General features: G+C 42.4%; 1 long non-coding RNA gene across 1 annotated transcript; it reads right to left on the reverse strand.

The window, feature by feature from the left end:
- Window positions 1-19,223: 19,223 nt before the first annotated feature.
- LOC310707627 lies at window positions 19,224-22,842 on the reverse strand. Its single transcript, XR_014526625.1, has 3 exons — window positions 22,774-22,842; window positions 20,591-20,742; window positions 19,224-19,722 (listed from the first exon to the last, which is right to left on the reverse strand). It is a non-coding gene; the product is annotated as an uncharacterized lncRNA (long non-coding RNA).
- Between the last annotated feature and the right edge of the window lie 49,247 nt (window positions 22,843-72,089).

Here is a 72,089-nt window from a genome sequence, read left to right on the forward strand (position 1 = left end):
TATATGTTAAATGCAATTATGCTTTTCATGTACCATCTCCTTCGGCCCCCACTTTCAACTTTATCCTCCCTTACGGCCCTGTCACACTCCCATGCTGTGAGCTTCATCATTCCAGCTACTTCCTTCCATCTGCAAAGTCCATCTTCCTGAAAACACAATAATAATTTAGGGGATTTCCACCAATACGAAAACCAATTCCTCATTTCAATGACTCTTCAGCGGAAGTGCTTAGTAAATTACATGTTAGATTAATAAGGAGACAGAATCACATTTTGTTTATTATCCTGCCTGTTATAACTGTGTTCTGAAATAATTATTAAGCTTAGCATTCATTAACTGGATTGTTCCCAAAGAATGATTAATCAGTTAGTTTAATTTACTTAACTGAGAGCAAAAGGCTTTCTGAATACTCAATGCAGAACCTTTCCTCCCACCCCCTTTCCTGTAGCTTCATAGTGTGGATGTAGCAGGGCCTTACAAATTGTGAAATTCTCTTTGGTGCTATTGCTATTGCTGCTGCTGCTACTTATTTTGTGTATTTATTTTAAGTATTTATATACCACTTTTCATCAGAAAAGATCACTAAGTGGTTTACGAAGAAAAGGCAAACAATAATACGCAAATCAATAACAATTGAATACATCATTGAAAACATCAAAACCAATAAAGAATAGAATACAGAAAACATCAAACTCTATTTCATAGAACACTCACTCAATGCACTTATAATCAGTAGCCATGTCCATTAACACATCTGAGCTTGTGTGGTGTAGTGGTCAGAGTGTTGGACTAAGAGCCTGGGAGCCCAGCGTTCAAGTCCCACTTGACCATGAAGCTCACTGGGTCAGTTTCGGCCAGTCGCAGTCTCTCAGCCTAACCTATTTAACAGGGTTGTTGCAAAGATAAAATGGAGGCGGCACCACTTTGAGCTCCTTGGAGGAAAGTTGGGATATAAATGTAATGATATTAATCTCTCAGTATATCTATGTTTATACAGTGGTACCTCGGGTTACATACGCTTTAGGTTACATACTCCGCTAACCCAGAAATAGTACCTTGGGTTAAGAACGTTTGCTTCAGGATGAGAACAGAAATCGTGCTCCAGCGGCATGGCAGCACCGGGAGGCCACATTAGCTAAAGTGGTGCTTCAGGTTAAGAACAGTTTCAGGTTAAGAACGGACCTCTGGAACAAATTAAGTACTTAACCCGAGGTACCACTGTATACGTATATATATTTAAGGAGAAACATACATTTTCAGAGAAAACATGGATTTAAATGCATAATAAACTACATGTTTATATTTAAATGCAAATGTTGTTATTTTTAATTGCAGGTTAATGTCAACTCAAAAGAATGCAATTATGGGTTGAAAAAAGACACAAAATGGAAAGAGATTTGTCTGTCCATAAACCTGCAGCCTTTGGCTGAATGCCAAAGGAGCCTTAGCTGGCCTGTGTCTAGGGGAGCCCAAGTTCCTTTGGGGTAGAACGAATGTTTTCTGACACGATAAAGAATGCTGGATTTAGGCACACACTAAACACTGCATCCTATATTGCTGCTTAGACCTCCAGACAGTGGTGGACCTATATTTTTATTCTTGAACTGTTATATGGGGGCCCTTTCTCAGCCAGCAACTAGGTCTGAGTAACCACTGTTATTTTCTTCAGTGGGGTTGTTCCACAACAGATATCTATCTATCTATCTATCTATCTATCTATCTATCTATCTATCATCTATCTATCTATCATCTATCATCTATCTATCATCTATCTATCATCTATCTATCTATCATCTATCTATCATCTATCTATCTATCTATCTATCTATCTATCTATCTATCTATCTATCTATCTATCTGTCTGTCTGTCTGTCTGTCTGTCTGTCTATCTATCTATCTATCTATCTATCTATCTATCTATCTATCTATCTATCTATCATCTTAAATAACTACTGCATCTCATATTTTGATTAAAATTACTGCATTGGACTATCTCATAGTTACCACGACAGTCCACCTTTATAACATCTGTGTTACCGTCTCTCAAGCTTTGGGATTGTTGAGCTATGCACAACAAAAAATTAAACAGATGGGGTGTTCTAGACTCAAAATTCTTATGCCATTCTAGGTTAGCTTAAATCACTTCTGAGCCCCGCTCTGGGATTAGAGGCCCTGAAGTTTATGCTTCATTCGCTTCATAGTAGACTGCTACCCTGCCTCCAGCATAGTCAGCCTCACAGCCAGGGTGTATGGAAGTATCCATAAATCAGTTTCCGCCAGCACCAACTGAGGCTGATGGGAGTTGTAGTCCAAACTTTATGGAGGGCAAAGGGCTGGTAAATGCTGCCATAAAGGCACTAACTTGCTTTTAAACCAATTGCATCATTATAAGCAGTAATAAAGAAGGGGGGGAGAAAAGCAATGTAGCAATGCTGGCAACATATATTTGCTTGTTTTTAAAGCGCTATCTTGCTTTCCCTTTGAAGATTTAGCTCAGCGAGAAGATTTAAATGAAGGCAGAGGTTTTCATAGGAGGCTCCAATCAATCTTTAATTCTCGGCCCTTTCTTCTAGTTCAGGCTATTTATAAATAACTAAACAGCCACGACCATTTCAAAACAAAAGCTTGTTTTCTCTCTTACAGTCTTGAGCTATCTGTCTTGTTAAGATTCCCCCCCCCCTCCCTTCTCCCTTAAGCGTGTTATTACAGCTCTGGATCATAGTTCAATGCTTGTAACATAAATCTGTTATCGTAGCTTGCATATAATTAGTTCTAAATGTCTGTGGTTTTATTTTTCAACATCAGGGTGTACATTAGGCATCAGAAACACTTAAGAGCTTGGCTATCGCTGCACTTTATGATTCTGCTGCTCATTGAGCCAAAGAAACAAATATTTAATGAGACAGTGACATTAAAATATGGCTCAGCAGAATTTTTTTTTAAACGTGTTTAGCAATTTGCATTGCATGATGCAATAATGAGGCTTACATGTTAACTGTCACGTAACTCATCTCATTTGCAAGGAGTTTATAGCAGGATGCCATGCTACTAAGACTGTGGTATACAAAAAAAGAAGCAGCTTACTTAGGGTCAAAATATACATTAAAATGTGTAACGGTGTTAAAAGGAACTCTGTGTAGTGAGTACTTTTAAAAAAACAAAACCAGAAGCAAAGGTTTCATAATACCTTTTTATTGAGTATGAATAAAACATTTTAAAAATAGTGAGAAAGCTTCCAAAACTATTCTTCTTGTATGCCACAACAGCAGGAAGACTACTCCTCACACAGAGATGGAAACAACAGGATATTCCGACAACTGAAGAATGGCAACAGAAAGTATTGGAGTATGCAGAAATAGCAAGGCTAACCGGAAGAATCCAACAGCAGGACGATGAGAAATTCCAAAAAGAATGGTCTAAATTTATGGTATACCGTGGTACCTTCAGGTTACATGCGCTTCAGGTTACAGACTCTGCTAACCCAGAAATAGTACCTCAGGTTAAGAACTTTGCTTCAGGATGAGAACAGAAATCGCGCAGCAGCAGCAGGAGGCCCCATTAGTTAAAGTGATGCTTCAGGTTAAGAACAGTTTCAGGTTAAGAACGGACCTCCGGAACGAATTAAGTTCTTAACCTGAGGTACCACAGTACTTAGAGAAAACTGTACATAAATAAAGACACTCACAGGACTGAAATAAAACTCATAATGTTTATTGTAAACATTTGGTTAGACCATAAGATGTAATGCTATAATATAATAAGGACTGTATGTTTAAAGTATAATAAAAAAATTATTAAGGAATTATAGACATTTATAGAATGTATATATAGTAAACACGCTTAAGTAAGAGCAATGTAGAGAAGCCAGAAGAGGGGTGGAAGGAAGTTGATTCGGATAAGATATAGATTTAAAGGAGAATAATATTGTTAAGCTGTATTGTGCTTAAGATATTTGGAAAAAAATAATAAAAATTATTGGGGGGTGGGGAGAAAGCTTCCAAAACTATCGTTGCTTTTCGACACTCCAGTTGACTTTTTTTGTTGTTAAGAAGGTAACAAATTGGGCAAAACAAAAGGAGGGGCTTAACCCTTTCCATGCTGACACAAGAACAATGCCAATGGGGTTCAGGAGGCAGAGTTAACTCACAGAAACACACACAGAGGGTCTTCATCGGAGGGGAGATGCAAATTCAAGTGGGGATTAGGAGCAGGAAAACAGGCAGTAAAGGTGTGTGTGTGTGTGTGTGTGTGTGTGTGTGTGTGTGTGTCAACTAGGGCTTGTTGGGTGAGAACGCTGAGGCCAGTGCCTCCCCCCCCCCCCCAATGCAGTGTTGCCCAGGATTCATCACTCCGGTCTCCTGTCACGCTGAAGAGGAAGAAGAAGAAGAAGAAGAAGAAGAAGAAGAAGAAGAAGAAGAAGAAGAGGAGGAGGAGGAGGAGGAGTTTGGATTTGATATCCCGCTTTGTCACTTCCCGAAGGAGTCTCAAAGCAGCTAACAATCTCCTTTCCCTTCCTCGCCCACAACAAACACTCTGTGAGGTGAGTGGGGCTGAGAGACTTTAGAGAAGTGTGACCAGCCCATGGTCACCCAGCAGCTGCAGGTGGAGGAGCGGGGAAGCGAACCCGGTTCACCAGATTACGAGTCTACCGTTCTTAACCACTACACCACACTGGCTCCAAGGACATGAGCACATGACTAGCAGAGTCCAAACAGAAGCTGAGCTTTGAGGTGTAACATCTAAGCCTCATTTATTGCGCACAAAACCAAACATAACATAACAAAGAAAACATGGCTTCTTCTGTGTCTTTCTTCCTTGCAGAGAGAAATGCAAAAGCAATAGCTATACAGAACGGAAAAGCGTATCTCAATTTACGCTCACAAGACTCCAACAAAGCGTGTTCTCCTTCATGGAGTGCACGTGTTGCGGTGGGGTCTGCTGAGCCACCCCTCTGTTACCAGGCAGGGTCTCTAAAGATGGCCTGGGGCAGTGATTGGTTCACTGGGTTGCTGGGGTAAAAGTTATGTTGCAATTTTGGTGGGAGGGGTAAAATGTTTAAATACTCTACACGCAGCCTGGAGCTTTCTCTTTGCTGCGTACAACGGATCACCCGCCCACCCACCCTTGAGTAAGGGGTTGTTGCATTGACCTTGCTATGCCTGTCATGGGGTCGTCTGCCGATGGGCAGGGGCCTGGTAGGAATTTTGTCCATCTGGGTGATTGGCTGGGCCATTTGGTTTTTGCCTACTGAGTAGCAAATCGTCACAACTTGTAAGGTTGCAGTTAGGCATTGGTTATAAATTGGTGGAGGAGGGGTTAGGATAGGCTGGGCCTGCCCCTCCATGGTTGCTGCGGAAAGGGAATTCCGTTAAAGGAATCCTAGAATCACAGAATCATAGAATCATAGAGTTGGAAGAGACCACAAGGGCCATCGAGTCCAACCCCCTGCCAAGCAGGAAACACCATCACAGCACTCCTGACATATGGTTGTCAAGCCTCTGCTTAAAGACCTCCAAAGTAGGAGACTCCACCACACTCCTTGGCAGCAAATTCCACTGTTGAACAGCTCTTACTGTCAGGAAGTTCTTCCTGATGTTTAGGTGGAATCTTCTTTCTTGTAGTTTGGATCCATTGCTCCGTGTCCGCTTCTCTGGAGCTGCAGAAAACAACCTTTCTCCCTCCTCTATGTGACATCCTTTTATATATTTGAACATGACTATCATATCACCCCTTAACCTCCTCTTCTCCAGGCTAAACATGCCCAGCTCCCTTAGCCGTTCCTCATAAGGCATCATTTCCAGGCCTTTGACCATTTTGGTTGCCCTCCTCTGGACACGTTCCAGTTTGTCAGTGTCCTTCTTGAACTGTGGTGCCCAGAACTGGACACAGTACTCCAGGTGAGTACTCCAGGTGAGGTCTGACCAGAGCAGAATACAGTGGCACTATTACTTCCCTTGATCTAGATGCTATACTCCTGTTGATCCTGGGGCTTGCCATCTTTTCGTCCAATCCCTGGAATGGGACTAGGGCCGGCAAGCCTTCGGGGAGCATGCGGATGAGAATTGAGGGTCTGTGACTCAGCTCCATTTCTCCCCGACTTGCTTTCCCCCGCACTGTCTTTCGGTGGTGCCCGGAAGTCAGTTCTGTCCCCAGGCGGGGGGACAGATAGTCTTAACCTATGCCTAAACAACCACTCACGGTTTTGTATTTAAATAAAGTTGTGGCCAAAATTATGCCAAAAACCTTAAACAAACATTAAGTGTGCGTTGTGAGTTATTTGGGGGGTGGCTTGGGGACCTCGACACGCAATTAGTGCTGGAATGTAAACACAGACATGTGACGTGTAACAATCCCACACATCTGCAGCACAGGAGGAATGGAATTCCCAACAGGGCTACCATATGTCTGGGTGTTCCTGGACATGTCCGGGAATTGCTCAGAAAAATGGCGTCTGGGCAGATTTTTGCTGAATCGGCAAAAAATGTCTGGGGAAACCAGAATGAATGACAAGTTGGGCTATTTTTATTTTTAAGAAATCTTTTAAAATCAAAGAAAAGCCTCAAAACTATTTGTTTGTTTGTTTGTTTGTTTGTTTGGGGGGGGATGCCTGGATTTTCACTTTGGGGAATGTGACAACCCTAGTGTGAGCACAGATGTTGTTAATACAGTTCTTTCCACTACTTCAATGTTGTCCTTTCAGCTGTGTCCACAAAGCTATCCAACAGAGATGGACCACAGGGTCACTTAATGACAGCAATATTTTCTATCGCAAAGGTAAAAGGATCCTCCAGATATTTTGGATTACAACTCCAATCAACTCCAGCCCATTCCAGCTCTGCTGATGGGGGCTGACTGGAGTTGTACCATTTGTGGGGAACCAGGTTGGGAAAGTCTTCACTAAACAGCTACCCTAAAAATGACCTCTGATATGATTCTTAAAAGCCCTCCCATCTCCTGCTGAACTGACGTTTGTACTAATGAAGGTAAGAGCCTTTTAAACTACTTTTAGCTATTTTTATTGACAATTTCAATAGATCTTGTAAACAGCTTAGAGGTCTCAGTACAAACAAGTGGTAGATAAATTTTTGCCCAGATCTGTCTCCAGTGAAACATAATGTTCTCTTAAAGATGTTTCAACCAGTTCCCTGGACCGAAAGTAAATTCTGTAAATATACATGCACATAGCTCTCTGACCATTGTTTTGAATGTGAGATTAATCAGGTGATAGCCAACTGCTGGGAATTTCAGGAATTAAATTAACGCAGGTTTTAGAAGAATCTAGGGTGGGGATCCTTGTTCCTGTGGAGTTCTAACATTTTAGAACATGCAAGAAAAGAGCTCGTAAAGTCCCTGTGGCCTTCGCCTGCCAATGAAATAGTGCAAAAACGTATTTGCTTCTTAAATCCTTCATTGTTCCTTGCCATTATTATTACAGATTAAAAGATGAAAGAGCGCTGAAGAGCAAACTCTATTAAGTACCCGGGGTTTTATTGAAAAGTGCTTCAGGTAATAGCATTGTGAACATTCCTCAAGGAGGTTTATGCCACCATCATTCTTTGGAATTAGTTCCATGCTCTTGTGGAAATTTTAAGCTCGGGCCTGAACGACCGTGCTCATTTTTGTTTATTGACACTGTTGTGCTTCCATCTGGCGAGGCTGCTTTAGCAAGAGCTTCATAAGCTGCGTTTTGTGGTTTCAGGTTGTCAGTGAGGTCACTCACCGATGACTCAGATACACTGGCCTGGAGGTATTTATGTGATCACCACCGTCAGCAGGAAAAAGCTGCCCTTCAGAACAAGGCGAATAATATATCCCCACCCTGGATGGCTTCAGGCTCAGAAATGGGGGCAGACCTGAAACCGCCTGTCCTGAGGGAGAAATAAAGAGAACGAAACACATGCTACGTCGATGGATTCCTACTCATCTGCTGTTAAGAAATTCACTTGAGACGCTGGCGATAAAAAGGTTCTGCGGCTGGTGTGTCCGGGCAGAAAAGAAAGGAACTGTAACATGTACAAATACTTAGCTTCAGCACTGCAAACACAAAGGCACATCAGAAGGGCATGTCATGTAGAAGAGTGCCGTTAACTGAAGGAACTGCATCTACTATTCCAAACTATCAATGGATGTTTGTCTGAATGCATATTTACAACATCTGGTCTCCATGTGGTTTACATTTGGATAGCAATCCAACAACCATTTTGCCTGAAGTTTGGGGGTGGGTTCCCCCCCCCCCACAAGCTGTCCATAGCAATTGCCCTTAATCAAATATCATCTTTTCAGATGTTTACAGATGCACTGAGAGAGAAGATTATTTTAGAAATCACTCAAAAGAATGCCATCCAAGAAAGAAATATGAACCAAATGCTATTGCAAGTATTCCTTTTGGTTGTTGTATTTTTGGGGAGGCGGGGGGGGGGGAGTCATGTTAAAATGAAAAGATCCTTCTGACTGCAGATTTAACAGAAACAAACAAAAAAAAACCCCCTTCCACAATTTTACAGTGTCCATACAGGAAACCGAAGTTTTGCTGTGCCTTTTTTTAATTTAAACAATATACACAAATCAAGTGTATTTATTAAATCAATGTTTAGCCGTTTTTACGAGGAAGCGCAATTTAAAGAACCGACATAAAAGATTTTCATCATGATGATACACATCTCTTTGGGGAAAAGTTATTTCAGGGATCCACGATAATTGCTTCTCAAATAAAACTGAAGCTAAATGAAGAAGAAAAGAGAGAGACTTGTGCTGAAGAGCAAGACCATTTGACTACGGTGCAGACCGCCACTTATTGATACTGAAAGCTGATGCAGTTCTCAACAACACCACAGTTTCTCAGTTTTATGTACTTTTTAATTTCCTCTGTGGAAAATCTGTTCTTCATAAAAGGGCTGCAAAAGAAAACGTGGAAAAAGTTGATTCATACCATATTTACATTCTTGCTAGTACCTGGAAATGTACCAATCGCCACACTGAGCCAAAAAGGAAGTTTCACAAGTGAAGGATGGCTCAGCTAAGGAGTGGGTCATGTGAAGTGTTGGATTGTGGGAAGTGGAAGAGTTATAGCTTACTGTACCTTGTTTCCTAAACTGTGGGGGGCTGCCATTTTTTTAAAAAAACACACACCTGTAAGTGCTCCTCATCACTACATAGGGAGCAACTCTACGCACAAGAAGCTGTCACAAAGCAAGCTAGCATAAGCTAAGCCAGCACAACAACAACAACAACAACAACAACAACAACAACAACAACAACAACAACAACAACAACAACATTACAATTATGCCAGAGCCAAACCCCCTTCAGGAGCAAGGCTACTGCTGGCTGTGTCTTTCCAAGCCTGCCAAAGAGGGAACAAGCCTTTATAATAGAGTTTGACTTACACGACCCTCTTTGCCAGATCATGGGACAGAGCTGAACAGAATTAGGATCCAGCATGAGTACACCTTACTGAGCCTACCTCCGCCAAGCCCCCGGAACACCCCTTTGAGAGGATGTTTGCAGGCCTTGGCTCAACCAACTGAGCCTGGCTGAGCCAGGGTGAAATAATAACACTGGCATATCTTCATATGAGCCAGGGTTGGAAACTTAACACTGGCTGAAACGAGAACCGCCTGGCTCCACCAGAGAGCACCTGCACCCCATAATAATAATAATATTATAATAATTTATTATTTGTACCTCACCCATCTGGCTGGGTTTCCCCAGCCACTCTGGGCGGCTTCCAACAAAGATTAAAAAGACATTAAAATTGTTATTGTTTAGTCGTTTAGTCGTGTCTGACTCTTCGTGACCCCATGGACCAGAGCACGCCAGGCACTTCTGTCTTCCACTGCCTCCCGCAGTTTGGTCAAACTCATGCTGGTAGTTTCAAGAACACTGTCCAACCATCTCGTCCTCTGTCGTCCCCTTCTCCTTGTGCCCTCCATCTTTCCCAACATCAGGGTCTTTTCCAGGGAGTCTTCTCTTCTCATGAGGTGGCCAAAGCATTGGACCCTGAGCTTCAGGACCTGTCCTTCCAGTGAGTACTCAGGGCTGATTTCCTTCAGAATGGAGAGGTTTGATCTACTTGCAGTCCATGGGACTCTCAAGAGTCTCCTCCAGCACCATAATTCAAAAACATCAATTCTTTGGCGATCAGCCTTCTTTATGGTCCAGCTTTCACTTCCATACATCACTACTGGGACATTAAAATATCACACATTAAAAACTTCCCTGAACAGGGCTGCCTTCAGATGTCTTCTAAATGTCAGGTAGTTGTTTATCTCTTTGACACCTGATAGGAGGGACATCCTTAGCTGCTCATCCCACCAGATCTTGCCATAGCATTTCGGCCACTGGGTTGTTCTGTTCCCATTGATGAATGCTGCCAGGCTGATGCTTATTGCAGAGCTACTGAAGCTTGATAGTGTTTATTTACTTCATATACCACCTTTCATGCAAAGATCTCAGGGTAATTCACAACATATAAAACAGTGTGTGTCCTGACCTCCTTGGCTGGCTTACTGCCTTCAGTAAAGACTGGGCTCCCACTGCTTGTTATTGAAGCCGCATTCACACAACTTGAGCCACGATCCATAACAGTTCTGTAGTTTATGGACAAATGCCGTTGTCTGAAGTGCTTTTCCCCTCAGACAAATGCAAATAGAAGTGAGGATGTAGAGTAAGCATTTATATGAGCCTGATAGCAAGATGGCTTTTGTTTACTAGTAGGGAGACTGCCGGACTCTTTGCTGCCTCTTCTAACACACTTAGTCTCACAACCTGACCAGGGAAGTGAAGAGGAGGAAAACCCAGTCATACATACAGTGGTACCTCGGGTTAAGTGCTTAATTCGTTCCAGAGGTCCGTTCTTAACCTGAAACTGTTCTTAACCTGAAGCACCACTTTAGCTAATGGGGCCACCTGCTGCTGCCGCGCCCCTGGAGCACGATTTCTGTTCTCATCCTGAAGCAAAGTTCTTAACCTGAAGCACTATTTCTGGGTTAGCAGAGTCTGTAACCTGAAGCGTATGTAACCTGAAGCATATGTAACCCGAGGTACCACTGTACTTGAATAAGCCCCAAAGCTAGTTCCTCCTCAACACCTACAAGTGACAAAAATGGCTAGGCTGAACAGTTCAGCCTGTAGAAAGAGACAGAGAGAAGGGAACAAGGGATGAGGAGTGATGGGCCCTAGATGTCTTTGGACCACAACTCCCATCATTCCTGACCATTGGCCATGCTGACTGGGGATGATGGGAGTTGCAGTACAACAACATCTGAAGGACCACAGGTTCCCCACCCCTGTGATAGGCTCTCTACAGAATACAGCTGTGGGATAATCTCACCCCACACTTCTTTCTTCCGCAAGAAAATAGAGAGAGACTGAAGAGGGTGAGATAGCTGTAGAGGAGCAGGAAATATGATGCTTGGAAGGAAATGCAGGTATTGGTGAGTATAGATAAAATATAGATAATGGAAGGTGGATTCTGCTCTGTTTTTCATGTATTGCTTACAAACGAAAACACATCCCCATAAAAGGTATCTTACGCAATGTAATTATATTATCCACATATTGTACTACATCAACTGAATTTCTATTATAACAATAAGGGGAAATGCATTAAGGACAAAAGAATGCAATTCAGCAGCATGTATTTAGGTGCATAAATTATGCACTCTGTGTTTGTTTAATTATGCAACTTTGTGTATCTTCTGTTAAGTTAATCCATTCCTAAATTATTCCTTCTGTATGGGAGGCTGACGTTGCACATTAGGAAAGCAGGACTGCTGAGGGCTTTTCTACTTTCCGTAATGCTGGTCTGAACACAGGAGTGGGGGGAAAGCCTCTTCTCAGGCCTTGCGTCAGAAACTGTACAAAGCTGGATGATGTTTCAGAGGTGAAAGTGAGAGCAATGGACAAACGTGGAGTTCTGGATTGAATGCCTCATTTCAGCTAAGGTGGCTTCCAACAGAAAACGTAAGAGTCCGATTAGATCAAACCAAAGGCCCATCTAGTCTAGCATTTTACATGTGCGTTTTTTATTGTTTTCCTCTCCCCTCTTCATTGCTTTTTCCTTTTCTGTCATCTCTTGGATTATATATACGCCAGCAGGTGACTAGTTTTTTAATGCTCTTATCCAAGCCACTTTGAAAGCCCCTCTGGGGTGGAAATGATTTAAATAAATAAACGAAATCACGTTGGAATCCTGTGTGAAGTTCTTTTGCATACTGGGGAGGTGGATAAACAGAAAAGCGCAACCAAAATGACCAAGGGGTTAGAGCAACTCTTGTACAGGGAGATGTTAGAACAGGGGTCAGCAACCTTTTTCAGCCATGGGCTGGTCCAGCGTCCCTCAGACCATGTGGTGGGACCAGACTATTTGGGGGGGGGGTGAACGAATTCCTATGCCCCACAAATAACCCAGAGATGCATTTTAAATAAAAGGACACATTCTACTCATGTAAAAACAAGCTGATTCCCGGACTGTCTGCGGGCCGGATCATAGCTGTCAACGTTTCCCCTTTTTTAAGGGAAATTCCCTTATTCTGAATAGGATTCTTCACAAGAAAAGGGAAAAGTTGACAGCTATGGGCCGACTTGAGAAGGCGATTGGGCCGCATCCAGCCCCTGGGCCTTAGGTTGCCTACCCCTGGGTTAGAACATGTGGTGCAATAGTCTATTAAACATTAAAAGCTTCCCTAAACAGGGCTGCCTTCAGATGTCTTCTAAATAATAATACTACATGCAATGATGTATCAACACACTGGATATTAAGAGAGTTTCTCTTACATTGCTAACTGTGCAGTCTATACACTTCTGCTCAGATAAATGCCCCAGTGCATTTAGTGGAACTTATCTCGGGTAAGTGTATATGTAGGGTTGCAGCCTAGATTCCTTTCAACAAATGACATTAGAATATTATGAATATAGGAGTCCTTAATTTGATAATGGTGGTGATGATTTGCATTTGTGAATCAGGTTCCCTCCACTGAAATGAACAGGGGAACTATTTCCTCCTGTCTTCTTTTTAATTGAAAGGATGTATAGCGCCATGTACACTTAACAGGTTCCACTATCAGTGTCATCATCATCATAATCTCCAGTGACACATCAGAGCTCCCAAATCCATAAACAATTACTGGATTGGGGGAACAGCCGACAATGTTTGTTTGTTGCATCCCATTGTTCCTTTAGACAGCTGGTAAGATGGGGATCCCTGTGGTTTTCCACCCAGAGATCACTGCTCAGAGTGATCTCTCACATACAAGCACTCATTAAACCTACACCTGTTCAGATTCAACAATACTATACCATCAGCTGCCCTCAAACCAGTGCCTGGACAACATAACAATACCAACCTAGCAGGTGGGTGAATGAAGAAAATAGTTTGATTTTCCACTGAGGCATGTAACTTTCAGTTAAAAACCCACTTGACCTAAGGAAACTATAACAAATTATATTGTCATCTTAGCTTCTATATTAGATAGCATCCACAGCTGTGTAAGACTATTTTTAGATAAAGGTGTGAGGTTATATGTAGAAGAGAAAAAGCAATGGGCTGTTTGTTCTTTTCAGCTGTACTAGAAGCCGGACATTGCAATGTCAATATCAATATCGTCTGCAGACACGTTCCTTGAACAAGATCAGTTCTCTATGCTGACATCTTGCTGTTATTATTTTGATGGAAATTAGCAGAACAATTCTGATATTTCAAGCATCACTCACTTGGCTGGCAGCGTGGTGGCTCTAATCACTGCCCGTGAAACCTGCGCTTGGTCACTAATGCATTAGAGCATTGCTAATGACATGGAGGTATGACAAGATAAGCGCGGCTTCATAATGAATGACTACACCAAAGGAAAGTGGCAAAAGTAATTATAGAATCACATGGGCTGCTGGCCTGGAATTGTCAGAGACATCAAATTTCATGTACCACTAAAACAACACTGAGATAACCTTATGTTCTGGAGAAGCAGCAGTCATAGCTCATATGTAATTCAGCTGACATTTGCTTCTGCTAACGCTAAACAATGGAACAGCCAAGAAATAACGTTAATTTCCCTTTTGTTAATTAGACAAATTAATTAAATCAGCCTTCATTGCTGTGAATATATTTTTATATTCAACAATAGGGTGCTGTGAAGATACTGTTAAACGGTTCAAAGAAGGCTTATTAACCCCAGACTGTATTCTGTTTTTATAAAAGCACCAACTTCAAGTGCATTTAGGCAGAAAGAAGCTTTTCAAATCAGATAGCAGAGCTACAAAAATGCAGGGCATTATCATAATCTGGCAAGTGTTTAGTTTAACACTGTTGTGTCAAGAAACCGGTAAAAAAAAGAACGAGCAAAGAGTCTGATAAAAATGTACTTAAGGGATGACAGTCTTTATTACCATTTAATTTTATCTCTTCATACATTTTTTGCAGGGCGGGGAAGGCCCTCCTGTCTGAAAATAAATAAGATTACTTTAATTCTATCTACTGTGAAAATATCAAACATTGTCTTCCTTTACCTACGGGGAGAACAGAATATTCTATTATATTTGCATTAAAAGAGCATTATCACTTTCATTCAGCTCAGTATTGCATAAGTGTTGGGAAGATCCCTACATTGCTAGATATATATTTAATTTCAGCTTATTAGTAGGCCATGATAAAGTAACACTAATCCACACTTCAGTAAGCCATGTTTCTATTTTTAAGCCCCAACTCACAACAATGTGTGTTCTTGTAAGAAGTGCTGGTTCACACACACATATAAATTTCTCGGTAACTGATGTCTGGTAGCTGAATGAGAACTGGCTTAGTTGAAAACTGTTGTCATTTGGGGCAACGTAAGGTAATAAAAAGTTCCATCTGTGCTTTTAGATCTACAATGGTTTGGTGACATGTGCAAGTAAGTCATCATAAGACTGTAAGAATAAGAAATACCTTGTAATATGGAACGCGGGTGGCGCTGTGGGTTAAACCACAGAGCCTAGGACTTGCCAATCTGAAGATCGGCAGTTCGAATTCATGTGACGGGGTGAGCTCCCATTGCTTCGCCTCTGCTCCTGCCAACCTAGCAGTTCGAAAGCACGTCAAAGTGCAAGTAGATAAATAGGTATGGCTCCAGCGGGAAGGTAAACGGCATTTCCATGCGCTGCTCTGGTTTGCCAGAAGTGGCTTAGTCATGCTGGCCACGCCGGCTCCCTCTGCCAATAAAGTGAGATGAGCACCACAACCTCAGAGTTGTCCACAACTGGACCTAATGGTCAGGGGTCCCTTTACCTTTACTATCCAGCTAACATGTCCCATCAATGCAAGGATTTAAACTTGTGCGATGAAACTTCCTTCTCTCTCCTCCCCCATGTGCACCCTATGCCCTCCCCAGTTCTGTTCCAGAGATCTGGGGAAATCACTGGAACATATTTAGGGGACATACAGAAGGGAGGAAGTTTTGAAGTGCAAAAACTACATTGGATGAAATGCCTTGGGCCAGATTCAGCAAATCCCACTAGTGGAAGCTTACACTAGTGGGGTTGGAAGAACCCTCAAAACAGCACACAGCAGGAGGAGGGGGAATTGTTCTGTCTGGTAAGCTGAAATGCTTGCACTAATGGAATGATTGCCATAGCGCTATACTGAATTCCTGAACGCTGAGGAAAGTGAAGAATGTGTAAAGTATTTGTCAGATGTTTTAGATCCACTAAACTTTATTTGACTGCAGCTAGGTACACACCAGCCCACTTGTAGCACAAAATGTAGGGGTTTTCCCCGAATCCAGAATCATTCTTGTTTATTCTTTACATACTGCTTTCATTCTAGATTTGTGATACAGTGGTACCTCTGGTTACGTACTTAATTCATTCCGGAGGTCCGTTCTTAACCTGAAACTGTTCTTAACCTGAAGCACCACTTTAGCTAATGGGGCCTCCTGCTGCTGCCACACCACCGGAGCACGATTTCTGTTCTCATCCTGAAGCAATGTTCTTAACCCAAGGTACTATTTCTGGGTGAGCAGAGTCTGTAACCTGAAGCATATGTAACCCGAGGTACCACTGTAGATCCTGCTGTCCGCAAGGGTGGGCGTGCTTACCTGATACGTATTGAATACCCTCGCAATGATTCTGTTATCCATGTCTTTTCCTCTCTGCCTATGCCTCAGGTGAATGAAGAAGGAACTAGCGATTCTGACATAATTAGGCAAGTGTGGATATACTCGCCATCGTGGATATACTTGCCACTTACATCTGTTTTCAAATGTATACCCACTGAGTGGTAATGCAGAAGCAATCTACAATAAGTCTTTATTTTTGGAATTAAACCAGTTTATCAAGAAATGCTTTTCAGGAGCAAAATATATGTGGTAGATCTACATTGTGTGTGGCTACATGGGGGGGGGGGGACGGGACGAAGACAATAACTTGTCTCCATTGATTCCAGAATATGTTGTCTACACACAGGTTCGATAGGCCCTGAAATCCCTCCAGTTTTATTTCCAGAACAATAACCACAACCATGCCTGAAATATAATGGCAATATGCAAACAAGGTTGCATATTGGACTCGATGCCCTTGTGGTCTATTCCAACTCTATGATTCTAGGTGAGGAAAATCTACCAAAGACTGTATTGTTGCACTCTTCCCTTTAACTTTTTTGCCACCCAACGGTAATCTGTATAAGTATTCTTGGTCAATTTGAACAGGAGTTCTTGGGCCTTGTACCCTTGAATGCAATCTAAACCCTCAAGAGTAAATTATCAATTCAGGGGTAACTGGGCTGCAACCATTAAGAGAGGTCTCTGCAGTAATGTACCTCCAGGCAAAGGTGATTTGGGATGCAGAAGCCAACTTATTTGCAGCTTTGCTGCAATAGGACTGCATCCCATTGCCCCATATCCTCCTTTCATACATTCCCTATATTTATGAGGTGCTAATGGATGTCAGAGACAGGAAAGAATGAGGAAGTACTGGCAGCAGCATCCCTAACCAGCGGGTTTCTCTTGACCTCATTAAATGTTCTGGGCTTGATTCAAAGGATGAGCAATAGTTTCAAAAAGTACTCAGTCTACATAATCTGTTTCATCTAGCTCCATTGGCACTTCATCATCCGCAAGACTCTTTCCTGGTCAGTTTAGTGGGATTTATTATGAACAAAATGTGCTGTAAAGTATATAATATGAAAATAAATCCCACCCACCTCCTACTTAACTGTCACTTCTTCCTTCTATAATCACAGAGTTTATAGGAATTAGATATAAAATGTCATAAAGCGATGTATATCATTTGCTTGTCCTTAGAAAACTAGACTTCAGAATGCTCGACATGAATTTCCCAGGATGCTCTGTTGTCCACGAAGCAGATTCTGTATGTTATGTCTGCTCACTTATTTCAGGTAGTGAACGTTTAACATCTATTGCAGAGGGCCCATATATTGGTAAAATGTGTTCTTTCATGCTCACTATCAAAGGTTCAATGTCCAACATGTCAAGGGAAACGATATTCAACCACATGCACAAATTGTTTGGCCCAATGTCATGCAGCTTCATATGAAACATAGGCTTACATTCAACAAACAGTGAAAGATGAAATTAAAAATTTGGGCCCGTGAGATTTCTCAATGTCCGTATAGGACACCGTCATCATTAAAAAGGAATACACACACACACACACATATATAGTCCAGTAGCATCTTAGAGATGACGAAAAAGGAGTTAAACAAAGGAGTTTAAAAAAGGAGTTAAACAAAGTAGACGGCAGTGATAAGACAACATAATCTAACTCCTGAAGCCACTGGAAAATTTAATGTCCTTTCCAAACCATAACAAATCTATATGAGGTAGGAATGCAGTAGGACATACAATAAGAAAGGGGAAGAGGTTTTTTCCCCCCTTTCCAGCATTTACTTCTTCAAAACATAAGAAAATCACAAAGAGGCCTATCTAGTCCACACAGTGGCCAACCACAGGTCTATGGGAATCCCACAGTAAGGACATGAATCCTGCCTCTGTGCCAGCTATGACATTTGTGACTCTTTTTGCCTCAGTGTATCCATATCTGCCCAAGGGCAAGAAAGGATTTGCATAAGGTAATTTCATGAAGTACATAAGAAAAGCCCTGGTGGATCAGACCAAAGGCCCGTCTAGTCCGGCATCCTGTTCTCACAGCGGCCAAACCATGCCTGTGGGAAGCCAGGAAGCAGGCCGTGAATGCGTGATGTATAGCCAGAAACAACGTATGCCCTACATCTCAAACACCTTCTCCCCCTGTCACTGCAACAGGGGAGAGAGAAAATATATGATATATGGAGCACAATAGCTCCATTAAAGTGAATGGGAATGGTGCAAGGCTACACTGCAGCCCGTTTCTTTTTAAATAACACTTGTGCAGGATGCGTTCCAAAAGCATCATACCAATCCTTATTATTTCAGTTTTAATACATTGCTCCTCTTTGCACATCTGGATTTTAATTCTCTCTTTTTTAAAAACCACTTGTCCAGACAGAGAAGCAGGTGTAGGGAAATTGAATTAATTTACTACAACATTTGGTATTTAGAAACTCCTTTCCTCCAATGTTTTGAAGTGGGATTTTTGACCTCACTTAAATTTAATCCACACAACACTCTTGCAGGGAAGATAAATATTATCACAATCATTTCATAGCTTGGCTAAGGGAGATGCAGTCATACAAGTAGAGGCACTGAGCTTCTGCAGACCAACATCCATCTTTACTGTGAAATTTGAGTTTTCTGAATGACACCAAATGTATTATTTCCTATTGGCTTATATAAATAGTGAAGTGTTTCAAATGTGTTGAATATTTTCATTACATGATGTGTTATATATATTCCTGTACCCGTGAAAATCTACGAAAGCATATATATATATATATATATATATATATATATATATATATATATATATATATATATATATATTCTTCCTCTCTCCACCCAAGAGCAGGAGAAACTTAGGAAATAAATCTTTACTTTTTTTAAAAAAAGTTCTTTCAGTTGTAATTGTTGGCATTACTGAAAATATCTTCCGATAAAAGCTTTCCTTCTCTAGGCTGATCTTTAGGGAATACAAGCTTGCAAATAAGCAATCCATAAGCTCAACAAAGATAAAACCAACTCAAAGCCATAATTGTTATAGCAATTAGTATTATGCACAAATGGGACAGTTTTGCTTCAGTATATAGCATTTAAACTTTAATGCAGCACAGACGTTTGTCAGTGGAGCCAAATTAATATGGATGCATGCATGGAGGGAACTGACACAAATTAACACAATGGTCTGGTTTCAATGTTTACAGTATAATGGAAAAGCCACAGTAGAACTAGCAAAAAGATGCTGCCCTGTATAGGACCAAGTATTAGTACGCCGATGTAACCTTTTGCAAAATTTTACTCTGCCTTTATGTATTTTCAGTCAAGTTTCTTTACTCGAGGTCTCTTGAGGAACCTACAGCAAAGGACTGGTGCAATGGCAAACAAAACGTAACGCTCATATATCAAGCAATATCCTGCCTTGATCATACGTGTATATATGGATTCTACAGAAATGTCATCATGAATAAATAAAATATTAGATTATAGTCTTCATAAAGTTTTCTGTCTCAGACTGTTGCCACAGAATCTCTTTTGCTGGGCTCGCTCTCGGTTCCAAAAGTTCTCTGTGGCAGCAGTTCCAAAGCTGTCTTCTCAAAATGGCTGCCAACAGCTCCAAAAAGGAAATGGAAACTTCCAGGCCCTTTAAAAAAATAAATTAAAATTACATAGCCAGACAAGAAACTTATAACTTTGAGGAACTCCACAACTCTTTTCAAACTGGGAACGGAAATCTCAATACCGACCTTCTCCGAGGGCAGGGGCAGCCAACAAGTTGCCCTCCACATACTGCTAGACTACAGCTTCCATCTGCCCCATCTAACTTGGTGAATGGTCAGGAATGATGGGAGTTGTAGTCCAAAAGCATCTGGAGGGCACCATGTTGGGTACCTTTGTGGTAGGAGTTCTTGGTGTTACAGAAAGGAGGTAGCCAGGCATCCCTCTTGCCTTACCACCAGCTCCTAAATGCAGTGAGGATCAAGTCATCTTTCTTTCTCACTATAGACTCCCTGCCCAAAATGGTGGTCGCTCCACACTTTAGCTCTCCACAGAGCATGTGCAGAAATATCCTCCCTCCATAATTCTCAAAGGGTATGCGTTGGTAACACTCAGCCATGTTAGTCCATTAGCTCCTAGCTCATCTCTTAGGTTTATAAACAACAATATGTGGCCAAAAAGTGTCCTATCTAGAGCAGGTGAGACCTCACCATAACCTGGCATTTTCACCTACATAAGATAGGATGTGACAGCAGGGAACATGGTTGTGAGGGCCTGAGGGATAAGGGAAGAGAAAGCCTGCCTGCACATCAATGCGCTACTGCAGGAACCAATGTGCTTCTACTGGCACACAATGCCTTTTACCTCCTCAGGAGTAGGATCCTCACTTATACCAAAATAACTGTCGAATTTTTGTTTACAAGGGCTACTGAGTATCATTTTCAGTGTGCTTTAGTTTCCTTTAAATCCATGTTTATTTTACCAGTTATTTCATTGCAATACATTTGATTTACCCATGCTCTGCTACTGTTTGTTTTCTAAACTTTATGGTTTGCCCTGTCTTATTCCCTCAGGAGCCTTCTCACTCTTGTCGGAAACGAGAAACACACTGTTCATTCCGTTTGCCTTTCTTTTGCGTGCGCACACACACTGTTTCCGTTCTATCCTTTTGGAAATAAAGCATTTTAGGTTTGTATTTTCTATCAATTGGTGGTCATCTGCAGTTTTATCGTTTTGAGGAAATGACACGAAGCAAAACCAAAATATTCTTTCTAAAATGCTGAGAAATTATCATGAAGGGTTTTTTTAATGGAAACATGGAAGCATGGCCTTAAGGCTGGAAAAGAGGAGAAACTGAGAAAACCCAAAATTGTTTCCAACCTTTCTCTTTTTAAAACCCATTCTTGTTTCCAACCTTTCTCTTTTTAAAACCTATTTCTTCTACCATGACTTCCAAGAAAGCCAAGCTCATTTATTTTTCACAATGTAAGATACCACAACCTCCCTCTCTTCATTCCTGCTTCTCCTTTATCAAATCCTGCCCCCTCTCTTCAACTACATCCTGTCCAAATTACTTAGGTTTCACGAGTTAGTGCTAAATAAATATTAATTAGAAGCAGTAGTTGTTCCATTAGAGCAGGAGCTGAATTTTGCATAAAAGACTCTGAGTAGTTGGTTGTGATAGGAAAAAAAACCTGAATAATTTGTAGGATTGCATCCATAAATTCTGTATATTTAAGCTTCTATAGAGTCCTCCTATGATCAAAATTTATAGCTAGTCATTTAAGCACAGTAAGAAAATAGCTTTATTAGGACCAAGCAAAATGTCATATAATAATGACCAAATTTTCTGGAGTAATGGATCAGTCTATTTCTGGTCTGTGTCAATTATGTATGCATTCATAAATTCATTTCATCCCAATAATCTGTAATCCCCTCCCCAAAAAAATTCTGCACAAAAATCCATATTTTATCTTAAGGTATGCCTTTCTGTGATCTAGTTTGCACCTGGCTCATGGTTTGTTACTCTCCACACACACACCAAACTGTGACCAAGTTTCATTCTTGGTTTATCGGTCATGGTAGGAGGAGGAGGAGACAACCTTCAAACTTGGGTTTGGATGTAAAGCTGAGCCAGACCATAGGTTAGCCCAGTCAACAGCAGCAGGACTGAAGGAGGACTGACACAACCACTCCAAGAACCCGCACATTGGCTCATTCACATAAAGCAATGGTTTGGTTTAGTGGTATGTACAAACCGAGTGCAATGTGTAATCTTAAAAGATGAATTTCAACATATTTTGGTACAGTGAGTTCTTTCTTTTTTCTTTCTTTTTGGAGGGGGGTTGAACTGATAAGTGTGTGGAGAGGTGCAAAATATGGAGGGTAATTAAGCTCCAATAGTTGTATTAGTTGAGGAGGTGTGATTTAGCTCAGTTAGCTTAGAAATGCAGACTGCGGGGGGCAGGGACTCTCTTTCATTCCTAGGAGTGTTTGGATTCTCCAAAACTCTTTTTTTCAGGTGTTTCCTTTGTGCCCAGATTTTTGCTTGTTTTGATGGGTGCCCAGACTGAAAAAGTGCTCCAGAGGAATAAAAAACGCATATGTTACTTTGCAACATTTGACTTAGTCCTATTAAAGGCTTTGGATTCTTATGGTCAGATACTTTTCAGTCACCATCTCCAGACAGCTTCTCATCCCTTTACTGTTTGCAGCGTAGGTCTTTTGCGGCATCGTTATTTTAAACAGTCATGGCTTCCCCAAAGGATGCTGGGAAGAGTGATTTGATTTGTTCAGGGTGCTGAGAGTTGTTCTTTAGTTGTTTAGTCGTGTCCAACTCTTTGTGACCCCATGGACCAGAGCACGCCAGGCACTCCTGTCTTCCACTGCCTCCCACAGTTTGGTCAAACTCATGCTGGTAGCTTCGAGAACACTGTCCAACCATCTCGTCCTCTGTCGTCCCCTTCTCCTTGTGCCCTCCATCTTTTCCAACTGAGAGTTGTTAGGAGAGGCCTATTCCCCTCACAGAGCTACAGTTCCCAGAGTGGTTTAACAGTCAATCCCTTTTCCCAGAGAACTCTGGGAAATGTAGGCTTGTGAGGAGAATACTGATCTCCTCAGCACCCTTAACAAACTATGAAACCACTGTATGATACTGCTTTAAATACATAGTGCAGATGGTGTCTCTGTTTCCCACCTCCACCTCCTCTTTCTCCTCCAGTCACTTCCTTTTGGTCAGAATATCTCTCACTCAAGACATAGAATACTTTCATTCAAATGCATCCAAAAGATTAAAAACGCTAGCCTCACCTCAAAACATGGCACTTGAACTTCGCTGAGAGTTAGCTTGCTTTTTGGTCTGGCACTTTTACCACAAATCCTGTATCTCCCTCCCCTCATATTCTGAATATTGTGGTTTCAAATCCCAAGATTACTTTCTCTTCTCTAAATGAATTGCCATCCCCTCCCATATCACATCCATTTATAAAAAAAATATTTGGGGGCCTCCTGAGTCCTCAAGCCAACCTGTTAACAGCCTCTCCTTCACACTCGTTCAACTAGACAGCAATTCTTTCCATGAAAATACAGCTGTGGAATTGTATAACTAGTAAATTAAAAGTTTGCTGTAGCTAGTCCAGCTGGCTGGCTTTATGTTAACAATACATCACTGAGGTTTCATCCCTCTGTTGATGTTTTGTCCAGCAGCCAAATACTGGTCAGAGTGGCTAGAAAGTAAGTGTGTTGCATGGTGCATTGACCCCAAACTTAATTTAATATTTAATCCTTTTTTCAGAAATAATTTCAAAATAATCATCTAGCTGAAGAAGTGTTAGTGAGAGCATATCAACAGACAGGATGAAAAACATTTTTAAGTATTGTGTTGTAGAGGCATACTGAGACTCTAGCAGATGTCTGAAAGTGAAGGAATATTTATTTGCCTTGCATTTCTAAAAGTGAAAGGGATAAAGCAGGCTATAATCTTACAACAGAAATATAGGACTTGAAAATACCCTGAAAGTCACAGATAAGAGGGTCTTTGGCATGAGTGATAGCCATGAAGGACCAGTGTGTGTGTGTATACACACACACACACACACACACAGTGCTTTTTTCTAAAAAATAATTGGTTAGGGGTACTCTCATTTTTTACTCAAGAAAATCACAATTTTATAGTTGAAATCGGAGGAAATAAATACAGTAAATGGACAAAGTACAAAGATTCACAAAATGTTTAGGGGTATGCATATCCCTGCGTACCCCCAGAAAAAAAATAATTTCCATGGAGACCCCCCAAAATACGTTATGAAAACGTCTGTTCCCATACATACACCACAACATATAACGGTATACATCTGTAAAACATGTTCTTATTAAGTGTTCTGCAAGTTAGCACAAACCTTTGGAACTGGTCTTTGGTTTTCTGTGGAATTCCTAAACAAAATAAAGCTCCACCATTCTCCTGCAAATGTATATTTGTGCTTTATTCCTCTTGGCAGTCTTAATTTGTGAGCCAATTTTCTCATAAAGACAATACATAACACTCTATAGTACCAAGCGATCAAATTCACACCTTTTAAGTCCTCCCAAAATGTGGCTATAACCATATGTGCTGCCACTAAGAGACATCCACCAAGTCCTGATCACATTTAAATACATATTTGGTAACACAAGCTCTGGAAACTTCATGATAAATAATTTTACTTAGCTCATTAAAAAACTTGTTCCCAAAAATTTGCCACCTTTGGGCATGACCACCACATGTGCCTATAGATGCCTCTCTCCCCACAACCTCACCAGCACATAAGTAAAGTATATTTGAAAGTTTAACTGGAAGTAAGCAGAATTTCTGCATTGTCTTCAGCATGGTATCCATGATGCTGGCAGAGATGGTTTTATAGGAAAACCTGCCTCACAGATTACTCCAAGATTCATCCTCTATTCCGTTCTCCATGTCTAGAACACTTGTTATCATGGCTTCAGGTTGTATAAGCACCCTTGTGGATTGCTGTTTAATATGTACCAATCTTATAAAGTTGCCAGTTTGGTTCCAAGACAGCCGGCCGACATTTTTCTCTTTCAGTTGAGCCCTCCCTAAATCCCTCTGAAGGGGCTATCGTAATCAAATTATCAAATATAGATATAAACAAACATTTTTTAAAAACAACAACAACACAAATGTTCATAATAAAATGACATGTGCCTGGGTAGGGTCGCCCAAAGAAAAAGGTTTTTAGCAGGTGGAGAAAACAGTATGGCAAAATTATAGCGATGGTGACTGTCAATTGAAATATTGTGTAGGGTTAGGTTGGAAAAGGAGAGAAAGAAATCTAATTGCATCCAACCAGGAGAGAGGGGGGGGGAGGGAGGGAGGGAGGGAGGGAGGGAGAAAGAAAGAAAGAAAGAAAGAAAGAAAGAAAGAAAGAAAGAAAGAAAGAACGAACTTTTTTTTTTTGCCTCTTGCTCCTTTTCTCTACTATCAACACCCAGTAGAGTAATTTCTCATTTAACAGTTTCCAAGCATGCAAGCAAAACAGGTCTTATTGAAATCAACTGAAACGCTTCTCCCCCCCTCTTTCCTTTTTGTACCACAGTAGCTGAAACCTTGTTTCACCACTTCTGCATTTCATTTTTAAAAAGTAAAAATAAAATAGCAGCCTATGTTCGGGGATCAGGTCTTTCAAAAGGCCTGAACTACAGCAGTCTACAATCTTTGCCCCCTACTGTTCTGTCAAATGGAGACATTGGTTGATCCAGGGCAGGGGGAAAGGTCGTTACTTCTGTTTCAAAGCTGGAAGAAGCAGATAGGGGACACGCCGTAGTAAATATTAGGAAGATAAAGCAGAGAAAATGCTGGCCTGTATTTAAAAGCATAAATGAAGTTCACCACAGGTTGTGTCGGGGTAATTTCCTCAAAAGCTCTTTTAAAGCTTCTCTGCGTTCCGCTGTTGCTCCTGTTAATGCCTACAGTTGTGTAATGATGGGATGCATACGACCTTCTATGTTTCAAAGAAAAGAGCAGCTTTAAAAGCTACTGTGTCCTCAAATTCCTCTCAGCTCAGTGAGTTTCAGCCATCTAGCTCTGCAGTTCCATACACTGAATCTGGTCTTCTCTGTTTCACACACTCACACCCCAGCTGTCCTATTTGATGTGAAGTAGTGCTTCAAACTAGGGACGCGGGTGGCGCTGTGGGTAAAACCTCAGTGCCTAGGACTTGCCGATCGTATGGTTGGCCGTTCAAATCCCCGCGGCGGGGTGAGCTCCCGTCGTTCGGACCCAGCTCCTGCCCAGTTCGATAGCACGTCAAAGTGGAAGTAGATAAATAGGCTTTATAGCGGGAAGGTAAACGGCATTTCCGTGCGCTGCGCTGGTGCTGGCTCGCCAGAGCAGCTTCGTCACGCTGGCCACATGACCCAGAAGTGTCTTCGGACAGTGCTGGCTCCCGGCCTCTTAAGCGAGATGAGCACGCAACCCCAGAGTCGGTCACGACTGGCCCGTACGGGCAGGGGTACCTTTACCTTTACCTTTACTAGTGCTTCAAACTACAGCTAACTCAAAATTATTCTTCCACAAAATTTTGGTCTCTCTCCCCTGGGAAGCCTTTCATTATTAATTTAGTTCCGAAATCTCTGCATATGTGAGCACTCTCCTTGCCTCTGAACCATTTTTGTATGTTCCGGATTCGTGAATGGAGGTAGATGTGCAGAGAGGAGCCTTCATTCACTTGCTTAGAAATGTGAATAATTGAGTGGCTTATGAATGCCTTAAACAAACAAACAAAAGCTTACAGAGCAGTCCTAACTATAGAAAGCTGGAGCAATTTACACCACCATAAGTTACCCCTTGGGGCGCGGGTGGCGCTGTGGGTTAAACCACAGAGCCTAGGACTTGCCGATCAGAAGGTCGGCGGTTCGAATCCCCGTGATGGGGTGAGCTCCCGTTGCTCGGTCCCTGCTCCTGCCAACCTAGCAGTTCGAAAGCACGTCAAAGTGCAAGTAGATAAATAGGTTCCACTCTGGCGGGAAGGTAAACGGTGTTTCCGTGCATTGCCCTGGTTCGCCAGAAGTGGCTTAGTCATGCTGGCCACATGACCTGGAAGCTGTACGCCAGCTCCCTCGGCCAATAAAGTGAGATGAGCACCGCAACCCCACAGTCAGTCACGACTGGACCCAATGGTCAGGGATACCTTTACCGTTTAAGTTACCCCTACCCAAACTTCTTTCAAAAGGACCTGGTTGCTAGGTCACATGACCAAGTTGACAGAGATTTGGAATAGCTGTAAATTTCTTCTTGCCCTGTCTTGCCACGCCATGCTCCCACAACACCCCTTTGGGGGAATTTAAGATACTGTAAGTTCCACTGGCTGAACCAGGGTGAGGGACGTATGCCAGCATATCTCCAGCTCAGCCATGCCATAGCTTGGACTGAGGCCCAGCTCAGCTGGGAAAGACCAAAATCTGCCAAATCTGAACTCTTTCATCCTGGTGGAACTTGGGTTTGGATCGCACTGTAAATTTGTCAATCTTGACCACCGTAATGGGTTCTATATTGACTTCCTTGAGCCTTTCTGCTTTATAATTCAGCAATCATTGGTGTTCATTGACCAGTGTCAGAGAACAGACACCTATTTGAAGGCATCCTCTGTTCGACAGCTGTCTAGTCCACATCCAGCATTAAGATTAAGGACCATGACAAGGGAGAGCAGCAGGGGACTTGAAATCGCCTATCAACAGTTAGAATTTGAACTGCAGATTGAGCAGGCATAGTGAGGTCTTCCTCACTATGGTGAGATGCATTGCTTTTCTATTTAATTATAACATTTTAAAAAATGCACCTATATAAATAAATGAGGGAATGCACATGTTATGCAAATCTGCTCCTGTTTTCATCCTTGTTTTTTGGTGATGTTCCTCTTTGTTGGTAAAGTGTGGGAAGTTGCTCCCCGGGTGCTTTGCAAGCCCGTCCCACAGTAGTCAAAGTTTTATGCAGAAGCTCTGTCAAATTAGCCAAGGCTGCACACTACTGAAGTGAGTACATTTCTGAAGGACTTGCATTTTACCTTGACTTAAGCAGAAGCAGGAAGGGACTGCCAAGGAAGAGAGCTCACATGAAAATGCAGAAATTCCTCTGCGCAGATGAAAATGGTGAGGTGATAGGAGGAAACTAAAAGAGGGCATTGAGAACACAGCTGTTGGTGGGATTCATTATCCGACTATTTGTGAAACAGGAAGTTCAAGGCCATTAATCTCAGTAAACATTTAGGATGGCTGGTTAATTGAATTTACAACAACACACGTAAACCCTAATTAAGACTCTAGTGCAGGACTGGGTGAACACCAGGAAATGTGGTATTTATTATTTACTGTATAATTCCACTTCCTAAAAATCGGAGCTTTCAAAGCTTCCCAGCTATGACGGTTGTGAAGATGTGCTTGGCAGCCAGTGTGTGGGCAAGGCCAGTGGTCAGTGGTCAGAGAACAAAATTTTGATACCCTGCAAAATTCCTGAACCTTTTCCCTAGCAGAATAATTTATGCAAAACAGTAAGCAGAATACATTATCCAAATTATACAAATCTATTCAATTTGCATTGTTAATGCAGCCTGCAGGATTCAGTTTTTCTTGTCATGGAAGTTGGGTCATCCATGCTCAAAGAATTTACTGATTTGCTTCAGGATCCGGGTTCAGGCCAGCACTGGTTGTCTTCTATAAGTCACTCCCTCCTGCCTGCTTTTATCCCTGAAAGTGCTATTCACTGCAAAGTGTTGTTTCATGAAGTTTGGCTGGCTCAGGGAAATGGGTGTGTACTGTGCTGCCTTTGCCTGGTGGCCACTGTGATGGGGGGGGGGGGAGTCCAGTTAAAATGCTTGTGAGAAAGGATTTGTAGTCTGAAACATCTGGAGGGGGCACCAGGTTGGGAAAGGATGCTGCGGTGGTCCTCTGCTAAAATGCATCCTTGATAGCAAACCTAGATGGAGTTGGCTTGTCTCTACGTACATCTTCAGAACGATTGATTCTGCCTCGCCATGTTGATGCATCTTGTGGAAGCTAATAGGGGAACATGAGAAAAACGAGAAGGTTTCGGTTCTTAATAAGCGTGTCAGCTGAATTGAATTACTTAATATTTACTTATAGTAAATACGTATCAGAAACACAAACAGCATTTCCTAAGGATAAACCACCCATTTGGTCCTCATTGACATGGATCACTGTCATATAATCACAGATCTCCCACCAAGCAAAGGCCTCATCTCCCCCTCCCTCCAAATGATTCCATATGGGAATGATTTTGCTCCCATTGGATTCAAAGAAAGGACATGTTTATCTCTCCGCTTTCAGATATCAAATTTAAAGTGATGGCAAATCTCACTGTGGCATTGCAATGATGTCATCAGGTCATTTGTAGTAACCGATCAAATGTGCCTTGAAAATAGTAGTTTGCTGCAGAAACTACTCAGCCATACAGTAGTACCTTGGGTTAAGTACTTAATTCGTTCCGGAGGTCCGTTCTTAACCTGAAACTATTCTTAACCTGAAGCACCACTTTAGCTAATGGGGTCTTCTACTGCCGCCGCGCTGCTGGAGCACAATTTCTGTTCTCATCCTGAAGCAAAGTTCTTAACCCGGTACTATTTCTGGGTTAGCGGAGTCTGTAACCTGAAGCATCTGTAACCTGAAGCGTATGTAACCCGAGATACCACTGTAGTTAAATGCCATATTTAACCCCCATAGTTTAGCATTGCATCCATTATTTCCAACACATTCTCTCTTGAAAGGAGATGAGGTGTAGCACCAGGTGCTGAAAGTAAAACCGTATGGGATATGGAAATATAGAAAGCTTTGACCACCTCAGGTTTTTTTTAGTTGTTTTTTTCTTTCCCCCACCCCCATTTGACCCCCTCAGTTAATATAAATGCAAAATGGTGTGCTTTAGGCTGCACTGCCCAAATCTGAAAACGGTATTCCGTTCTAGTCCTCATTTTTCCATCTGCTTATACAAAAGAAGAAGCAATAGCACCTAAGCTGTTCAGTTTTGTGGTTATCTGGCAAGGTGGAAAGGAAAGGAAAGGCAGGGAACTGTTTAGTCTCACCTTAAAAATTAACTATGAACCCTATGTCTGCCTCTTTCAGTTCTCACAGTACTTTCCTTCTCCCCCTCCCTGCTTCCAGGATAACTGAAGCAGTCAGGAGATAAGAAAGACTTAGTAAAGCTGGAACAATTAAGTACTTGGAAAATAATTCTTGGAGATTTCTCCCCTTGGATTCTCCAGGGAGCCAAGACCAGAGAGGTGGTTAAATAGATACTGTAGCTCAGTCAGACAGCAAGTACTGTATTCCCTTTCTATTACAAACCTGCCAAGGACAAGGCTTTTGTGAGTGCCAGTTTTTACCACAGCGATGACATTCATGAATCTGAGTTTACATTGTCTTTGCAAAATAATATCCCCGTCAGTACAGTCTTTTTCCTTTTCCTTCTTAGGTTTGCTTCATTTTACAAATCATCTTTTTGCACTTTAGAAAACATGTTTCCCAGTTCCCAACTCAGCAGAAATCCAATGAACAAGGAAGAATTCACCTAATATTGGGACTGTTGTGACATTAAAGCTTTGCTTTAATTTCATGAAGAAGAAGAAAGAGAAAGATTGCTCTTTTTGCAGGCTACTCCAAATTATTTGCTCATTAATAAAACAACATCTACTCATAAGGAACAGATGCAAACCACAAATGCCAGAACTAAGCATTGGGCAGGATTCAGCTAAGTAACTGCACAAGTGAAATGACTTACACTTGCATAATGGGGCTTTGCACCCACTCCACTATCCCCAAGTCTGCTGTGGAGGGTTAGGAGTTATAGAGCAGGCCAGTATTGATTACATCAAATCACAGAGACTGTAGACTTTGGCTGAGAGGCAGTGGCTTGACTAGACAGTGAGTCCATTGTGAGCTGAGGTAGATTTGAACTCAGGACTTTCCACCATTTTCCTCTTGCCGCATCAGGTTGATTTAGAAGCAATAGCAGCAGTGTGGTGGCAGTGGTGGTATTAGCAGCAGGATGTTCATGCACAGTTAAGATTTGTTGTTATTTAGTCGTTTTGTCGTGTCCGACTCTTCGTGACCCCATGGACCAGAGCACGCCAGGTGCTCCTGTCTTCCACTGCCTCCCGCAGTTTGGCCAAACTCATGTTAGTAGTTTCAAGAACACTGTCCAACCATCTGGAACACTGGGAACACTGGGAGGGATGGCTAACACCCCAGAGGACAGGATCACACTTCAAAACGACCTTGACAGATTAGAGAACTGGGCCAAAACAAACAAGATGAATTTTAACAGGGAGAAATGTAAAGTATTGCACTTGGGCAAAAAAAATGAGAGGCACAAATACAAGATGGGTGACACCTGGCTTGAGAGCAGTACATGTGAAAAGGATCTAGGAGTCTTGGTTGACCACAAACTTGACATGAGCCAACAGTGTGACGCGGTATTGGAGAATTGGAGCCTCAGCTTCAGGGTCTGTCCTTCCGGTGAGCACTCAGGGCTGATTTCCTTAAGAATGGATAGGTTTGATTTTCTTGCAGTCCATGGGACTCTCAAGAGTCTCCTCCAGCACCATAATTCAAAAGCATCAATTCTTCGGCAATCAGCCTTCTTTATGGTCCAGTAGGCATATTGTCCACCCACCCAGCACCCCAAGAAGTATACCGCCTAACAAGACCATAATTTTACCAAATATATTTGCCAGCCTCTGCTATGGCCATATAAGGTTGGGCAGCCTGCATGCATTTTTCAGGTGACTTGGACGCAAGCTCCTTAGAAACACCTTGCAACAAACAGGGGTTGAAGAGCTGCCGTAAACAAAGCAAGGTGCCTTATGCCAAATCAGGCCATGTCTACAGTGTTTGGCATCTGGTCTCCGGTTTTTTCAGTCAGCGTTTTCTCCCAGCCCTAACCAGGAGATGCTTGGGATCAAACCTGGGACTTTCTGCATGCAGGGCAGGGTCTCTACCGCTGAGCTACAGCCCCTTCCCCAAAGGTGCTTAGTGGATTGTGCCCCTTGTGTATTGAACGGAAGTCTTTGAAGCTGCTGGATGAAATTATTTTTGCACTGCATGGCATTATTGCGACCTTACCAAATTAAAGCTTTCTTTGCTGAGTCTGTTTCCCTATGTGCCGCAGAGAATGGATGCAAAATACTGAATAGTACATCCACCCCCACTCCCTCCATTTTCTTCCCCTTTTCTATGCACATCTTACCCCTGTGTTTTAGTCCTTGCACTCAAAGAATCATTTGTGAATAGGGCACTAATTGCATTATAGCTAATCCATTTAGTCAACAGTTTATTCTCTCACCTCAAAGATGAAACTGGATGTCAGTTCCGAAGATAACGTTGACATGAACTTATGTATCAGGCAAGATGACAAATGCCTGTATAATCATTTTTAATCCTTTACAGCTGTGACTGAGAAGTGGCATTTGGACTGGATTTAAACTTGGTATTGGCCAAGAAAAAGATTAACCACTGCAGCAAACCATTAGGAAAAAGTTTCCTCAGAAGAAATCAAAGTAGCGCAGCTTTGACTTTTTTTGAAAAAGAGCCTTACAGCATTAATTTGCAAACAATAATATTCAACTGTTAGCAGGCTCTCTCCCATTAGAATGTGAAATAATAAGGAAAATAAATGATATCCCAGTCTTAGAAAGCACTTGAGATAACCCTCCCGCCTTTTCTTCCTTGGCAAGGACAATATATTCCAGGATTATTTTGTTTTCTAGCCAGCACTTTGCAATGCTCTTCTAATTACAGCCTTCACAAACGTTGCACGAACTGGTCTGAATTAGACAGCATGCTAATGCAGCTATACAAACCATTTGTGTGTCTGCAATCCACTGGGCACTAATAAATACGTGTGCTTGAAGTGTTTATCTCCTCTCCACTAGGGAACTTCAAAGGAATTGTAAGGAGGAAGGTGTCCAGGTGAATGGAAAGACAAGTCCAGTCTGAAAAGGCAGGGTGCGTCAGCTAAATATTCTTATAGTAGATTCATGCAAAACTCTACAGAAACTCCACCCATAATGCCTTGCTCTGGAAGGGCCCTGCATTCCCTGTTTATATTACTGTAATCTGATTCATAGCTTGTTGTGTTTTATTGATTGTTATCTGCAGGGCTTTTTATCAGAAGGAACTCTCCAGAACTCAGTTCTGACACTTCTCAGGTGGGTGCCATTGCCATTATTAGAGAGCAATGGAAGCATTTGTGGTCAGCTGCCGTGATTAAAGAACAATGGAAGTGATTATGGTGAGCTCCGGCACCTCTTTTTCTAGGAAAATAGCACTGATCTTTTTTAGGGGTTGTAAACCACTTTGTAAGAAGATTGTTCTGAAAAGTGGTTTATAAGTCTTCGAAAAAAGAGTGAGCTTTGTGTGGACAATCCTATACATGCCTATTCAGAAGAAACCCCCATTGACCTCGATAAAGTTTACAAAAGTGGGTATAGGATTACAGCCCTAATAATATGATTATTACCTAGTTACAGGAAATAAACTTTATGAATCTGGCTTTGTAAGGGACGTAGATTGGATTTGTTGTCTAAATCCATTTCCACTAGCCTTTCTAAAAATATTTAACTCAAGGCATTGCCTTAATTTGTTAAGCATCAGATCATCACACTTTATATCTAAATTTAACAATACCAGTGTCAGTTTGTCATTAACTAGGTCAAATAGGAATACCTTAAATTGCCTCCTAAATCTAAGGATAGATGAATTATCAACTATATACTTAGTACAATTTTTTAAAGGAAAGTCTCTGGCACAAAACCTATTGGAACAAATTGGACTTGGACAAGTGCCCATGCTTTAAACCCCAGTGGTAATCCTATTATCAAGGAGCAAGCACCAAATGGCTCTCTGAGATGTTGTAGGCCAATGTGAATATTCCTTTTTGTTTGCCTGCCCATGTGGTTGCACATGCAGAAATTCAAAATCTAATACTCCCAGCATATTATGTGCAAAAAAAAACCAGGGGCAAACTTGCAGCAACCCCATCCTAATATCTAAGGTCCTTCTCCCACTATTACACACGATTTGAAGTGCTATCCATCTAGGCTTCCCATGGGATTTGGAACTCTAATCCTGCAGGGGTAAGATGGAAACCTCCACAAACAGAAAAAGCTTCCTGCTTCAGGATTTTTCCTAACATATAACAGGCTAGGGAAAGCCACAAGACCACAGAGGCAGGCCTAAACGCTCGACCACTTGGTATCCATATTGCTCCTTTGTGCAATAACATGTGAAGAGGGATTGCAAAGGGGTAATTTTCAAAGGGGAATTGGATAAACTCAAAGAGGATAAAGTTATCTACTAGTAATGATGGCTAAATACTGTCTCCAGGATGAGAGACAGGCCTCTGAACACCAGTTTCTGGGGAATAACAGAAACATCTAGTTGGCTGGGTGGGAAACAGGATGACGGACTAGATTTTTATTATACTTGGTCTTCGCTTTTTTTACAAAACATCTCAGAGTGACTTGCAGCATATTTAGAAACCCAACTTATCAACCATTCAAATTCCAAAATACTGTAGGATAAACAGGAAACAAACCAGAGAAATGCTAAAGCTCATCAGGAAGAATTAAAAGGACAAATCCCACCCCTCTAACTGATGAACATAAAAACATGCCATAGATCTAAATTAAGATCCAGAGACCTGGGATCCAGAGTAGGGATGGGGGAAAATTAGATTCAGTGTGCATTTAAACATAAATCTATCTAATCCACACTTTCTGAAATGCAGCTGTCCTTCGCAATGCTCACGTCTCTGAATTTTGCCGTCCAAGTAAGGTATACACCAAAATGCATATGCTAAGGTAAAGTGTGCCACAGAGGTGCATAAAGATGCGTGCAAACTGCTTTGAGGTTTTGTTACAACCGAATGGTGTATAATTTTTGTGAAATAAATAAATAAAATAGTGTATAAGTGAAAATAACATACAAAAAGGCGTTATATTAAGGGAAATATAAATAACAGGGGAAATATGCTTTGCAAAGCTGTATATCAGGCAATATTGCATCTTAAAACATGTAGATAGGGAGCAATCGCCACTAAAAAGCTGTTGAAATTTCACGAGGGCTTAAAACAAAACAAAAAATACCGCAAAGGAATGTGAAAATCTGCAGAACTGAAGTCTGGAAAAAGTGAGAAAGTGAGAGAATCTGAAATTGGCAGATTCACCTGTTCCTAGTAAACAGAAGGCTGGCAATGTTTGCACCAGGCGCATTTTCCACAGTTGGGGAGGCATGACTAAAATGGTCTGTTCTCTCATTGCCACCTTCTGCAGCTCCCTCAAAAGAGGCACACGAAGAAGGGCCTCTGGTTTTGATCATCAGGCTCAGGTAGGTTCATATGGGGAAGCGATGGTCCTTTGTGGTACTGGAGTCCTGAGTCAAACATGGATCTGTGATTTGATCCAGCAGGGCTCTTCTCCTGCTCTTGAATCTTAACATTCAATGTGACTAAATAATGTTTTCCATATTTTTCATTAGGAGAAATGCATAGCTTATGAACAACAGGCTGTTGTTCTACATGACCTTGAATAAACATGGTATTTTATTTCTGTAATAAAATGACTAGTATTTTAAAAAATGTGAATAAAACTCTGGCTGCCAAGTTCTCCCTTTTTTAAAAAAAAAAGTGAATTATGTCCTGTTCTGTTCCCCTTCCTGAATTTAGTGCTTGAGTATTTCCAAGTTCTTAAATCTGTTCAGGAGACATAATAAATACTTGGTCCTTGCTCACAAATTTCCACTAGGAAATTAGTAATTATGTTCTAACACCGCTAGCAGTGTTTATTGCCTTTCCTTGCTGTACAGCACAACATACAGCTAGGAAAGGTTTAGAAATGGTTTTTTAAAAAATAAAATAAAAATGGCAGCATTTTAAAAGCATTTGTTTCAGGAAACAGACAGCACAGGTATAAGGACTTTGTACAGCTTTCAAACTTTAAGGGACAGTTTTTCAAGGGTGCAGCTGGGACATAAATGGTCGTTTTGCATTAATAGGCTGTTAAAATTTAGCAGCTTCTTTTCATTCAAGCCTCTTTGGAAAGAAACATGCTAGAAACATCCAGGAAAGAAACATGCTAGAGCCAACTCTGCCCCAGCAGACTGCTGCTCCATCCTGGTTTCAGGCTTTGCTGCCTGGAGCTTCTGAGAGAATAAAAATGAGACCATCATCCAGAACAGTATTCTTCAACCTTGGGTCCCCATATCCCGTTGAACTACAATTTCCAGCATCCCTGACCACTGGCCAGGCCAGGGGCGGCCCATCCCATTTCACTGCCTGAGGCAAGCCGGGAAGTTGCAGCTCCCTGCTGCCGCCCCACCAATTCTCCTCGCTTCTCCAGCAGCAGCAGAGATAGCACCAGGCAGAGCGACTGCAGGGGTAGTGCCCCATGGGATTCCGCCACCTGAGGCAGCTGTCTCAATCCACCTCATGGGTGAGCCGGCACTGTCATTGGCAAAGCTGTCTATGAATGATGGGAGCTGTAATCTAACAATACCTGTGGACCCAAGGTTGAAGAAAACTATTCATGTTGTTATTATTATTATATTTATATTCTACCGTTACTCCCAGGAGCTCAAGAATGGCTGGGGAAACCCAGCCAGATTGGCGGGGTAGAAATAATCAATTATTATTATTATTATTATTATTATTATTATTATTATTATTATTAGGTGGCATAACAGGCACGATGCTTTACAACCTGCCCACTAACAAATCAGAATGAATGCTCGATATATAGCCACATTGTCTAACCTTCCCGCAAACTTTGTGTCAAGTAATCAGGCTGAATACTCAATAGACAGCTCGCCTGGAATGGCAACCTTTATTTCACCTTCAGTGGCTTAGCAGGCTGTTTCTCCAGCTTTTTAATGATATTCTGCCTCCAAATCCATCTCTATTGCTGATGGTGGTCTCTCCTCCATGGGAGGTTAAGTAGAGGCCGGATGGGCAAATTCTCAAGTATGCTCCAGCAGTGTGTCTACTGTATCAGCAGGAGGTGGGACAAAGTGGCCTTTGGGTTTCCATCCAGGTCTGTGATGGCCATGTTACATTCTATTTTGGCCCATTTTCATGTCACTTTCCTTATTGCAAACAGTCTGAGTTGGGGGCAGGGGCAAGTTTGCACTAAAACCCACTTTAATTATCCAACCTGAACTTGCTGGTACGTGAACTGAATCCCACTCCAAAACAGTAGTGGCATGGAAGTGCGTGTGCTGTTTATTTCTCTTTCGAAAACCTACTAAAACTCTCGGCTCAATCACCCACTATGTCCAGAAATAAACTTTGCATTTCTGTGTTCCTCCCATGTTTGTGTGTATCTTCTCTGTTGCAGCAGCAGGAACCCCTGTATCATAGACTACCTGTGCACTCCACAGACATTGTCCTGAGCTCCACCGAGGAGTGGCAGAAGGTCGGTTTATTAAACTGACTTAGTTTACTTTATTAACTAAGTAAAACAAGTAACCAGGCAGAAAGTAGCAGCATTGAGCCAACCAATTTTTTTTTGTGCCCCACCAGCTCTTGTAGCCATTGAAGGTGCCTTTTGGGAGAACAAATTCATATAAGAGAGGGTTCTGTACCATAGTCTAAAGAGGTGAAAAATCTGATACCACAGTAGGGAGCCATACTTCATTGTAAAGAGGAAACATTTCCAGGAAGAGCATAAAAGTTATTAGTTCAGCTAAAATCAACACTACCCTGTCATCAATATTCATATAATTCAGACAAAACATCTCATACTGTAGCTGCTCATAAATCAAATAGAAAGAAAAGGAGAGGGTGGGGGGAGAAAGGGATTGATATAAAGGAAGGAATAGCATAGGGACGGGATGATCACAAGAGGGGACTCCATTCATTCAGCCTAACATCTGCTGTGTCTGAAGTGGAACCACCTGTTAGTTTATTAAATTGTACAATTAATTTGTGTGGAAGGAAGGGAAGACCTTATCTCATCAAAATCTTCCATTTTATCCTCATCATCTAAAAATAAGGCTTTTAAAGGCCGGCAATTTATGCAGCAGCGATGGCGGAGACTTCTTTTATATTTGAAATTATGGAATCCTTCCAGAGCCTCGGCGAAATCTGTTTATTACCCAGCAGAGTGCTTGTGGTCCATTTATTCTGAGTCGCGCTCCTCAGAGTGCCATTCTTGTTACCGTAAAGCCACAGGGTAGTTTGCATGTATCCCTACGTTGTTTACGTATTTATGGTTGGAGTGAGAACTTTGTTTGGAAGCCCCAAGGTAGATTTTCTTGGTGGAAATGATCTCTTTCATTTTCTAGCTCGGGGGGCAAGGTGTGGCAGGTGGTGCTGAAAGGCTAACTTTCTAATACAAAAATGTACCTTCTAAGATCTCTCTGCCAGAAGGCACCTGAGTTTATGGACAACATTTTAAAGAAAGTAAAACTGTAAGCAGCGCAACTCTATGCATGATTAGTCAGAAACAAGTCCCATTGTGTTGCTTCTGTCCCTGTTAAGGAGGTAGCTACAGTTAGGCTCAAGCACTTGCAATTGCCCTTCCAACCATATCCTAAGAGGCTATCTTCATTCTTAGTTCTGGAGCAAACTTTTTTCTTTTTTCTTTTTCTTTTTTAGACATACATGTCCCGTGTTTGCTTTGCAGAGTTACCACCATTTACTTATCTTTAATCAGTTGCATGAACGGGATCAAGATGTTCAAATGACAACAGACAGCTGAGGTGTGAAAAGTTTAATTCTTTTTGCACAATGGCAGATAACTGAACCCAGAAGAGCTGATAAGTGGACCCAGATTTTTTTAAAAAAACATGATTCCACTGTCAAGAAGAAGAAGAAGAAGAAGAAGAAGAAGAAGAAGAAGAAGAAGAAGAAGAAGAAGAAGAAGAAGAAGTTCCCTTCATGTACAAAACGATATAGGAAATGGTACAATTTTGATTTGCTGTGTGTGATGCTTTACCAGATGGAGAGAACTGTTACTGTTCCTATCACAAAGGTTCAATGCATCTCTTTGGAAGCTGAACTTTCAAGAGAAAAAGGAATCACACATAGTTTGGCATGAACCATTTTTCCCCCTGCCATGTTTAACTCTCTCTCTCTCTCTTTTTGCTCTTCCTCAACACCATATTTAATGGCCTACGTTACACAGTAAATGAAGGAAGAGGGTGATGGGATAACTTCTTCAGTCGACCTTTCTGCGCACCTTTTGCACATGTTCTCTTCCACATTGTACCATAAACAATAAGTTGCCATTATATGGTCCTAGCAGTGGGGGTCTCTTTGTCACCGCAGGGGGCCCTTCCTCTCACTAGTTTATTGAGTTGCGTTCTATGATACTAAGATCAAGGGGGGAACATTAGGACTGGAGTAGCCATGTAGCTATAAGTTACCTTTAGAAGTTGTTGCTATGGGTGCCTTTGTGTATGCCTTTACCCCCTCTTGCTATGTATAATCTGCTCTTTGCTTTTCCGCAAAGTGAACAATAATGTTAACTCTCTGTGCACCCGTGGTCTTCCATGGGTCTTCTTTCCATGCCACTCTCACCATTTATTTCCTTGTGTCGTGTCAGAAAGTCTTATTCATTTTAACAAAAGTCTGTTGAGCAAGGTTGGTTCTTAAGTTACTAATTGGTTGGTTTTACATCCGTAATGTTCAAGAGCTACTCTGTGCTAAGGGAAATCTCAAGGGACTGGCCAATAACAATCCTATTCTGCCATCTACATTGGTTGCCAGTCAATTTAAAGGGATGGTATAAAATTTTAAAGCTGTAAATGGTTTGGGACCAGGTTACCTGAAGGATCACTTCTTACCACATATGCCTATCTGGACCCTAAGAAAATCTTCTGAAGTCCTTTTCTGGGTACCCTTCAGCAGTTGACTACTAAAATAGAGGGCATTTTCAGTGTTGACACCCCAATTACAGAATGTCCTATCCAGTGAAGCTTGTTTGGCCTATACATTGTGTTCTTTTTTATCCAGGTGAAAACTTTAAAATAAAAATTCCCAGGCTTTTCCTTGTTAAATATTTATTGCATTGCCTGCTAGACTGATGTCATTCTCTGCTGGTGGTTTAATGCTATTGTTTGTTCTATTCTGCCATAGATTTTATTTTCACAGAGACATACAGAAGGAGTTGGGCAAATGAGTAGGATGGGTTTTTGCACGTAAAATCTGGGCTGTGACTGTTTCGTAAGCTAATTCACAAAGTTGCCGAATAATATTCCTGCAAGTGCACGACCTTTAATGAGCAGACATAAAAGCTCAACATGCGCCAAGATCATAATGGCCTCATTCACATGACTCAGAAACCAGCACCAGGCAAACAGACAGTCTCCAGGACAGGACCTTATTGCCACTTTGCATCACTCCAGTCTCATTTCCTCCCTGCTGCTTGGCTCACCATGTCATCCTAACCCAGCTCGCTAACCATGAGCTGTACTTTTTGTGCTTGTGAGTCGGGCCTCAGGCTTTGGCTGGTAGGACAGCTGGGACCATTCTTGGACCAGGATAGCTTGGCTATAGTAGTCCAAGCATTGGCAACATCAAGACTAGATTGCTATAATACACTCTATGTGGGGCTTCCCTTGTAGTTGGTCCAGAAACTGCAGCTATTACACTTCTGCTGAAAGATCTTCACTTGCTTCCAGTTTGTTACTGGGCTAAATTATGTACTATAAGTACCGGTATATAAACCCTTTAACAGCTTGGGACCAGTTTACTTGAAAGATTGCCTTGCTACATGCATGCTATCCAACTGTTCAGATCTGTGAAGCTTCCCATATAACATTTGTTCCTCATCTGTTAGGAGTCAGTCCTTTAGGTGTGGCAGCACCTATACTTTGGAAATATGATCTGGCACCTTTGTTTCTTATGCCTGTTGCAAACTTTTTAAATTATTATTCCAACCAGCCTATCCAGAGACATATAATTTAGTCTTCATTCTTAAACTTTGCTGATTTTATATGCTTCATTATTATTTTACGTTGTTTTATGTACAGCACTTAGAAAGTTGTTTATATTTTGCTTTAGTGGTTTATATTTTTTTCTAAATAAAATAAGCTAAAGTTTGTGAACTGAACGTGGGAGACAACACAGTCCAGTGGACTTGTCTCCTGTGGAAAAGGATGCCAGAAAATTCTGACGCAAAACAGATAAAAAGAGCAGAAATTGCCAAATTTCATTTATTATTCCCGTGCCATCAATCTAACAAATATGATCAGTATTCACTGTTGTTGCTATTTCAGCCTGCAAACAATGGAGTGGAATAATGCAATGACAATGTAACTTGAGCAATTTATGTATTTAATTGTGCAAATTACATATATTGCGTGATTTTGCTACAGTGGATAGTGAGACAGATAATGTAGTAAGTTCTGGCAGGAGGTGAACTGCAGCAGAAGGGAAACAATGCTGCATGCAACGAATACAGGGATTTCATCAGGGAGATAAAAACTCTTTGTCCAAGCAGGAGGGAGCAAGGCTCAGTGGCAAAACACATGCATTGCCTGCAGAAGTTCCAAACTTCAATCCCTTCAACTTGAACTTCAGTATCAGTTCAAATAATTACATAGGTGGCAGATGATAGGAAAGACTTCTGCCTGAGTCAAAGAAGGCAATGCTAAGTTGTTGTTGTTGTTTAGTCATTTAGTTGTGTCCGACTCTTCGTGACCCCATGGACCAGAGCACGCCAGGCACTTCTGTCTTCCACTGCCTCCCGCAGTTTGGTCAAGCTCATGCTGGTAGCTTCGAGAACACTGTCCAACAATCTCGTCCTCTGTCGTCCCCTTCTCCTTGTTCCCTCCATTTTCCCCAACATCAGGGTCTTTTCCAGGGAGTCTTCTCTTCTCATGAGGTGGCCAAAGTATTGGAGCCTCAGCTTCAGGATCTGTCCTTCCAGTGAGCACTCAGGGCTGATTTCCTTCAGAATGGATAGGTTTGATCTTCTTGCAGTCCATGGGACTCTCAAGAGTCTCCCCCAGCACCATAATTCAAAAGCAAATGCTAAGTTACATGGACAAATTACCTCAAATGGTATAATGCAGATTCCTATGTTCAAATAATTTACATACAAGGCAGCAACCTTAGAATAAAGTGTTTCAACAGGGAACCAGAAATTTTGCATAAATCACATTGGTTTGATGAACAAGAAGGAGGCTGCATTCAGCCATAGGTTAGATTAATGGTTGCATTTTGGAAGCCAGAGATGCATTTGTGCAATTATTTTGATTTAAAAATACATTATGTTTAGAAGGGAGACGTTTTTGTAGATTTAATTTTTTAAGGACTTCGAAGAAGTTGATGGCTGAGCTGACATGCCAGCCAATGAGGTTCTTGCTTAAAACAAATGTTGAGATTCAAATAATTCTAATTAGATGGATGTCAGGAAAATGTTTCTGCTCGAAATGGCACAGAGTCCCATCACATCTTTATCCAATGACATAATTATTAATACATCAACAAAATAAAATGAATTAATGCCCTGGGCATTTTTTTATATAAAAAAGAAAAAGAGAGACATTATGCCCTGATTCTAAACCACTTTTACTTTCGAGTATGTCCAAAATTGAAGAATCATTCTGTTCAACAACTGGAAGTTGAATGCTTGTATTTGCATTTGTGCAGTTCTAAGAAAGCTTGCACTCCTGCCAACCTAGCAGTTTGAAAGCACATCAAAGTGCAAGTAGATCAATAGGTACCACTCCGGCGGGAAGGTAAACGGCGTTTCCGTGCGCTGCTCTGGTTCACCAGAAGTGGCTTAGTCATGCTGGCCACATGACCCGGAAGCTGTACGCCGGCTCCCTCAGCCAATAAAGCAAGATGAGCGCCGCAACCCCAGAGAATGCTTGCTAGGAAATGTCCAACTGAACTCAGTCAGAATTACTCATGAGTAAACCTGCCTGTGCCAGTTGTAAGCCTGTTCATGAATAAATCTGCTTAGGGCATAAACAGATTGTTTCCCCCCCCCCTTCACTGTTGGTTTTTGTTTAAATGTTAAGTATCTACAAATATTTAAAGATGGCTCATTTTCTCAACATTACAGACTACGAAGAAAAATGATGTAGGCTGAATATCTCTTACTTTCATCAGGGCCATTTGCAGCCAAAAATCTCTGGAAACTTGAGATTCTTCCTGCAGCAGAAGGATTGTAGAAGGAAAGAAAGAGAGGAATGAAAGGTGTGTGTCTATATATTTAACATCCCAGGGGTATCTTGAGATTGAGACCACACTGTACTATGCTAGATAAATCTAATAAGACTTGGCCAATGTTGCTTTCTCCATCTAACTCGTTTTGTTTTAACATACCATTAGTATTTTTAGACAAAGACTGTCAAAGGCTCTCACACTTCCATTGCTGGGCGAGTCAAAATGCAGGAGCAGATTAGCACATATCCCGGGAAACTGATCCTTCTGCCCTCCTTTCCAGGGTGCTGTTTCAGTTACCTGCTATAATGCAATTATCATGTAGTGGAGCAATTTTCAGGGAAATGACTTGACAAGAAGAACCCTGTCATTTTGTAAACAAGACTTAAAATGTTGTAATTGGATCTTAATTACACAATCCCTCCAAGAGGTTATTTTTATTTTCTGTGTTTGTTCATGCAATTATTTAGCTTCCCTATTTTAGCCTTGACCTTGCAGGAAGAGGGTATTTTCCAGTCAGCATAATGCTTTATCTTTGAAAGCTACAATCAATAAGGATAATTAATGATGCCTGCTGCAGTGATAGCCTCAGCAATCATTATCCCACATTAATCCCCGCAGTCAGACTGGGGTCAAGGCCATCTAAATCATTCACCTAGGGGTGGAGAAATTCAAATAATTTACCAATTTAAATCCTAGGAAACAAATCCAACTCCAGTTTTTCAAAGCAATTCAAATGGCCTCGCTTCCCTCAGCTTATGGCAGTCTGTGCCTCATTAACTCTTTGTACGTATCAGAAAAAAACATGCCTGGTTTGTGTGTGTGTGTGTGTCTGTATATATTTAGATGTGTGTGCATGCTTCATAGTAGAAATACACATACACACAAATGCTTCTTTTGTGAAATTCTAATATGGAAATCAGCTTGTGATCACTTATAGCCCAGCGCTCTGGTCTGCCTGGCCCAGAAGCTGGGCTGGACACCCACAGAAGTTCGTATTTGCCGGATGCATTTTCTCAAACTTAATTGGAGATGGATTTCTGTAAGGCAGGGTGCTGATTCTCAGCAAGGTTTAAAGATTAAATTTCAAAAACACAGCGGATTTCAAGAGCATTGGTTGCAGTTGCTTTTTATATACATCACAACGATAGGAATAATAACAAAGGGTCTTGTGGCATCCAAAAGACTAACAAATGAATTGTTCGTCTTCAAGAAGGCATTAATTCCCTTTGTTGTTTTTGCTGAAATGCTTCCCCCACCCCTGTAAATTATAGCAGTGCTGTCGGCAAACTTTAGCAGCTACCTCCTATTTTTAAAAAAACAACAGAAGGTGTTGCATTACCCTAAGGATACAGATCCACTGACTTGTTTACGACAACAGTCACATATTGTGTTGACCTGGTGAGGTGCTCTTCACATACATATCTAGTAACGTGGGAGCTGCTTTGCCGTGGCAACCCCATTCTGAAAGGGCACACATATTTTATTTATCATCTATTAAGAAATACCACCAACTCACATAAAATATCAAGGCAGGGTGTAAGATTTCTCCCCCACCTCCCTCACGGGAGTGACAGTCTGGAAGAGAGAAAGTGTTGATCCCATGGGAGAGAACCATGCTCTTGGTCCCATCTGTATGAGCAGCATAAGAACATCGTGTGCTGACCACCTTGCTTCTGGTGACGTTTGTGGAGATCATCTTGGATGGCCAGGCAGAATTGATCCTGGAAAGTAATCACTTGTTGTTTGAAACATGATGGGGGTGCCCTCCACAAATGGCACCAGAACTTGTGGCTTACTGTATCTGAGCATAAAGGCGTGTTGGAAAGATAACAGCCCATGGGTGGTTTGAGTCGCTGCCATCTGCAGCAGCAGTGTGCTGAGACTCTTGTGTTACCCAGCTGGTCAAAGCATCTGTGGAACTCTACTGAGTTCTGGTTCATTCCTCAATCTTCGACCTTCAGGTTTAGCTGATATTCCTGCAATGCAGGGGGTTGGACTAGATGACCCTTGGGTGCCTTCCAACTCTAAGATTCTATGATTCTACGATTCACATTGAGGAATCCCCACTTTGTGCTGGAAGGCCACAGGAAACTCAGTTTCCACACAAGTTATTCATCAAACACCATTTGCATTTTCAGAGACTTCAGGGGCTTGGCCAGTGCATTTTATAAGTGCTCATACAATAAGGTTGCCAGATTTCCCCGTTTCCCGGGGACAGTCCCTGGATTTACAAATCAGTCCCCTGACAAAATCCATCCATTCCGACTGAGGTTGAAAAGTGTCCCCGGATTCCCGGGGGGGGGGGGGGGGACCTGGTAACCTTATCATACAATCCACAAAAGTTCATTGTGCAGATATGTGCTCTGTTGATCTAGTACATCTTAGCTTGATGCTGCCCAATTGCTCTCATCAGCTATACTGTTTCCCACTCTGTGCAGATATTTTGTGTGATGCAATGAACCAAGCACATTTCCCACCTGCCTCACTGATCATTTCCCACCTTCCTAGACCCAAGACCTCAGAACAAAGCCTGTACTCACCATCTGCCTCCCAGTAGCTCTCTGCTCAGTCCTCCGATGAGACAATCAGGAGGAATGATCAGCTCAGAAGTGTCACCATGTGACCTCGGTTCATTCGCGTAGAGACGGATTGGTCAGCAGCAACAGGACCCTAAGTGAGTGAGATGAATCAGGGTGTCTTAACAGGTCATTTCAGATCGCAGAGGTCCTTGCTATACCATAAAGCGGAAATGTGAACCTTTCCTAAACCTGACTAGTATTGATCCCCATCAGCAACAGAATAGAAGACAAGGTATTCTTGTCACTTGCCATCTCCAAGGACGTCAGACTGTGTACATCAGGAATGGGGAATTTGTGGTCTTCCAGATGTTGTTGGGCATTAGCTCCCATCCATCCACTCCAGCCAGTATGGCCAATGGCCTGGGCACGATGGGAGTCGCAGTTCAACAACATCTGGACTGTCACAGGCTCCCCATCCCTCAGGTGCATGGTTCTTCCTCCATACATTTTATCCACTCAACAGCTCTGTGAGGTAGGTCAGGGTGAGAGGCAGCAACTGGCCTGAGTTCCAACCCAACAAGCTTCATTTGTGAGTGAGGATTTGAACCTGAGTCCCTCTAGTCCTATAGTTGGACCATTACACTGTCCTGGCTCACTGCACTTATCTAGCTAATGACTAATAAAATCATCAAGTGCCTAGATCACGAGCGTTGTCAGGAAAAACAAATATGTGTTTTCCAATGTCAGTTCTTAGTCTTTTTAATTCAAGTGGTTAATTTGGGGGGTGGTTTGGTAGCGGGGGGAACGTGTAGGGTTTTTAAAACCATAGATTGTTTAATTATTTCCTCCAACCACAGGTTAATGATTTGGGTGGCCTTGACCCCTGGTTGACTTCTGGGATTAATAGGAGATAGATGATTGCTTTTGCCACAATACAGCAGGCAACATTCTTTTAATTAGGATCCTGTAAGTCAAGAATACCAAATGTTACTCGGAGAAACCCCACACAATTTAATTGCACACACATCTTCTTCTTTTTTTGCAGAATGGGCCAGCCGCAAGTTGCAGAGTAGCAGACCTGCAAGGTCTTGAACTGGCAACCCTGTTGCATCTGAGTCCCTGCAACTGAATTCATGTCAGGAATGGATCTCTGAGTCTCTGCAAATGTAGTCCCAGGCACAGAGTTCTGCGTACAGTCTCTCTTCCCAAGCTCTTTCCTATGATCTCTTCCACTCAAGTGATTCTTTTGTCCTGAATACTGGAAGAGAAACCTCAGCTGTGAAAGGTGCCATCATATTTGGCCAGGCCTCCTCTGCAAGTTGAACATTGCAAACAAGGCCGTATTCATACCATGCATTTACAGTGCTATGATGCCACTTTTAACAGCCATCACTTTCCCCAAAGAATTATGGGAAGTGTAGTTTGTTAAAGGTGCTGAGAGTTATTAAGAGACCCCTATTCTCCTCACAAAGTTACAACTCGCAGAATAGTTTAGTCATCAATCCCTCTTACTCTGCAAACTGTTCTCCTCACAATTCTCATCACAATGCTACAATTCACAGAATAATTTAACCATCAGTCCCTCTTACTCTGCAAACTGTTCTCCTCACAATTCTCATCACAAAGTAAGTTTAACCATCAGTCCCTCTTACTCTGTGACCTGTAGGGAATAGGGGTCTCCTAATAACGCTCAGCACCATTAACGAACTCCAGCTCCCATAATTCTTTGGGGGGAGCCATGTCTGTTTAAAGTGGTACTGTGGTGCTTTAAATGTATTGTGTGCATGAGACCTGAGTCTCAACAACTAACGGTCACAAGTTTTATCACATAACACCTTGCCAATCGCTCTTTTCAGCCCAACCCACCTCTACTCCCAACCTTGCCGGATTGTGCAACGAGGTCTTAAGAGGCTTCTAAATATGTTTGTCAGAACATACTTGCAAGCCTCGTCCGTTATTGGGAACCCTGTGTGGTAAGAGCTTCCAATGTTGGTGAGTCCAGAAGACCTATCCAAGGGAAACACACTAACAGTCCACCTTGTTTGGCTTGAGAAGGTATGACTTATACCACACCCTCCAATGTGTCCCAGCAGAAAACAAGGACACCCATCTTCTCTGGGGCTGTGCTTCCTTGCAAGTCATGTGACCCACACAAGAGCATGGCCCCATCAAAAATGGGATGTACCAATTTAATCGGGACAGTTGAGAGGGCCCCACATGCCTCCTACATGCCTATACATTTATAACATCTTATGAGGGTTCTTGAGCTTCCTTACGTCATAAGCAGCTTTTGACTGTAGGTTACAAAGCTTATATAAAGACAGAGGTGAAGGAAAAGGGGCATGTGTGTAATATAAATATATATATTTTCTCTCACCTCCATTTCAGTAGCTGAAATCTATGGCTCATTTATGTGTTTATATTTAACTGAGGCCTGAACATTTTCTGGTCCAAGAATGTGTTAGTGATTGTGCTGAAAAGGTTATGAATGTCTGTGTGTTGGTGTTTAATTATATCAGGAAGCCTATGGGAAATGCTCTGGATTCCTCTGAGAGAATTCTTTTCTTCCTCGCGTCCCCCACCCCACACTTTCCCTCCATCTTCCCCTTCCTTGGCAAAGTTGAAAGTTCGAGCTGTCTACGGACGTAGCTGGGTTAAAGGACATGAGTGAGTGGGGAACTTGGCGTCAACATTTCTGACCAATAAAATATTTCTCCCTTGTCTGCCAGACTTCTCACACAGAGGTAGGACTAAGGCCACTCTAGTCACTAAAGCAGTCTTCCCCAACCTGGTGCCCACCAGATATTTTGAACTGCAACTCCCATCAGCCCGAGGTTGGCACTCTCCAGAGTGCCAATATTGTAAAAGTTTGGGTTCTTACATCCCTTCATTGACTTGAGAGCTCCTGCATTATTGTAGCAATTTGACATGTCCCAGTCCATGTAGAATGAGCCCAAACTGCGTCTCCTTCCCACACCAACGTGGAGTGGCTTAGCATGCAACACAGGCTCCTTGTGCATCATCCTGGACTTCTGGTATTACCCTGCCATACAGGAAAGCATATAAGAGCAACATAAACCTCACCCTCAAAGCCAAATATTACAAGATTTGTAATCAGTTCAATCAGCTAAACCAAGAATGGAGAGCCTGAGGTCCTGTAGATGCTGATGGACTCTGGCTCCCATCATCCCTGACCATTGGCCAATCCAATCCAACAACATCTGGAGAACTACAAGTTCCCCATTCCCAGGGGGATTTTTTTCAGCTGGAACTCACTAGAACTCAGTTCCAAGACCTCTCGGGTGGGCACTATTACCATTATTAGAGAACAAGGGAGGCACTCTTGGTGAGTTCTGGCACCTCTTTTTCTAGAAAAATATAGCACTGCCCATTCCTGAACTAAATATTTCAGACCCAGTGAATAGCAGCTGTATTTGTCTATGCCCTGGGCTGATCACTGATATGATCTAGGGGAACAGTAGTAGTAGTCCCCACCACAGGCCAGAAGCATGTCAAAGTAGGAATCATATCTTCAGGGAATGGGCCCAACACTACAGAACTCCATCCCATTACGAATCAGGCAAGCACCATCCCTGACAAGTTTCAGACACCAGTTTAAAACTGTTCTGGTCCAGGAGGCCTAGGCACCATGAAGGCTGCTCTGATGTTTTAATCTCCAGTGTATGGTTTACCTTTTGTGGGTTTGTTTGTTTCTCGTAAGCTGCTTGGGGACCCAGACGATTAAGGTAATACAGCATATCCACAAAAGCTGTGGATGTCGCTGCAAATACACTGGGTTGGTTTGTTTTATTTGTATGTGTATTATAATGATCTCAAGCGGCAAAGGGCAGGATCTGATTTCAGGAGGATGACTCTTACCCCGTGCTATGCTTCCTGGACAGGGGGTGGGTGGGCCTTCCATTTGCAGCTTGAGTGGATGTTGGGATGGGGTGCATTTTTATAAGGGAGAAACATCATAGACAGTGGGATTCTGACAGTAGGGCATATCAAGAGAAGAAAATCACTGGACAGCTGCCTCCCTGCTTGGAGTCTGCCGCTTACCAAGCATTATGGTTAATTCGGGCCTGTCTGAGGTACGCTTCCGTTTCAGTATGTGTGCAGTGCTCTCCCTCCACCATCTCCCTTTTGCTAAAAAGCTCTATAAAGAAGGGATGTCACTTCCTTGACATCTCCATGTTAGAAGTTAAGACATCTCGTAGCCTGCCCTGTCTTGGAGATAATAGCTGGGAAGCTGCCAGCTCTGTGATCCCGTACCAATGCCTTCCGACACGCTGAATTGGCATTTTGAGAGGCATCAGGAAGGCATCACAGGGCTGGCAGCCTTCCAGAACAGATATTCAGGACAGCGCAGAGCAGAGGCACATTTTCCCCAATCCCACCTGCAAGCCCGGAGCCTTGGTTTTAAAAGAAAACCATGTCTCTCCTCTTTAAACCATTTCCCCTGCTTCTCATTTCAAATGCTCGATCACAATCTTCTTCTCAGTTTAAAGCAGCCTTCTCCAGCTGGTTAGGAGACCCCTGTTCCACTCCCAGAACTATGGTTTCCAGACTGGCTTTGCAATCAAGCGCTGTTCCCAGGGAACTCTGGGAATTGTAGCACTGTGAAGGGAATAGGAGTCTTCTCATCACTCTCAGCATCCTTAACAAACTACACTACCCAGGAGTCTTTGGGAGAAGTCATGACCCTTTAAAGTGGTATGATACTGCATTAAACGTACCGTGCGGATGGGAGCTGGTTAAGTGAAATATACACAGAGTGGAGAATGGATTTCATCCTCTTTATTCAGCTCATAGTAGTGAGGAGGAATGGAAGTTCCCCCAAAATCTGCCTTATATACATTATTTACACAATGGGCCCCATGTGATTGGCTAATTCTGGGATTCTCCTGTAGGCATATCAGGTTGCAGATTCCCTTCCACCTGGAGCTGGATTGGGTGGCTCCTATGGACCAATCAGACTCCTGCATTCTGAATCCTATTGTTCTAGGACCAATCAGACTGCTGCCTTTTGGATCCTGTTCAACTCAGTACATAACATTAGGTCTGATTGGAAACTCCATAGCACAGCCAATCTCAGGCCTTGCTTCCTAGGGAGCAATTGTGAGCAGGCTTAAAGTTTCCTGGTTCTTCCTTTTTTTAAAGCCAAACCTTATCTGCCCCTCACCTAACATTGCATATGAAATCAGGTGCAGTTGGGCACAGTCAGCGGAAAACAGTCTTGCGGGCCAAATTACACCCCCTGCCAGGTCTTATTTGGCCTGTTGCGCAGAGGTTCCTCACTCCTGGTGTAAGCTAATGGATCTTAGTACATGTACTGGGTCAGTTATTCCTGGGCAGACAGATGGGCAAAAAAATAAATAATAATAATAATAATAATAATAATAATAATAATAATAATAATAATAATAATAAATGATTAGGTAACATTCTGCAGATGAGTCCACCTGTTGAGAATTTTTTGTTGATCACTCTGTAGTGAACCCCAATTGTGATATAATTAGAGATGATGTGAATTATATGAAGGTTATGCTGCCGATGCCCAATGCAGCTGTTTCACAGATTTTGAGTGAAGACATGAAACCAGTTTGGTTTGTGTAAATCTCATTCTGGAATTCTCCTAGTGAAATGAGAGAAACACTATTGGATAGGATCCAAAGGGGGGGAGACTACATTCTGCTATAGAAAAGGGAAAGGGACCCCATTTAGGCCACATCTGTTTGGTAGACTAAAAATCATAGAGCAATAGAATTACAGAGTTGTCATCTAGTCCAACCCCCCCTGCTATACAGGAATCTCAGCTCAAGCATCCATGACAGATGGCCATCCAACCTCTGCTTAAAAACCTCCAATGAAGGAGAGTCTAAAACTTCCCGAGGGAGTCTATTCCACTGTCAAACAGCTCTTACTGTCAGGAGGTTCTTCCTGGTGTTGGATGGCTGTCTGTCATGGACGATTTAGCATCGCAAGGGGTTGGACTAGATGACGCTTGGGCCCCTTCCAACTCTACGACTCTATGTTTCATCAGACTCTCCTTCCTTGTAACTTGAAACCATTGGTTCTGGTCCTACCCTCCAGAACAGGAGAAAACAAGCAGTGATGGGGAAAACTACCTGTGCCCCAAGACCCTTCAGTCTCGTGGAATGGCTCCTGACATTCAGCTTCCTACAAAGAGTCTCATAGTCTCTTATGGTGGGACCCTTAAATAGCAGGTTGTAAATAGTTAATAATAATAATAATAATAATAATAATAATAATAATAACAACAACAACAACAACAACAACAACAACAACAACAATAATAATAATAATAATAATTTATTATTTATACCACGCCCATCTGGCCGGGCCTCCCCAGCCACTCTGGGCAGCTTCCAACAAAATATTAAAATACAGTAATGCATCAAACATTAAAAGCTTCCCTAAACAGGGCTGCCTTCAGTTTAATCTTTATTTAGTTTTTAATGTTCGGTGTTTTACTATGTTTTTATATGTGCTGTAAGCTGCCGAGTGGTTGGGGGGAAACCAGCCTGATGGATGGGGTATAATTATAACTACTACTACTACTATTATTATTATTATTATTATTATTATTATTATTATTATTATTATTCGTCCCTTGCTATATGTTAAAGGCTGTGTCTGGCTGTACACACATGAATCAACAGGAAGGGGTTGTGGTTAGTGGGCTTTGTAAGACTTTGTAACTTCTCTGCCATATTGTGAATCTTTGCACCTGGAAGACAGGACATCCTGTTACATCCACACACTGCTGCCTCTGTCCCCTCACTAGGGAGTCCTCTCACTGGGGAGTCATACATTTATTCCTCCTTTGGAGAGTGGCAGGAATCACTCAGTACACTGCCTCTTCCACAGTCTCTTCGGTGTGTTCTGAGGTGTGCCACTACTGCCAGTGCGGTGTAGTGGTTAAGAGCGGTAGTCTCGTAATGTGGGGAACCGGGTTTGCGTCTCCGCTCCTCCACATGCAGCTGCTGGGTGACCTTGGGCCAGTCACACTTCTTTGAAGTCTCTCAGCCCCACTCACCTCACAGAGTGTTTGTTGTGAGGGAGGAAGGGAAAGGAGAATGTTAGCCGCTTTGAGACTCCTGAAGGGGAGTGATAAAGCGGGATATCAAATCCAAACTCTTCTTCTTCTTCTTCTTGCTCCCCTGACCCAGAAGTGGGTGGGGAAGGGTATTTGGACAACCTTTTATTGCAATAACAGCTCTCTGTCAGCAAATATATGAATTAGAGACCAAAATTTATCCCATACATCTGAATCCTGAAAGGTTAGTTCGTTACTGCCTCTCTGGTCACAATTAGGCAGGTATTTGCAATGTAAACCATTTTCTAAATCCAGGGGAGCCCCTGTTTCTTTATTCTGCTGGATTTTTTCACTGGCCAGTTATGAATGACCGCCTGCAGAACATCTTCTTTCTAGAAGAAGCATCATTGGAATTTGAACTTTCCCTCTCATTCACTACCTTTCCAAGTGTGTTTATTAATCCATTGTTTGCAGCCTTTTCCTCCCATCTGTGTGTGGGGCTGGGAACGTGGAGTGTCAACTTGTAGGCTCCAGAGTTCCATCAAAACGTGCCAGGTTGGGGCTTGAACAAATCAGATTAGGTGACAGACCAAGATCTTGGAAGCAAGTCGGTTTTCAGCATACTCATCCACTATTAGTAGCCTTGGATCAGAAGGGGTTAAGGCAAGAATGGAAAACGGCTCCTCTTGAGCATTCATATTGGTGTAAAAGCAGATCTCTGAATTCAAGTTCCAATCTTGTTAGATGCCATTTAATTGTTTAGATACTGAATCATATATATAATTAATCACCACCTAATTATCTGTCGATGGAGTCTCAATAAGAGACATAAAATCAGCCATGATTCCTCCCTGGAAGTCCGTTTGGCTACTGAATCTGATAGAGAGCTCAGATCTATCCTGGCCTTAATGCACCTTCAAACTATCACCAACATCAGTTTCTTTGCTGGAAAGTCTGCAGGGCTGCACTCACAATTTATGTGTCCACTAACCCAACCCGTGTACTAATTACGGCATCAAAACCAGAAACTTCAGACTCAGCTACATTAGTCAAAAAACATTTTGAATTCAATATAAACATGTATCACTAGATGGTGCCAGAGAGCAAAAAAAATTCTAAGCAATTTTTACATAGTGGGTTTTTTTCTTTTGTTATAACAGTTTAATTTCTGCGTGTAGATCCACGCTTCCTTTTCCAATGTGTCGATTCTGCCAAAGATTCCCTCTGCAGCTTGGTTTGTAGAGACACTGATCATGTAAAAGTTGCCGCTGTGGGGGAGTTTCAATCTCTGTTGTAGCCAAGTCTATTATGCCAAAATTGTTATTACACATTGTTGAGGCTTCATTATATGGAGGAAGCTGAGGTAGTCTGGGACGATATGTATCAGCTCCTAACAAGTCCAGATCAACTGACCAGTTAACTAAGCTTTCATTAGAGCAAAACCTCTTACTTGGGATAAGGCATTTCCAGTCCCACTTCTTGCACACACACCATATAAAGAACCAGGGCTGCCCATATAAGATAAATTAACTACATCTTGCCGCAAATATTTTGCAATTGCCTCCACCTTCCTTGCTCCAGCTCCTCTGGTTGCTGATTCACAATAGTCCAGCACAGATTTGGTGCTAAATTTGGCAATTGAGTTCTGGACAATTTCTCTGAAGCACTGTGGGTCTGTGCTTGTGTGGTAACCATATTAAGATTGTTAACGACTGCAGAGTCTCCGTCCGCGGAGATGAGTTTCTAATCTTTCCTTATCAGCTGAGTCAAAACAGCTGCTCTCCCAGCGCCTGCCTTCCAATTAAAATATACGGCTTTTAAGCCCACGTAAAAGTGAGCCCACGTTAAAAAAATAAGCATTTGGAAGTTGGAAAGATGCCTATAGATACAATTAAAAATGCACAAACCATTCAGCTCCTTAGTTTCTTTAGACAGTGCCTCTAAAGTGAGGCTATCACCCCATGAGGATGGGGATGTTTTCAACAGATGCACATTACCTGACTTGTTCCCCTGTGCCTGCAGCGCCTCCCAAACGCCAATTCAATGAAGCTTTCATCTGAGCATGTGCAACTCCTGTCTGAAGTGTACACACCTCATCTTAAACACAGCCTATATTTTCAGATAGGATGGAAGCTGCTGTGAGGGGGAAACGCATCAAACAACAGTATTTCTCAAGAAGTTACAAGACAGATATGGATTGTGGTTAATGCCATGGGTACTTAGTTTCACACACCTATGGTGGGGGTGCACTGAAGCTGAATAGTAACGTGTACACAGCCAGGATCTGCACACACTTCCAGTCATGTTGCTCTTTTGGAGAAGCTGTTTTATGTGGGCCTAAGGCTGGATCTAGGCATGTCAAAGAAGTGATGCAGTTAAATGCGTTGCAAAGACAGACAGGGAAATCCGGTAGGGAAAGACGGGACTCCACAGCGCCATCTGGTGTTGCATTGTTATATCGCATATACAGTCATACCTCGGGTTGCGAACCCGAAAGTACTGGAACGGGTTATTTCCGGGTTTCAGTGTTCGCGCATGCACAGAACCAGAAAATGACATCACCCATGTGCACAGAACCACCAATACGCATCACGCGCATGCGCAGACATGGCGCTGCGGGTTGCGAACGTGCCTCCCGCACGGATCAGGTTCGCAACCCAAGGTATGACTGTACAACACATATAAAACGCTTTTTCTTTACCAATCTAGCTGAGTCCCAGGTTGCTTTGCTTCATTCCCACTTTGCAGTGTCACTTTGCTTCATTTGCATTTCCCCAAAGTATCTCCTAAAATGCTTCATTGGAAGGGGAACAGGACAAAAAAGCAGTAGAAGCAGTTAGCAAGAGCTGTAATGCAACCCTGCAAGCAATCTCAGGCATTTTTCCAGGAATAGCTAGGCCACTGGCAGTTCCATTGCTGGCCTACTCTTCGTCACAAAGGCTTCATCAAGCAACAGCGTTTCTTTTTCCATATACCAGTTTCAGACATTTTATTTCTGCTTTGTTTGCCTCCCATTTCATTTTAAACCGATTACAAAGTGCCCCTGATTGGTTTCTGATCTGAGTCGAATCCTAAGCCATTGTTCAGCCCAATTTAGTATAAGGCTTGCTATCAATAATGAAAAGTGTGTTTGTTGTTAGGATCGTCCTACACTTGTGTAGGACCCTGGTAGAGACACATGCCCAACTGGCATGTTCTCTCCCTCCTGGTTGGTCAGGAGCTTCAAAAGCTTTCTCCAGCCCGAACATCACAGCGGCTGATACCAAGAGGCATCAGCACAGTTAGGAACCTGCAGAATATTGGCGGTTCGTGACTCAATAGGACAGCATTTTGGCTAATCTACTTTTATTTACATATAATACACTCGGAGCATTCTGACTTAGCTCCTTCCTCTTTCTCATCAGACAGCAAAGAGAAAGAGACAAAGGACAATCGTCCCACTTCACGGTACACAGTAATACTAAAACATCCTGTCTCTGTCACTTCCCACTCTGTGGAATGAAAACATACACCGTCATGTGATAGACAACAATCTCATGACTGCAAACACGGAGCAGGAATTGTGTGTAGATAACAAGGAAACAAATGTGGATATGACAGAAAGAAACCAGGTGGGGGTTTTTTCTCCTCCTCCTCCTGATTAACATTCACTATCAGAAAAGTGAGAAGTAAAAAGTAACATTTACCAGCATTTATTGTCCCCTCTGTTCCTCTGGCCACCATGTAAATAGCAATCTCATTTTTCTAAGCATCTGATTTCAGTTGATGGATGTCGCCCATGCCATTCAGATACATCCAGTTGTACTATACATGCCTCATAATGCTCTCAAGCAATAATGGACAGGATCTGACTTCCAGGAGGATGAGATCTTTTTTCATTAAAGTGCAATTCAAAATGCTCACCACACAGGAGCACAATATTATGTTTCATCAACAGAATGTGGAGGTCAGGGCACGGCGCTGCTAAAGGGGGTGGCCTTTGGGGCTGCACTGGATGAACATCTCAGACAACTGGAGCAATATTGCCTCCACATCTGGCTCCTTTACTCACATGAAGCATGGGCAGTGGTGGGGAATTTCAGTCCTGGGGGCTAAATTCAGCCTTTCTGTCTAACTTAGGATTCTCCCCAGACTACAACTTCTCCCGTAAAGATAAACCCTTCACTGGCCCTGCATCCTGCCTGAATATTTTTGCCTAAAGTGTCCTTGAAATCTGGCGATGCCCCCTTACTTATCTGGATGGAGGAAAGAGAAGAAACTAGTCTACTGTACAAAATGCCTGTCTTCACTTCTGGCCCTGCCCACCATTGTCATGTGGCCCTCAGAAGGTTGCCCAGAAGGGAATATGGCCCCCAGGCTGAAGACGGTCCCATTCCTGCTTTAAGAATGGGGACAATTAGATCAAAGCAAAGGCCTTTCTAATCCTGCATTCTGTTTCCCACACAGGCCAAGCAGAGGCCTTTATGAAGCTTATTACAGACCCTCCAAGTGTCCCTGTTTTCCAGGGACAGTCGCGGATTTACAGAAGCTGTCTCAGTTTCTGATTTGACCCCAGAACTTCCTGCTTTTCCTTAGGACGTCCCAATTTCCGTTGGAGGGCATGGAGTTGTGTGACCCCTGAGCGAAGGAGATAAGTAACTACAGTATACAACCTTTAGAAGACATCTGATGGCAGCCCTGTATAGGGAAGCTTTCTAATGTTTTTCAGTGGTACCTCGGGTTAAGAACTTAATTCGTTCTGGAGGTCCGTTCTTAACCTGAAACTGTTCTTAACCTGAGGTACCACTTTAGCTAATGGGGCCTCCAGCTGCCGCCACACGATTTCTGTTCTCATCCTGAAGCAAAGTTCTTAACCCGAGGTACTATTTCTGGGTTAGCGGAGTCTGTAACCTGAAGCGTAGGTACCACTGTATTGTGTTTTTATATATGTTGGAAGCTGCCCATAGTGCCTGCGACAACTCAGTCAGATGGGCGGGGTATAAATAATAAAGTTGTTGTCGTTGTATAGGACGTCCCTCTTTTCATCGGGGAAATGTTGGGACGTATGTTATCATAACCTGTCTTGTTGCTGTTGTTTCCCAACATCTGGCATTTAGTGACATGCAGTCTCTGAGCATGGTTCTAGAAAGCTGCCACCAAGCATAAGAACAATAGAGACATCTCTCCTTCCCTTTTAAAAACCTTCTGAGCTAAACCATTGTGACTTCTCCTTCTGGCAGTGATTTTCATATAAGATAGCAGTCGAATATTTTTTAAAAAGCAGCAACCTAAAATTAGCCCAAAAATATAGAAAAGTGGGAGGGGTGTGGGAGGAGAGAATTCTTCCTCCTCCTTCTCCCCAAAGGAAGGGAAATTCGAATTAGTGTTCATTTATAACTGTATTAGGAACCATTTGATATTTTCACTAAATTCATTCCCCTTGCCCGTATTAAATTAATTCATAATGGAATAAAGTGCAATTTCTACTCTGACACACATAATAAATTATGGTCCAACTATATAGTTCTACATGTATAATTAATTATATTAAGTATCCACAGTTTAAACCTACAATTAGATAACCCTAAGAGACAATCCTGTTAGCATTTTTTAATAAATACTTGTGTTTGAAGCTGTTTAACAGAGCACCTGATAACTGATATAGCAGCGTTAACATCTGTTCCATTATTTCCAGAGAATGCTAGTTTTAACATAATGCTACTCACATAAAATATGCATTTGTTCTTGACTGTCAAGTGCCTCTATTATTTTATTAAAAAGTTTAAAAAAAGAGAATATAATCAGACTTCATAATTTATGTCTGACATTTTCATTACAGAAAACTTTATGCAAAATTGAATTCTAAAATTTAATTTCCTGTGATGTTTAAATTACTTACTATCTGGCTCCTCTCCAAACATTGTGATCATTTGAGGCCCCATATGAATTTGATTATGGATACGTTTAACTGCTGCCAAAATGTACAGGGCAGTTTACTGTATAATTCCAAGAATATGAGGGTTACATTTATTTTGTGCTGGTTTAAATAGTATTTCTTGCAAAGGGAAGAAATGAAAAATACTTTTCAAAAAAAACGTGCTTGCATTCTTTTTTCTTTTCCCTTTTTGCTCTTCTGCCACCTGCTTCCAAAGTATGGACTTGTCCTAGTCCAAAACATATTTCATAATACAATGGTAGACTATGGACAAAGTCTACATTATATGGTGCCTGTATCCTTTTCCTGCTGATCTCTCTGCCTCTTCCATGCATGACATTCTACTTTATCCTTAGCAGAAGGAGGTGAGGAATATGCAGCTGCTAGTTTTTCACTGTTAACTATAAACAGCTCATTCTGTGAGATACTTAATCTCCACCACCCTGGGGAATCGTGCTGTGTGGAATCTAGTGCAGAATTCCAGATGTACATAGACCTCCCTAGTTTGGGAAGCTGCAAGCAGCAAAGGCATACATCCTTTTCCGTGGCCTGGCAACCTGCATATGCTTTGTTCCCCTATCACTTCCCTCCTGGTTATGGCTCTGGTGAGCCTGCGTACGCCATGCCACAATTGTCACTGCTGCACATGGGATAGATAAGCAAGAGTAATGCTAGGGTCCCTGGGAGACATCACACTGGCGAACGTAGCAGACTAATGACTTGCTTATTATTTATTTTGTCAGATGATATCTACACCATGGGCTGGATTCAACCAACCCAGTCCTCTAGTTGAAGCTGGTAAGAAGGACTCCTGCTGGCACAACAGGGCTTTGCCCCTTTCTTTCTTTCTTTCTTTCTTTCTTTCTTTCTTTCTTTCTTTCTTTCTTTCTCCCACCCCCTATGTATATCTGCCCCCAAAGCTTCTCTGGAAGCTCAGGAGAATGGCCAGAACAGCATATGGGGGCAGAAGAGGGGAGATTGTTCTGGCAGGCAGAAATATTTGCACTGACAGAAGAATCATATTAGTGCAATGCTGACTTCCATTCCCTACATTCAAAACACAATACAGTGGTACCTCTGGTTACGTACTTAATTCGTTCCGAAGGTCCATTCTTAACCTGAAACTGTTCTTAACCTGAAGCACCTCTTTAACTAATGGGGCCTCCCACTGCTGCCGCGCCGCCGCCACACGATTTCTGTTCTCATCCTGAAGCAAAGTTCTTAACCCGAGTTACTATTTCTGGGTTAGTGGAGTCTGTAACCTGAAGCATATGTAACCCGAGGTACCACACCACTGTATACTGCTTCAACAATCATGGCTTCCCCCAAAGCATTCTGGGACGTGTAGGATATTGAGAGTTGTTAGGAGAACCCTATTCCCTTCACAGAGCTACAATTCTCAGAGAGGTATAACAATCTATTCCCCTTCCCAGGGAATTCAGAGAACTGTAATTCTGTGAGGGGAGTAGGGGGTCTCCCAACAACAACTCCCAACAACTCTCAGCACCCTTTGTGAACTACAGTTCCCAGGACCAGTGCCCCAGCACTCCCCCCCCAGCCCCATTAGACTAGACTTACGGTTTATTTTGTTTATGTCTTTATTTTAAAATATTTAGAAGCCCCCTTTCGGAAGCCCCCCTCTTAAGGTGACTTCCAGCACATAAATTCAAACTGGAAACCAAGAAACCATTTAAAGCCACAAAACTTCATAACCATAAAAATAACAATAAAAGTAAGGAACGACAACAATAACCCCAATCACAACAGCATTTCATACAGTAAGACCAATGAAATCACATACAATTATTAAAACTATAGTAGTTCTGCACATAGCATGCAGCAATAAATAAAAACATTCTGGATGCTGTATTCATTTAGAAGAAGAGGAAGAAGGGTTTGGATTTGATATCCCGCTTTATCACTACCCGAAGGAGTCTCAAAGCGGCTCACAATCTCCTTTTCCTTCCTCCCCCACAACAAACACTCTGTGAGGTGAGTGGGGCTGAGAGACTTCAGAGAAGTGTGACTAGCCCAAGGTCACCCAGCAGCTGCATGTGGAGGAGCGGGGAATCTAACCCAGTTCACCAGATTATGAGTCCACCACTCTTTTGTGTGGTTATAAAAGCCAAGGTATAAATCCTTGCATCTCACTAGTATGTGAAATGCATCTCACTAGTATGTGAAATGGGAGCCTGTGCATTTCTTAGCAAGGCAGTGTTTCTCCATCTTCATATATTTCTATGTATGTGGTTGGTAACCTTGAAGGCATTGATAGCATGGCCATCAACGTCTGCTAGCAACATTTTCACAAAGCATCCTCAGATGCAAAATGGGGACAATGAATTACTAAGGATGGGGGGGCAGGGAGAGACGAATTCATTCATTAGTTCATTCATAACATTTTTATACCTCCTCCCACAACCATATTGAAGTCGTGTACAAAAGTAGGGAGCTGTCCCTGGTAAATGGGACAACCCAATACAGGCACATCATCTCCCAGCTGCCAGTAAGATGGAGCCCACCACCCCATTCTGAAGGCTGCTTCCTCTCCTTCTCTTCCGGTTCCCAGTTCTCGAAATAAAAATGGGCTGGTGTTTGGGGAGAGCCTTACCACAGAACTGTCTGGGACTCAGAGCAGGGAGAGGAGGAGGAGAGGACTAGTTGGAAGAGTCGAACAAGTTAAAGGCCTGTATAGAAAGAGGATGCACTGAAAGGCTTGTGACCAGGATATTTGAAGGACTGCCTCCTCTTGCAGGAATCTGTCCATCAGTTGCAGTCCTCTTCAAAGCTCCTGCTCTGTGTTCCACTACTAAGGGAGCTGTGTAGGGACACAAGACAAGGCCTTTTTAGTGGCAGCCTCTTGATTATTGAACTCCCTCCCAAGGGAGGTTAATGTTTTCAGGTGGGTAGTTCAGACATTCGTACTCTGCCGGAGTCATTTTACATTTTATTCTTGCCAAGTATACAAAGTTCTGTCTATATATATATATATTTATTTCAAACATGCAAATAAATACATCGATAACAAATACATACTTTGGTACCTTCTATATAAATCAAATAATGTCAGACTTAAAAACCTTACTTCTCAACCTATATAAAAAGAAAAAGAAAAACAAAAAGACAAAACAAAGACAGTGACAAAAACAAATTTAATATGTGTCTTTTGTTAGATACTATTTAATACAATTCAGTCCTATAATGGCTTTTCTCGTATATGATACCTTTCCTTATGGATTGAATCTCTTTACATACTTTAATTGTTGTGGACTTCCATCCACCTCGTAATGGTTAATTTTACTTTACTACATCCACACACCCCCCACCCCGTGTTTAATGTTTTCTCCTCATCTTGGTATGAGAAAGCGATGTATCTCTGTTCTGTCTGTTCCTACTTTGCTCTTTTAAATCTCCTCTGCTTCTAACGGTATTGAGATTTTAATTGTCGTAAACTGCCCAGGTGGGTCTTTTTAGGGACAAAAGGCTATATATATATGAACACTATAAACACTGAGATCCTGCTCTGTTCCAGTAACAAGAAGCCGATAGCATCAGCCTGAAGATGACGAGTGAGACCTCGTCGAAACGTCGCCTAGACACCCCAACTCTTACACGGGAAGACACCCGAAGACACCAATATATATATATATATATATATATATATATATATATATATATATATATACACACACAGTGTGTATATATATATATATATCACTACACCAACAGACAAACTTCATTAGAAGAAGGTGGGGGGAAATCACACAGTTTTTCTCATCTATAGTTTGGTGGCAGTATTTGAACAAGTGTTCCCCAGGAGCCCCTCCTAGGACAGGAGTGATAGGAAAAGTCTTCTCCTGTTTTTAGAAACCAATTTGGCAGTCCTTTCAATGATACTGCACTTGGCCTTTTAGCCAGTCATCTCCCATCCAGGAAAGCCAGGCCTATTAAGTGCTGATATAGTGCCGTGGGATTCCGATTGAGTGGATTCCTTTTAACATGTTATATCCTTATCTTGAACTGACATTACACGCCACTCATCAGAAGCTGCACCAGCACCTGCCGCAGCGTTATCCTTTGGGGTGAAATGTCTCTTAGACTGAACGCGAATGTTGTTTTATACCAGTATCAGATTCAATGGGATTCTTTTGCAATTATGTTGGGGAATGAACCGCTGGCGCTAAGATGAATGGGCTTAGCTGCTGCATTCCTGCAGAATGAAAGAGGAAACTGCAGCCTAAGTAAGATTACACCTTACAATTCATATATGTGGCTGGTAACTAGACTGATCTGTGAGCAAAACTGTTAGAGCTAAGCCATAGGCATATCTCACTGGAAGGACAGGTCCTGAAGCTGAGGCTCCAAGACTTTGGCCACCTCATGAGAAGAAAAGACTCCCTGGAAAAGACCCTGATGTTGGGAAAGATGGAGGGCACAAGGAGAAGGGGATGACAGAGGACGCGATGGTTGGACAGTGTTCTCGAAGCTACAAACATGAGTCTGACCAAACTGCGGGAGGTAGTGGAAGATAGGAGTGCCTGGCGTGCTCTGGTCCATGGGGTCACGAAGAGTCGGACACGACTAAATGACTAAACAACAACATAGGCAGCTCTCAAGAGTGGACCAGAACCCAGGACCTGTGGTCAAGGCCAGGGAGGGAGAGGTCATACCAGGAAACCCCCCTCGGTACAGTACTCACCAGTATGGAATACTGGCAGCTCTTTTTCTTTCCTTTTTTTCGCTGCCCATGACAGCCATTTCGTGCTTGCACCCACTGCATTTTTATCACCAGCAGCTCTATTTTATTTTATTTTATTTATTTTATTTTATTTTACTTTATCCAAAAAAAGGCACTGGTCAAAGCAAAGGAACAAGCTTGGAATCAGTGCCATGAAAGAGCCAAGCCAAGCAATCTGATGAGATACACAAGCACAGCAGAACCAAGGGCTGCCCTTTGGTATTGCTGCACAAACCCCAAGTCCCATCAGGAAGACTGTTTAGACTTGGGGTGCCCAACATGGGCTGAGCATCACAGAAGGGTTGGTTCCAAAGGGCGCTCAATGATAATTTTCTTGCCCAAAGGCTCATCAAAACATTGCCATCTAAGGCCACCCTCACCCTAGGTAAGACCATTAAGTCCGAAGTTGAAAGCATCTTTGCCAACCTGGTTCCACCCAGATGTTTCAGATTACAACTCTCATCATCCCTGACCATGGATCATACCTGCAAGAGATGATGGGAGTTGTAGTCCAAAACATGTTGGAGGAACCAGGTTGGGGAAGAGTGGTCCAAAATTACCAGATTGTACCATGAACTTCGGCTCCATTGACTTCAATGGAAGTCAGGAAAGTGTCTCAATTAGACCTTGTGAAAACGTTTGGTCACACATCCATCAGTGGCAGAGCCTCCAGCTGTTTGAAAACCCAGCCGCGTTTGTCTCCTTGTGTGGGCTGCTGCAAAAGCAGGGAGATTATCAAGTACCAGGAAGACTGTAATTATATGGTTACAATGCCAAGTTCAGCACCAGGGCAACTAATTGCGCATGCTAAAGTTTAGGCAAAAATATTTGCAAAATCCAGGGTTTTCCTCTTCTGCATACTCCTTTGTTGGAAAAGTCATTACAGTGCTGTAGCACATGTGGTAACAAATCTTTTTTTATGGTGATGGTGATATTTCAGGAGACGAGTGGTTGGCAGTGACGGTAAAACTAAGAAAAAAACACAGATTTCTGGTAATGGTGCTCCACTCTCCACACATGTTCTCTGGTTTCTTTAGCCTCCTTTCTTTTATCTATTTCTTTATAGTGGGTTGTTGTGTTTTTTCCATAGCAGATCATGATGGACCAATGGGCTAACTCAGTTCCCACATTCCTAACAGCAGCCTACAGCTCAGTCAAGACAGATGGTGTCTGTAGATCAGACAGTAATTTCCTGTGCTACTGCTGTTGCTGGTTGGATATGTAGGGTTGGGACACGGTCCGTAATACTCCTAGCCCAGGAAGTCAGGTGAGATCTTGGGACCAAGCCAGAGCCACTGCTGGTCGTTGGCCTGAATAACTTCCTCCTTATGACTTTCCATCTGTCTGCCTGGCCTTGGGTTTTAGTACCTGACACATGAGATAGGTGGTAGCAGTGCATGTGGTGGGGTGAATCCACCCTCTTAACACCACTGTCGCTGCTGCTTAACTAGACAGGCCAGGACTACTCAGATGCTCCAATGAGACCATCAGCTTGGCAATGACAATCCCTCTGGTACAACCATGTTGTCCCTGTTAGAATTCCTGATCCATGATTGTAGTCATGGGATTTTTGTCTATCACATGATGGTGTATGTTTTGACTCCACAGAGTGGGAAGTGACGGAGACAGGATGTTTGTGTTACTGTGTTCCGTGAAGTGGGACTATTGTCCTTTGTTCTTTTTCTCTGTGCTTTCTGATGCTAGAGAAAGAGGGAGCCATGTTGCAGTGCTCTGTGTGTGTTTATATGTAAATAAAGTAAAGGTAAAGGGACCCCTGACCATTAGGTCCAGTCGTGACTGACTCTGGGGTTGTGGCACTCATCTCGCTTTACTGGCCAAGGGAGCCGGCATACAGCTTCCAGGTCATGTGGCCAGCATGACTAAGCCGCTTCTGGTGAACCAGAGCAGCGCACGGAAACGCCATTTACGTTCCCGCCCGAGCAGTACCTATTTATCTACTTGCATTTTGACGTACTTTCGAACTGTAGATTAGCCAAAATGCTGAGTTGCTGAGGTCTGTCACACATGATGTGCAAACTCTGCGGATCCCTAAGTGTGCTGGTGTCGGTTGGCATCGGTCGCTGTGATGTTCGGGCAGAAGAAAGCTTATGAAGCTCCCAAATGATCAACCAGGAGGGAAGGAACATGACAGTCAGGCATGTGTCTCTGCCAGGGTCCTACTCGAGTGTAGGCTGAACTCCTGACGGTCCCAACCTTTCCCCTTCCAGGGTAAGCATCAGGAATCTCAGTGTCGTGAGGGTGGCTCCACCCCACGCACCACTATTGAACACCGAAATCATCTCAAAGGCATTTTCTTAAGATTTTGGGTTACAGATGATGGAAGCGTAGAGCTGGTGTTAAACAGTGCATGCTCACTGACAGCCTCCTTCAGGAGTTACGAAATCCAATGGCAACGGTTCATAAATGTACATTGTTTTCCATGTCTCATTGGCTGCAGTATGATCTCCTTTACCTAAGGCAATATGAAATACAGGATGGAGTTGAAAGGAGTTGCTAATAATATTTTGGGTAGCTGGAGTGTTTTGCTTCACAAGTATTTCTGCACTCGAGGCTGTGGGCTCAGCAAATCTTTCAAAATTTCCCTGAGGAATTTTTAACCGGCCTTCCACTTGGGTAAAGGTGCAGTATGATTACTTCCAACAAATTGTGCAACAAATGTTTGAGAGCTGAGGCCAAAACGTATACTGTTCTACTAACCGCAAAGAATGCAACAAGATTACACAGCACTGCCACCCACCTCCAATCAAAATAATAAGGTTTGAGATCAATATAGTTGGGATGTTGGTCTTCTCTAGTTTCTGAGTCTTTTTCAGGAATGGCATTTCAAATCTCTTGGGGTGGGGGACGGCAGACAGACATCCTGGGAATGTAAGTGTTAGCTCGTAGATGCATTCAAGGTTAAACTGGGGGGGGGTGTCCCTTTTAGGAGAATATTTTGCAGTTAGTTTTTATCTCTTTTCATACAGGGGTAACCAGCCCTCCAGACGTTTTGGACTACAACTCCCATCAGCCCCAGCCAGCATGACCAACGGTCAGCGATGATGAGAGTTGTAGTGCAGCACAGTGTTGGGTATCCCCACTTCATTAGAATTTGAACTCCTTCATTATAATGGCACCCCGTCCACTGTCAGGCAGCAGAGGAACCAGCCGCCACAGCAGGTTTCCAGGAGCAGTCAAGACAATTGAAAGTCCTTACCATCTGCTTTCAATATTAGCAGAGAGAGACTTGGGAAAGCAGCCTCTTAGAATAATGGTGTTGCCCCAAGTGAATCTCCACCCCCTCCGTCTCTCCCACTTCCTCATGAGTCATCGCTGCGGGTGCTGAAAACTGCCCTCTGCCTTTGAGCTCTTTGCTCTCCTACTTTCAAGGCCCGCCGTGTTCTGGGAGACGGGGGTTCTGGAATGCTTTCTAAAGACACTGAGTCCATCAGCTGTCACTCTCCTGGTGCTTCTTTTTCCTCCTCCTCCTCTCCCATTATTTCCCAGCTTTCCCCTCATCTGTCTCTGAGCTGTGACCTCCCTCAAACCCCTGCTGTAATTCTTCTTCTCTAGAAGGGTCAGGCTGGGGAGGCAGTCTCCACCATTCCCCCTCTGCCCAGTCCCTGACATCCACACTCCAATCTCTGCCCACACCAATGGATAACAGGGGGGAGCTGGGGCAGTTATATGTAGAAAAATTGGACTGTATCCATGCTGAGAGTAAACCCACCAAAATTGCTGGAATTAAGTTAGTACAGTGGTAGCTCTGGTTGTGAATGGGATCCGTTCCGGAGGCCCATTCGCAACATGAGCAGAACGCAACCCGCATCTGCCCGTGCGAGGGTCGCAATTCACTGCTTCTGCGCACGCGCATGACGTCATTTTGCGCATCTGCACATGCGTGAGCAACGAAACCCGGAAGTAGCCCTTTCTGGTACTTCTGGGTCACTGCGGGACACAACCTGAAACGCTCAACCTGAAGCAAACATAACATGAGGTATGACTTTAATGCCCATTCAGTCTACCCTGAGTATGGCTTAGCTGGAGTCTGCCCAGCGTATTTTGAAAACCATCCCTATGAAAGCTTGAGGACCAGTGTGGTGTAGTGGTTAGTGTTGGACTAGGACCTGGAAGACTAGGGTTCAAATTTGCTCTTGGCCATGAAGCTCACTTGGGCTAGTCACTGTCTTTCAGCCTAACCTACTTCACAGGGTTGTTGTGGGGATTAAGTGAGGAAGGAAGAGAACCGTGTACACCACCTTGAGATCGCTGGAGAAACAAGTGAGATATAAATGCAATGAAGAAATAGAACTTGAGATCATCCCTTCCCCTTAGAGTAGTTGTTGTTATTGTTATTACTATTAAATTTATCAGTACCGGTAGCTTTTTTGCCACGGGCCAAGAATGCTGAAGATTGTAGTTTGTTAAGTAGACAGTGGTACCTCAGGTTAAGTACTTAATTCGTTCCGGAGGTCTGTTCTTAACCTGAAACTGTTCTTAACCTGAAGCACCACTTTAGCTAATGGGGCCTCTTGCTGCCGCTGCACCGCTGCTGTACGATTTCTGTTCTCATCGTGAAGCAAAGTTCTTAACCTGAAGCACTATTTCTGGGTTAGCGGAGTCTATAACCTGAAGCGTATATAACCTGAAGTGTATGTAACCCGACGTACCACTGTAATGTAGCTCTGAGAACTATGTACATAACATTGAGCTCCTGGGATGAAAACTCGGCATATAAATTAAACAAACAAACAAACAAACATATATAAAAACATTTACTTGGTTTACATGGTCAAAATAAAAAATTCCTTCCAGTAGCACCTTAAAGACCAACTAAGTTAGTTCTTGGTATGAGCTTTCGTGTGCATGCACACTTCTTCAGATACACTGAAATAGAAGTTGCCAGATCCTTCTATATAGTGAGAAGGTGGGGAGGGGTGTTACTCAGAAGGATGGTGGGAATGGGAGATAGGCAGATAGCTGGGAGAGCCTGTTGACGACTCTTAACGACTGTAATAGGTCTTACAGGAAAAGGCAAGGGGTGGGAAGGTGAGAAATGGTTTAGTTATGTATAGTGAGATAAGAATCCAATGTCTTTGTTAAGCCCAGGTCTTTTCATGGTTTTAAGTTTGGTAATGAGTTGTAATTCAGCAGCTTCTCTTTCCAGTCTATTTCTGAAATTCCTTTGTAGTAAAACAGCTACTTTGAGATCTTGTATAGAATGCCCTGGGAGATTGAAGTGTTCTCCTACTGGTTTCTCTGTTCTGTGATTCTTGATGTCAGATTTATGTCCGTTTATTCTTTGGCGTAAGGTTTGGCCTGTTTGTCCAATATAGAGAGCTGAAGGACACTGTTGGCATTTGATGGCATACACAATGTTAGACGATGAGCAATTAAATAGTCCCGAGATGGTATGTGTGATGTTGTTGGGGCCAGTAATGGTGTTGTCCGGGTGTATGTGGCAGCAAAGTTGGCATCTGGGTTTATTGCAGGCTCTGGTGCCAGTGTCTGTGTTAAGTCTGGTTGTAGTATTATTGTGGGTTAGGAGTTGTTTAAGATTGGGTGGCTGTCTGTAGGCAATGAAAGGTCTTCCTCCCAGAGCTTGAGAAAGAGAACTGTCATTGTCCAGGAGAGGTTGTAGATCTCTGATGATGCGTTGTACTGTTTTAACTTGGGAGCTGTATGTGATGACTAGAGGTGTTCTGTTATTTTCTTTTTTGGGTCTGTCTTGTAGCAAGTTCTCTCTGGGTATCAGTCTGGCTCTGTTGATCTGTTGTCTAACTTCATCTGCTGGGTATTTTAGTTCTGAGAAGGTTTGCTGTAGATCCCTTAGGTGAGAGTCTCTGTCTGTAGAATTGGAACAGATGCGGCTGTAACGTAGTGCCTGGCTATATACAATGGACTGTTTGGTATGTTTGGGATGGTAGCTAGAGGCATGTAGATATGTTTGTCGGTCAGTTGGTTTGCGGTATAAGGTGGTGTCTATGCGCCCATCCTGTATTTTTATAGTAGTGTCCAAAAAATGTATTTCTTGCATAGATTGATTCATTGTAAGGTTGATTGTGGGGTGAAAATCATTAAATTTCTGGTGAAAGGTGTCCAGGGTCTGTTGACCATGTGTCCAGATGATAAAAATATCATCAATGTATCGCAGGTACAAGAGAGGTTTGAGTGGGTAGGAGTTCAGGAAACGTTGTTCTAAATCTGCCATGAAGATGTTGGCATACTGTGGGGCCATGCGGGTGCCCATTGCTGTGCCGCTGATCTGAAGAAACAGGTCATCACCGAATTTGAAGTTGTTGTGGGTAAGGACAAATTGGCAGAGTTTGGTGGCAAGGTCCGCTGTGGTTTTATCTGATATGGTGTTCCTTATGGCTTGTAAACCATCGTTGTGTGGGATGTTGGTGTACAGAGATTCCACATCCATAGTAGCTAGTATAGTGTTGTTGGGAAGATTATTTAAAGATTGTATTTTCCTCAGAAAATCTGTGGTGTCACGTACATAGCTGGGAGCATTGATGGCAATGTACTACAAGGTACTACTGGAAGGAATTTTTTATTTTGACTATGGCAGACCAACACGGCTACCTATCTACTATTGGTTTACATGGGAGACATTTAGAAGAACTCCTGCATAATATAAAGCACTATGATACTTTTATACATGTTTTCAACAACCAAATTTTCTTCGTGTAAAAAGATTACTAAAACATCATTTACTAAAAACGTAATAATGATTAAGGTGGAGAGAACTGAGGCGAAGCGATAGAGCAGATGTGCTTTTAAAATCATAATTTCCTATTGCATCAATTACTGTGGTTGTACTCCCATGGATTAACTTCTACTATTCTCTCACCTATTCAGATTCAAAAGTTATTTCGCTAATGTTCCTTGATGATAAAAATGTCGACTGCCTTGGGACACTGTGTGCGGCTCTCAACTTATAGCCATGAATGGTCATCCAGAGTAGGCCATAAAAAACAAAAAATCAAATCTACAAAACTGCCTACTTTAGAGGTTAAGTACAATTTCGAATGTACACTTCAGTATATGTGTTTCACCGGTGACATACCGCAGTGTCTTTAAGTTTTACGACATTTTGACTTGCACTCGAAACCAGTTGAAAGTGAACAAAAGCAGCTCCGTTGGGTTTTCACAATGAATATCATGGGACCAAACACATACAATTTCCAAATGCCTGTATAATCCACGGGATATACAGAGTCTGGCAAAAACTGTAGTATTTTTAATAAGAATAATAATAATGTTCTATGCCCGTCTCATGTGTGGCTTATTTGATTGTCCAGCTTTTTGCCATCAGGGACACAGATCCCATTTAAGAACGTGCCATAGAACTCCTGGATGATGCAGAGGATCCTAGAATATATTTTAAGTCCAGAGCATCCATTGAACAGCACTCTCATCAGGACCAATTAGGTCTCCCCTTCATCCTGTGTGAATTGAGAGTACCCTGGCACACCTAAAACCCTTCTGCAGATGTACCGTATTTTTCGCTCTATAAGATGCACCAGACCACAAGACGCACCTAGTTTTTGGAGGAGGAAAACAAGAAAAAAAATATTCTGAATCTCAGAAGCCAGAACAGCAAGAGGAATCGCTGCGCAGTGAAAGCAGCGATCCCTCTTGCTGTTCTGGCTTCTGGGATAGCTGCGCAGCCTGCATTCGCTCCATAAGACGCACTCACATTTCCCCTTACTTTTTAGGAGGGAAAAAGTGAGTCTTACAGAGCAAAAAATACGGTACATTGTAGGGAAATAAAATTTGTAGCTGGCAAGCTGTATTTCAGCAAAGGCAAATCCACCATTACAGATCTTCTCCTGAAGATACTCCTACATAACAAAATAGGAAGCTGCCTTATAGGACAATGGTGGGAAGTCCTTCTCGGCCTAGGGGCCACATTTGCTTTAGGGGAACCTTTCAGGGGCCACTAGGAGCACCAAGTATTGGGGCCTCTTGGTGCCTGAGCACCCACAAAATGTTCTGGGTGCTTAGCACCCACACTGCAGGGCCCCCATTCAACTTCTGAGATCTCGCAAGGCCTCAGACAGAATCTTTGAGGCTTCAGAGATGCTTTCTGAGGCCTTCTGAGATTACAGAACCGGCTTCCAGTTCCACCGGAAGTCAGGTTCCGAGGTCTCACAAGATCTTGGAAAGCACCTTTCCGAGGCCTTCCAAGACATCGGAACCTGGTACCACCGGAAGTCAGGTTTTGAGCCCGGGGGTATGTGTGTTGTTGTGATGTCATGATGTCATGCACGCTGGCACCCATGACCTGGTGCCCAAGTTGGCTCATCTGGGAGTCACAGTGGTTGGAGGGGTTAGACACAAAAATGTTCAGAGCAACAAATCTGATTTTCCCCCTTTTGCAAAGGAAGCTAGTTGCTGTTGTTCATGAGACTCAAGTTGCTTGTTTGTGTGTGTTCTTATTAGTCATTGGTTCATCCCTCCCCCTTAGAATAGATATTATTATTATTATTATTATTATTATTATTATTATTATTACCACAATAATAATAATAATAATAATAATAATAATAATAATAATAATCAATATTAAATTTATTCGTAGCTTTGTTGCCACAGGAAACTCAAAGTGACTTATGTACATAAATAAATTGATAAATATTAGAGTGGATTAAATGGCTGTAGGCAGATCTACACCATACAGTTAAAGCACATTCAACACACACATTTGAAGAACATGGCTTCCCCCAGAGGAAAGCTATCCTTCTGAAAGCTGGCAGGATTCACTCCCTCAGAAGGGTCTACCATGCCTGGAAATTTCATCAAATTCTCTTTTTTTTTTTTTTTTTTTTTTTTTGAAGAAGAAGAAATTATAAACATTTCCTAAAAATAAAAAAACCCAAACATTAAATGTGCCCAATACAAAAAATATCTGTAATTCACCTGTAATTCAGCAAGCTTTATCTACTCTGGAGAGGCCATTATGCCTGCAAATTTCATCCACTTCTGCCAAAGGTGGGGTAGTTATAGTCTCACTTAAAAAAATAATAATCCAGGAGTGAATAGGTGGAAACAAAACCTCGTTTCTCTGACACAAACTCACACCCCAACCCA

Source organism: Podarcis liolepis (genome assembly GCF_965112155.1).
Source record: "Podarcis liolepis genome assembly, chromosome: 5".
Taxonomy (NCBI): domain Eukaryota; kingdom Metazoa; phylum Chordata; class Lepidosauria; order Squamata; family Lacertidae; genus Podarcis; species Podarcis liolepis.